Here is a 60,948-nt window from a genome sequence, read left to right on the forward strand (position 1 = left end):
TGGAAAGTTGGTGGGTAGCAGCGGGAGAAGAGCAGAAGAGATGGGGCAGAGCTGAGTCAGCAGAATGGCAGGGAATTGGTGACTCCTTGCTGCTGACGGCCAAGGAGAGAAGCTAGTTCCTGATCAGGTTTCCCTCCAGTTCAGCTGAACGGCAACTTATAAACCCAAATAACATTTTGGATTATACTGTAAGTATCATGCAAAGTCACTGAATATATAAGCAGTGGAGGAACACAATTGGAAATGCAAGTTGGGAAGATCACTCTGCTGCTCTGCGGAAAAGAGATTTGGGTAGAATGCCTGGCTGATACCTTGAGTTGCTTATTCAGTACCTTTTCCTCCCGTACCTCTTGCAGGCAGAATTATAATTTGGTCTGGTGTACATCTGTTCAAGCTGATTCAGGATAATAGGGTCACATTCCCAACTCTGAAGTTAACTTCTGGTTGGTCCCAGTCAGTATGATGGTCCCATTCTCCTTGTCAGTGATTGGTTCCACAGTAGACATGTGAACTAGTTCTGTCCAATGAGGTTTGAGGGGAGGTCTATTGTAGGAGACTTCTGGGAATAGCACCTTCATTAGTAGGAAAGTGCTAGGAGACTGTACCTTTCTGCTCCTAGATGTGGCTGTGTTTGGGGATGAAGCTGTTGACAACACCTGCAGTCATTGTTCACACATGAGAGTGGCAACCTGAGTGAAGCCAACAAACTAAGTGCGGATGAGCTAAAGCAGTGATCTCCAACCTTTTTGGCACCAGTTTTGTGGAAGGCAATTTTTCCACAGTTGGAGGCTGGGGGGGTGAGTGCTTGCTCACCCATGCTCCCTGCTGTGTGGCCAGGTTACTATCAGGCCATGGGCTGATACCAGTCTGAGGCCCAGGAGTTGGGGACCCCTGAACTAAAGGATGTAAAGAACCTGGGTCTCTGGTGACAGTGATGAGCCCCTGAGTGAACCAGCTCCCAAACATGCCCTCTTGCTGGCCTTTCTCCTAAGCCAGACAATGAATCTCTTTTAAACCAATTTGAGTTGGGGTTTTTCTGTTTTTGCTGTTTATGACATCGTAACTATTTAGGGGTCTAGAGTGGAAGTGAGAGTCCAGTTAGGAGATTGTTGGAGTGGTCAAGACAGAGATGATGATGAACAAGGGTGGTAGTGGTGAAGAGAGAGAAGTTGATGATTCAAAAGCTATTTCAGAAGTAGACTCAATAGGGTGAGGGGTGGATGAATGGAAGGATGTTAAATCATTAGGAAAGCCCCATGCCGTGTGCCACGTTGACAATGACTGTCTTGGTCTGTTTGGGATGCTATAACAGAAATACCACATGCTGGTGGCTTATAAACGATAGAAATTGGTTGCAGGCTGGGAAGTCCAAGACTGTGGTGTCAGCAGACTTGGTGTCTTCCTGATTAGCAGGTGCCCATCTTTTCATTGTGCCCTCACGTGGTAGAAGAGGGCAAGAGAGCTCTCTGGGGTCTTTTTCATAAGGGTACCAAATCCATTCATGAGGGTTCCACTTCCTGTGACCTAATCGCCTCCCAAAGGCCCCGCTTCCAAACACCATCATATTGGGGATTCAATTTTAACATATGAATGTGGGGGGCAGCACAGTCTGTGGCAATTACTTAACAGTTTAATATGCCACTTGAAAATCTCTTGTGGGTCAGAAATGATCGCAGTTGTACTTGAGGTTCTTTTGCATCTCATTCATTGGCCAACAGTACCAACTCTGTGATGGGAGTTAAACATAATATCAGCATGTAAGTTTGTTTTTTAATCTGTGTCAGAGTCCGAAAGTCTAATTCTGGGAGCAGAAACAACTATGCAGCCACTCTCCAGTGTTTTCTCAGAGCCAAGAGTAACCATTTCCAACTTAAACAAATAAAGATTTCCTTTATTCTGAGGCCAGCTTGACTGACAGGAAAGCCTAGCAGAGAAGCAGTCTCCAGAAGGGAGTGGCCAGAGGTCATTTTAGTGTAGCTGGGGCATCTTTGTGGGTGGCTTGGACAGGTCTGGATATGTTTACAAGTGTGTGCATCTTGTCATCTGACTGTATCTGGATCCTTGCAGATGGGCCCATCACACACCCAGTGAGGAAGGGACTGTGTCACACAGAATGTATTCAAGATGCCCCAAAGAGTTAATAGAACCACATTCAGCATATGGTGTTTCATAGGCAGATTTTCTGGTAGATTTCCTTCAACAAAGAGCTTTCAATGTGAAGTTTGAAATCATGTTCCTTTCATCTATGGAAAAGCATTGAATCTGGTCACATATAAGAAGCAATTTTCCTTACTTTTTTTTTTTGTGACCACTTCTTAGGTTTCCTTTTTTTTTATATAGTCACAGATTCCAGGAAAGCTATGCTAATAGACACACTGAGGTCTTGGTTAGGGGACCTTCCATCTAATAATGACAGGTGCAGTTTACTGCAGTGGGGTTTTACAGTGAGTTGAATAGTGCCCCCGTTTAAAAACAAAAAAAATTACGTCCTCAAAATGTGATCTCATTTGGAGATAGGGTGTTTGCATATGTAATGAGTTAAGGCGAGGTCTTAGTGGATTAAGGTAGGCCCTAAAGCTAATGACTGGTGTCCTTATGAAAAGAGGAGAGGACAAGCAGAGATACACAGAGAGGTGCAGGCTATGTGACCCTAGAGCAGAGATTAGAAATGTGTCCACAAGGCCAGGGATTTCTGGGAGGTACCAGAAGCTGGAGGAAACAAGGATGGATTTTCCCCAAGAGCCTTTGGAGGGAGCATGGCTCTGCCAACACCTCGATTTCAAACTTCTTGCCCCCAGAACTGTGAGAGAATAAATTATATTCAATATATTGTAATAACCTATAATGAAAAATAATTTGAAAAAGAATATGTATATGTACACGTGTATGTATGTATATACTATACATATATATAACTGGCTGTACACCTGAAACTAACACAACATTGTAAATCAACTATACTTCAATTAAAAAAAAAAAAACTATCTCCTGAAAAAAAAAAGGAAAGAACTTAGTGACAGTGATCAGAACTGTGATTTAGAAAGAACCTTTCATTGGCTTCCTAAGTAAAGAGAGGCTGTATAATAGAATGGCTAAAAGGGTGGGGCCAGACCACTGGCGTTCCAAAATAAACTCTGCCACTTACATCCGGGTGATCTGGGACAAATCACGTCACCTGTGTATACCTTGGTTTTCCCCACGTGTAAAGATGGGATAATAAGAACCCCTGCCACAGTGGGTTGTTGAAGGGTATATATGCTAATAAACTCAAAGCACGTGGAACAGCATCTGGTTCTCAATAAACTGTAGACTGCATTATCGCCGCATTAAAGCAGCATTTGTTTCACAAGCATTTTAGTCTCCATGTAAGTTTTTGGGAACAGATTCTGCTTAAAGCAAGATCCAGTATTAGTATAAGTTTGGGAAATGACAGAAAATTGGGAATTAGGTTTTTCTTTAATATATCTGTATTCAAATCACAACATATGCATGTAAATATTGAAGGAAGGGGAGCAGAATACAAAGATTGGAGGGCTCTTCTAGGGGATCTTTGTGTTTCTTCGAGGCAATGATAGATTCCCCATGGAGTAAAAGTCCACTGCAGCTAGCTAAACAAAGCCAATATAGATTATCAACCAAGTGGCTATTATCAGATTTACTCAAAGGCTAGTGTTCTTTCTGTTTTCCGTAGTTACACGTGGCATATCAGTTGAATCGTAACATTAAAAATCAACCTCATCAAATTAAGACATTCACCTAAGTCAAGTAGTCTTTGTTTCTTTTTTCCGCTGTTGTTATAAAAACTTTGTAATACACTATAATCATTTAAATGTAACTTTTTAGTAAAAAACAAAACAAAACAAAAAACCCCACAAAAATTAAAACCATGCCTAAAACTTATACAGAAGTAGAAGCTCCAGAGTTTTCACACAGAAGGGATTTAGAAGTAACCGTGTAGTTGGAACATTCTCATCCCACGTGGCCTACTAGCGACCCCTTTCACCCTCGATTCTGTCTTTGCGTGTTAGACTGTTGTATTAGCTTCTTGCTGCTGCTGGCATTCCTTGGATTCCTTGGCTTGTGGCCACATCACTGCAACCTGTGCCTCATCTTCACATCTGCCTCTACGTGTGTCTTTTCCTCTTCTATCTGTCTCAAACTTCCCTCTGCCTTCTTTTATAAAGACACTTGTCATTGGATTCAGTGCCATCCGGGATAATATCACCCTCAAATCCTTAACTTAATTACATCTGCAAAACCTTTTTTTTCCAAATAAGATAATATTCACAGGTTCCAGGGATTTTACAAGGACATACCTTTTGAGGGAAATCACCATTCAACCCACTACAACCACCTTATATGACATAGCACCCACCCATTTGCACTACTGTCATTCTGCACTCGTCACCCTGAATTATTCTTTCTCATGACATTTGTCATCATTTCACATTCTAACATCCTATTGGCTACTTTTTACTGTTTGTCTCCCCCAGGTGAATGGAAGCCTCATGAGAACAGAGGTGTGTTCATCCTCTCTCCCCAGCACTAGAATAGCACTTGGCACAATTTATTTGTTGAATGTATGGAGGAAATAGGAAACTTTCCTGAGTCCGTGTTTGCTTAGTAAGGATGGTTTTCTACTTAGGGGTGAAAATAAAGATCATTTGGGGTACCTTGGAGGGAGGAGAGTTGTTGATGAAGCCCAACCACTACTGATAGCAAAAAGCAACAGCTAGATTGCCGGAAAAAAATGATCAGAAATTTCAGGTGGGATTTTACTCCAGCCAAGTCTCTTCCCTATTCCTGTATTCTCTTTCTTAACCATCTTTCCTGGCCCTTCTTACATGCCCTCAATAGAAGCTTATGCTTCCTCCACATAGCTCTTATCATACCATATTGCAACTGCCTGTTTATTTGTGTATAATTTCCATTAAGGCAAAAACATTAAGATCTTTGCTGAGATCTGTGAGGTGTTCTGGCAAATTATAGAACCTGAGGAGATCATAGGCCCCCAAAATTCATAGCCAGTTGGTCATAAAAGGGGGTGGCCTGGAGACCCCTGAAGTGTAGCTGTCATCTGTAGCAAGGACAATCTCATGGAGGACTGATCCTTTAACTTGTGGGCTCTGTGCTAACTCTGGGTGGTTAGTGGCAGAATTGAACTGTAATACACCAGTTGGCACTGGAATGCCTATCCTGCATCTTCCAATGGCTCCTTGCTCCAGGGTGTAAAAACCTGAGGCTCACAACAAAGACTGGATTTGAAACACAGATGTTGGCACAGCCTCCATTAACAAAAGCCTCATAAAGTAGCAGCAGTGCTTCGTGTCTTTTCTTATTAAAGGAGCGTTATTTTTAAGGTGATGGTGACATTAGACACGGTGCATTTAGGCATGTGTTAGGATGTTCTGAATATATAGGTTTTGTAAGGTGAGGTTGTAAGAGTGATGCCAAGTTTCATTTAAAGATCTTGCATCTTCTAAATTCTGACTCCTATCAAAGAATGAACACCTAAGGGAATATTCCATGGGAACAAAGTGAAGAAATATCTGTAAGAAATACTGGAGGCAGCAGAGCCTTATAATTCTAAACTGAGATGCTGACATAGGGATGTATTTTAACATATTTACATGGATTGAGAAGAAGTCTGCTTTGGCTGATTGACTTGATAATGAATATGGACTTTACCAGTTAACTTTTTTTTTTAAGCTCTTTATTGGAATATAATTGCTTTACACTCTTGTACCAGCTTTTGAGGTACACCAAAGTGAATCAGCTGTATTTATACACATATCCCCATATCCCCTCCCTCCCGCGACTCCCTCCCACCCTCCGTGTCCTGGCCCTCTAAGGCACCACCCATCATCGAGCTGATCTCTCTTTGTTATACAGCAACTTCCCACTAGCTATCTATTTTACAGTTGGTAGTGTATATATGTCTATGCTACTCTCTCACTTCGTCCCAGCTTCCCCTTCGCCCCCCGCCCCCCCAACCCGTGTCCTCCGGTCCATTCTCTGCATCTGCCTTATTCTTGCCCTGTCACTAGGTTCATCAGTACCTTTTTTTTTTTTTTTTAGTTTCCTTATATATGAGTTAGCATACAGTATTTGTTTTTCTCTTTCTGGCTTACTTCACTCTGTATGACAGACTCTAGGTCTATCCACCTCATTACATATAGCTCCATTTCATTCCTTTGAGTTAATTTTTAAGTTAGACTTTTTACACGTGTTGAATGAGCCAAATCTGCAGTTCTAAAGTTTTGGCAAAAATATACTTAAAACTCACGATAAGATAAAAGCATTTTAACAAATAATATTGTATTGCTGAAGGTCTATAGAAATATTAATATTTTTATTTTCTCAATCCTGAGTTAATAGAGTGCCTTGAAATGAAAGTTACAGTACAATTATTAATAACTGATAAGTCTTTTAAAAGCCTTTTTGGTATACTTCCCAGAAATTGAGAAAGTGAATAATTCAAACAAAGGAGGACCTAAATGAATTGCCTGATGATAGATCATAAAAAATAATTTTTGATGATAGAGTACTATATGACTTTTAGCACATATCTTGGAAGAGCAAAGATTTAAATCACATTGTTATCACAAAGCATTCACCATAATCATCTCTTTATTTGAACACATTTTCTTAATGTTTATATCTATAAAAACTAAAACTACGGATAGAACTGATGCTGAATCCTGTTTTATTTAGCAATAAGTAACATTCCTCTACTAACGTGTGAACTACGGACAAAAAAATAGCACCATTCATCTCACTAGAAGATACATTTCCATAAAAATATGTCATAGGAGGTTATATCAGAGTAAGCCTTTTATAGATAAAAGTTATAAACTTTGGATAAAATATAAAGACAGTTATTTGAGGATGCTGGAAAGTAACCAAAAGCTGGCAGGCGGAATTTTAAGGGATGGCCACTCTTTGAAGAATTGAAATATAATGAGTGTGACTTATGCTCATACATCTTTTTATCTGAAGGCACTTCTCAGTCTGCACTGTGAAAAGCAGCTGGAACTCAGAAAGCCACAATCTTATGGCTTAAGGAATTAGAGAATGGATCCTGAGGCTCCCGGAGCAACAACCATCCTGGAAGTTGAGGATGAAGCTCCTGAAAAGGAGAGTAATAGATAGGGAAAGAGCTTCAAAATCTATACATACACTCTGCTCAGATCCTTGGTTCACTCCTGAACTCAGTGTGCATAGGGTAAAAGTTAACTACAGTAAGTCCCCTACATACGAACCTTCAAGTTGCAAAACTTCAAAGATGTGAACATGTGTTTGTGTCCAATTATGTAAGTTAATTCACATCTGGCATACATTGTCACGTGCATGCATCCTCTACAAGTGGTTGTGCTTTTTTTTGTGTAGTTTACTATACAGTACTGTGGAGGGTACAGTAGTACAGTGTCTTTATTTCAAGCCCAGGATGTCTGGAAGCAAGCGGAAAAGCAGCGGTGATGTAGCTGGTACTGCTAAGAGGCACCAGGATTTGGAGGCCCAGAGATAGGATGAAGAGGGACAAGAGGAAGAAGAAGTAACTAAAGAACCGGAGAGATTCACGATGCAGGAAATGGCAATGGGATTTTCTTTATCTGAGGAGGTACTACAAATTTTGGAGGCACAGGACCCGAACGTAGAATGGTACATGAAGGTTGCAGCAGCCATTTAGAATGTAATCCAGTACTACTGTGTTATCTATGACAAGGAAAAAGAGCTACTCAGATATCATTGGATTGTTTTTTCAAGAGGGTAGATAGAATTGAATCCAGCAAGGAACCAGAACCTGTGCCATCAACATCAGGCCTGAGTGAAACTGCAGCTCGCCCTCCATCTCCTGTTGCTGACAATCCTTCAGCTCTACCATCTCCCACCTCCTCTCCCTCCTCCAGTCAGTAACTCTTCCTGCCTGTTCGCTCAATGCCAGGCCCTGTATGCCAGCTGTTGTACAGTACTGGTGTACTGTACTGTAAGATTAAAAATGTTTTCTCTATTTTTTGTGTTTGTTTTTTATGTACTACTTGTGTGAAAAGTATTATAAACCTATTACAATACAGTACTATACAACCAGTTGTGTTGGTTGGGTACCTAGGCTAACTTTGTTGGACTTATGAACAAATTGGACTTATGAACGCGCTCTCAGAATGGAACTCATTCGTATGTAGAAGACTGATAAATACATCAACGTTTATCAGAGGAAGATAACAGAATCTAGAAGCTCTACAATATATCATCTACAATATCCAGTATACAATAAAAAACTAACAAATATATAAAGGAACAGGAGAGTTTTTTTTAAACTTATTTTTTATTGGAGTATAGTTGCTTCACAATATTGTGTTAGTTTCTGCTATACAGCGAAATGAATCAGCTATACATACACACACACCCCCTATTTTTTGGATTTCCTTCCCATTTAGGTCACCACAGAGCACTGAGTACAGTACCTGTTCTATACAGTAGTTTCTCACTAGTTATCTATTTTATACATAGTAGTGTATATGTGTCAGTCTCAATCTCCCAATTCATTCCACCTCCCTTTCCCCCCTTGATGTCCATACATTTGTCCTCTACGTCTGTGTCTCTATTTCTGCTTTGTAAATAAGTTTATTTGTATCGTTTTTCTAGATTCCACATGTAAGCATATTATAAGATATTTGTTTTTCTCTTTCTGACTTACTTCACTCTGTGTGACAGTCTCTAGGACCATCCATGTCTCTGCAAATGGCACAATTTTGTTCCTTTTTATGGCTGAGTAATATTCCATCGTATATATGTACCATGTCTTTATCCATTCCTCTGTTGATGGACATTTAGGTTGCTTCCATGTCCTGGCTACTGTAAATAGTGCTGCAATGAAAATTGGGGTGCATGTATCTTTTTGAATTATGGTTTTTTCAAGGTATATGCCCAGGAGTCAGATTGCTGGATCATATGGTAGTTCTATTTTTAATTTTTTTTAAGGAACATCCATACTGTTCTCCATAGTGGTTGCATCAATTTACGTTCCCACCAATAGTGTAGGAGGGTTCCCTTTTCTCCACACCCTCTCCAGCATTTATTGTTTGTAGAATTTTTGATGATGGCCATTCTGACGGCGTGAGGTGATATCTCATTGTAGTTTTGATTTGCATTTCTCTGATAAGTAGTGATCATGTGTTTGCTGGTCATCTGTACGTCTTCTTTGGAGAAATGTCTGTTTAGGTCTTCTGCCCATTTTTTTTTTTTTTTTTTTTTATTGGCTGCATTGGGTCTTCGCCACTGTGCACGGACTTTCTCTAGTTGCGATGAGCAGGGGTCACTCTTCGTTGCAGTGCGCAAGTTTCTCATTGTGGTGGCCTCGCTTGTTGCGGAGCATGGGCTCCAGGCACACGGGCATCAGCAGTTGTGGCTCATGAGCTTTAGGGCACAGGCTCAGCAGCTGCGGTGCACAGGCCCAGTTCCTCTGCGGCATGTGGGATCTTCCCCGACCGGGGCTCGAACCTGTGTCCCCTGCATTGGCAGGCAGATTCCTGACCGCTGTACCACCAGGGAAGTCCCTGCCCATTTTTTGATTGGGTTGTTTGTTTTTTTGAGATTGAGCTGCATGAGCTCTTTGTATATTTTGAAGATTAATCCCTTGTCAGTTGCTTTGCTTGCAAATATTTTCTCCCATTCTGAGGGTTGCCTTTTCATCTCGTTTATGGTTTCCTTTGATGTGCAAAAGCTTTTAAGTTTAATTATGTCCCACTTGTTTATTTTTGTTTTTATCTTCATTACTCTAGGAGGTGAGTCAAAAAAGATCTTGCTGCAATTTAAGTGTGTTCTATGTTTTCCTCTTAAGAGTTTTATAATTTCCAGCCTTACTTTAGGTCTTTAATCTGTTTTGTTTTTGCGTATGGCATTGGGGAGTGTTCTAATTTCATTCTTTTACATGTAGCTGTACAGTTTTCCCAGCACCACTTATTGAAGAGACTGTCTTTCCCCCATTGAATGTTCTTGTCTCCTTTGTCATAGATTAGTTGACCATAGTTTATCTCTGGGCTTTCTGTCCTGTTCCACTGATCTATATTTCTGTTTTTGTGCCATTACCATACTGTCTTGATTACTGTTGCTTTGTAGTATAGTCTGAAGTCAGGGAGCCTTATTCTTCCAGCTCCATTTTTCTTTCTCAAGATTGCTTTGGCTATTGGGGTCTTTTGTGTTTCCATACAAATTATAAAATTTTCTGTTCTAGTTCTGTGAAAAATGCCATTGGTAATTTGATAGGGATTGCATTGAGTATATAGATTGCTTTGGGTAGTATAGTCATTTTCACAATATTGAATCTTCCAATCCAAGATTCTATCTCTCCATCTGTTTGTGTCATCTTTGATATCTTTCATCACTATCTTATAGTTTTCTGAGTTCAGGTCTTTTGCCTCCTTAGATAGGTTTATTCCTCTGTATTTTATTCTTTTTGTTGCATTCGTAAATGGGATTGTACCCTTAATTTCTCTTTCAGCTATTTTGTTGTTAGTGTATAGGAATGCAGGAGATTTCTGTGCATTAACTCTGTAGCCTGCAACTTTACCAGATTCATTGACTAACTCTAGTAGTTTTCTGGTAGCATCTTTAGGATTTTCTATGTATAGTATCATGTCATCTACAAGCAGTAACAGTTTTGCTTCTTTTCCAATTTGGATTCCAAGGAACAGGAAAGTTTGACTCATAGTTCAGAGAAAAGGTAGTCAATGGAAACTAACTCCAAAATGACTCAGATGAAAGAGTTAGCAAAGACTTTTTTTTTTAAATTGAAGTACTGTTGATTTACAATGTTGTGTTATTCAGGTATACAATAAAGTGGTATATATTCTTTTTTAGATTATTTTCCATTATAGATTATTAAAAGATATTGAATATAACTCTCTGTGCTATACAGTAAGTCCTGTTGTCTATTTTATATATACTAGTGTGTATATGTTAATCTCAAACTCTCAATTTATCCTCCGCCCCTTTCCCCTTTGGTAACCATAAGTTTGTTTTCTATGTCTATGTCTGTGAGTCTATTCCTGTTTTGCAAATAAGTTCTTTGTATCATTTTTTAAGATTCCACATATAAGTGATATCATATGATATTTGTCTTTCTCTGATTTATTCCACTGAGTATGATAAATTCTAGGCCCATCTATGTTGCTACAAATGGCATTATTTCATTCTCTTTTTTTATGGCTAATACTCCACTGTGTATATATATATATACCACATCTTTATTCATTCAACTGTCAGTGGGCATTTAAGTTGCTTCCAGGTCTTGGCTATTGTAAATAGTGCTGCTGTGAACACTGGGGTACATATACCTTTTCAAATTATGGTTTTTTCCGGATATACGCCCAGGAGTGGGATTGCTGGATCATATAGTAACTCTATTTTTAGTTTTTTAAGAAACTTCCATACTGTTCTCCATAGTGGCTAGCAAAGAGTTTTAAACAGTTATTATACATTTATGCAAGGACATGAAAAAGTATAAGGTCAAAATAATGAATTAACAGAAAAACTCAGCAGAGATATAGAAACTCTAAAAAAAAGAAAAAGAAAAGGGAGGGAGAGAGAGAGAGAGAGAAATGGAAATTCTAGAACTGAAAAGTACACTGGGTGGGCCTAACAGCTAGTTAAAAATGGCTGAAGGGTTGGCAAACTTAAAAACAGATTAAAAGAAAGTATCCAATCTGAAAAATAGTGATAAAAACTATTGGAAAAAAATGGACAGAGCCCTAGTGACCTTTAAGACAATATTAAAGAACCTAGCATACATGTAATAGGAATCACAGAAAGAAAGGGAAGAGAGAATGGTGCAGAGTTTTTTTTGAAAAAAATAATGACTGAGATTTCCCCAAGTTTGGTAGAACACATAAATTTAGGAATTAAGAAACCCAGCAAAACCCAAGCAGGATATATAAAAAAAGAAATTCATACCACAAACATCATGGTCAAACTCTTAAAGGCCGGGAAAAATGCCATAGTAGAAACTGAGTGGGTGGGTAGAGGGACATGATTCAGAAATAATGAAAGCTAGAGGACAATGAATCACATTTTTAAGAGTTGAACTTGGAGCAAGGGTAGGGGCAACATCAATCCAGAATTCTATATCCAGAGAAAATATTCTTTGAAAATGATAGTGAAATAAAGATGATTTCAGAGAAATGAAAACTTAGAATTTATACAGTACCAGAAATGCTTTTTAAAAATTCTTCAGAGGGACAGGAAATGATGCTAGATGAAAACTTTATTTCTATGGGAAGAAATAAAGGGCACTGGAAATAGTAAATATATAGGTAAATAGAAAAGAATATACGTTTAAAAAATGTCTTTAAAAGATGTAATTGTTTAAGGCAAAAATGGTTCACTGCATCTAAACATAAGTGGGCCTAATGTATATGAAAACAATAATGTAAAGGATGGAGGATAAATAGAACTACATTTGTACAAGGTTTTTACATTTTACGTCAGTTACTACAATACGAGGTCTATGTACTTTGAAACAATTTAAGCATGCATATGCTAGAGTAAGTACTAAAAATTAACGTAAAGAAGTTTAGTGGAAGGTCAACAAGAAATTAAGATGAAATATAAAGAAATATTGATTAACCCATATATATATATGCCTAATAACAACTTCAAAATGTATAAAGGCAAAACACAAAATCCGTAAGGATACAGTTGATCAGAATAACACTATCAATAACGAACTGAATTAATATTTACAGAAACAATCGACAGTTACATAACCACTCAACTGCAGAGTACACATTCTTTTTAAAGCTCACATAGGATGTTCACCAAGGTAGATGATATGGTGGGTTACGAAATGAATCTCAATAAACTCCAAAAGGTTGAAATCCTAGTGACTCTTCTCTGTCTGCAACAGAATTAAATTAAAAATCAATAATAATATCCAGCAATTATTTGCAGTATATACAAATATTGAATCATTATGTTGTACACCTGAAAGTAATATAGTGTTATACGTCAACTATACTGTAATTTAAAAATAATATCTAGAAAAGCCCCTGAACATTTGTAAATAAAACAACACACTTCAAAGAAGTGAGTCAAATTAAGAAACAATAAGGGAAATTTAAAAGTATTCTGAACCAAATGAAAATGAAAGCACAACATATCAAAAATTGTGAAATGCAGATAGTGCAGTGCTTAGAGGGAAATGCACAGCTTTAAATGCTTATATTTAAAAAAAAATAGAAAAGTCCAGAATTAGTAATGTAATCTTCTACTCTAAGCAACTAGAAGAAGAGGAAATCAAATCCCAATTGAGTAGGAAGAAGGAAATAATAAAGAGCAAAAGTCAATAAACTAGAGAACAGGTAATCAATGGAACCACAGATGGATTTTTAAAAAGATTAAAAATTTTATAAACTTCTAGCTAGATTAGTCAGTATGAAAAAGAGAAGATGGGCCCCATAGCCGCTGCCTGCACCACACCATGGCCGAGGTGGGAGATGGCAAGGATCCAAGTCGGGAGGCGACAAAATGTTCTCTCTCAAGCAGTGAAACGCAGTGGCCTTGTGGAGCTGGGACATGGAGTGCGATGTGTGCGCCACATGTAGGGTCCAGGTGATGGGTGCCTATCTTAGATGTCAAGCTGAAAACAAACAAGAGGACTGTGTTGTGGTCTGGGGAGAATGAATCACTCATTCCTTCCACAACTGCTGCATGACCCTGTGGGTGAAATACCACAATCGCTGCCCTCTGCCAGCAGGACTGGGTGGTCCAAAGGATTGGCAAATGAGAGTGGTGGAAGGTGTTCTTTGTGCAGTTAATCCGAGCCCGGGTGGATCTTGTTACCAAGTAGCCTACAAAGACTAGAACTCTCCAGGGGACTAATTCTTCGCATAGGAGGCAAAGGATTTGTGGTCCGTTGGGATTCATCAAAGGCATGGTTTAGCCTGTTTCAGCTTTATTTTCAAAAATTCTCTATAATTAAGAAGATAATTTATTAAAGATGGTCTTTCCTCCCTCTGTGGTATGTCTCACACACTGCTTAGAAGTGTTATAATGGAGAGAACTGTAAATTGAACAACCTTTTTAATTTACGCACCAGTATCCAAGGAGCTATTGAAGCAGTGCCATTCAGAAGAGAACTTTTTGCATGCTTATGGTTGATCAGTTTAAAAAAAAAGACAATGTTATAATAACGAAGTGCAGTTTAAATCCCAACTCTTATCCTTAATCTGCTCCTAATATTTATTTTTGCAGGGAGGGGAATGATTCATGAAATCTTTTTTTTTTGATGTAATGAGAATTTTAAGTTTGGATCAGTGAACAGGGTAAATAAAATGTAACCTTTGGGTGTATGGGATTTCAATTTTCTTTTAGATTTACACTCACCTCACTGTTCAATCATTGAGTGGTAAAGGACAGAAGTATTTTCAAGTTCTAGTCATACTGTTTTGTAACTTAATTGTGTTTTAGGTGGATTGCTAATGAGGGGGAAATGTTTACCATTGTAGCATTGGGTCAAAAAATTTATTTTATCACTCGATGTTTTAATAAATGGTTTATTCTGTTTAAGAGACAGACAGAGAGAGAGAGAGAAGGAAGATGCAATCTACCAAAATCAGGAATGTTTGAAAAAATGACAAGGTCCGCTCTCGCGGACTCCTAGTGGGGGAGACAGGTTAAACAGTCATACGAAGGAATATACAGGTGTAGACTGTGCGAAGTCTAGGCCGACTGGGGTGGGACAGGGGAGCCTCTGCGGAGCGGGTTAACCCCGACCCCAGCGCTCCACGCAGAGTCACGGCGGCCCCGCGCGGCCTCCCCCGGGCGCTGGGAAGCAGGTGGCGCCCCCGCCCCGCGCGCCGGCCCCCGCCGCCCCCGCCCTTCGGCGCAGGCGCGGGCGTGGCTCGAGGTGGGGCCCCGCGGGCTGCCGGGCGGGGCAAGCGCCGGGCGGGCGCTGAGCGGGGCCGCGCGTTGGAGCGGCGATCTGGGCCCGGGCCCGCGGCGCCGGTCCCCCGCGATGCCGAGGCCAGCGCCGGGCGCCGCGCCTCGCTGAAGCGCTCTCGGCGCGGGAGGCACGGAGGCAGGCCATGGCCGAGCCCCCCGAGCCCCCGGGCGGCGGGAGCCCGGACGAGGAGGAGGACGCGGAGCGGGAGCCGCTGCTGCCGCGGGTCGCCTGGGCCCGGCCGCGGAAGGGCGCGCCGGGGGTCGCCGTGCGGCTGGAGGATGCCTCCGGGGAGGAGGGCTCCGCCGCCTCCGGCCAGGCCAGTGACCAGGAACTGCCGCTCCTGCCCCAGGAGGCGTCTTTCTCCTCTTCCCTGGCGTTGGGGCGCCTGCGGAGCTCGCCCTCCAGCCTGGACCGGAACCGCGCCGTGGGTTCAGGTGCGACCCGGCTCTTCCCTTCTCCTGCGCCCTCCCGGTGCGCCTGTCGCGCCGCCGCCGCGCAGCCCCCCATTCAAGCCCCTCCTCGGGTCCCCGCCCCCGGCTGCTTTCTGTGTCCCCCGCTGGCCTCGTAGGAAAGGCTGGTCGCCGGGCATCCCGTCCGGCGCGCGGGCCGAGGGGTCAGCCGCTGGTCACACCTTGCACACAGCCTTTCTGTCCTGCTCCCCCGTTTACTCGCACCTTTTCCGGCGGCTGTAGGCTGCTTCACTGGAGGCCCGGGGTTGCCATTAAACTCTGATCCTTGAGGCTTCCTCTAAGAGTGAGCCGAAACTTTTGGAATCAGACAGGAAAACTTAACACTGTAAAATGACGGAAGTTGTTTGCCCAAGTTTGGACTTGAGTTTTGGATTGAGAACCCTGAACTACCAAGGAAGTTCGTGAATTTGCAAGGTGGATGACAGCCGAGACAGAGAGCACATATATCCGGTTGCCACCTGGGACACGTTTCAAAACTTTTTAAATTAAATATTGTTATTGTAACATTAGCCAGAGGGGGCAGAAGCAGTTGCATTTCTGTACCTGCTCTCTGTCTTGCAAAGCTTTCTTTCTGAAGTCATTTCTATTTTTATACTTTAAAAAGAAAAAGAAAAAAACCTTTTTCACTGTTAAGCAGACTGACAGCCTCAGGTGAAAGAGCGGGTAACTGAAATGATGTTGAAAGGTATGCGACTGCCGGCATGGGTATTTGTTGACAAATCGAATTTTTTGGCATGATCGAGTCGAATTAGGCTAATTTGATAACTAAAATAGACTAGGCTTGTAAGAGTCCTGGGGAGGAGCTGAGACAGCCTAGTTTGTAAAATGGTCATAACACCTGCTTGCTGGTGGTAAGGATGGTTTAAATGACATGATGTGTGCATTCTGCCTTTAGTATCGCTCCACACGTGACTGCTTAAAGAAAAGGCACAGAAAATGTAGTTTTCATTAATGCTGCTTAAGTTTTTCTGGCATTAATGCTGCTTAAGTGTTTCTGGAGTGGTTAGATTTTACATGTCCTGTTCGTAGTACACTAATGGGGCTTCTGCAATTTAAAGAATTCTGGATAGAGTAGGGTATTCTAGTTGTAGCTGAATTTATGGGCAAATATTCTAGAGTGAATAAATTGGAGAGGCCCAAGGGAAACAGACTTTAATGAATAAAGCTTTAACAAACCGGTCTAACATACAGGTGGGCTAGCTACCATTATAATGTTAGCGTTTGGATGCGTTGACAGTGCAACATGTAACAGAACAAACGTGCATTTGCAACCAGATCACAAGTGGATCCACATTCACCCAGCTACATTGATAACATGGGTATATATTGCCTAGAAACCAGTCTGTGAAGGAACTAAGATTTGTGTGGCTAACTTGCCTTTTTCTACCCAAAGTTACCTGTGTAGCTAGATTTTAAAAGTGCCTAAAACCTTGAAAATGCGTTTACTCTATAAAGGTGAAGTTTTGTAAACAAATGGTATTAAGGCTAGAAAGAGTAAAAGTGGGGGATATAATATTGGAATACAAATGGATTGTTAAAGAGAATTCCAACCTTTTTAAATGGCAATAACTTATTTATATCACAGTTTACAGTTTGCTAAGATCTTTTCTTCTGTATTTCATTAATTCTCACTATAGCACAGAAAGGTAGTTGTTATTTACCGCCACCCTGAGTGTGCGGATTGAAAACGGATGAAAACTGTAATGACTAGTAGTTGATAGAGCTTCAGAGGTAGGCCGAAGTCAAGATCCAGGAAGTGGAAGAGCCAGACTGAATCTAGTTTTCATGTCCTACACTTTTTCCATTTTGCTGTAGATCCCCAAGTGTTATAAAATAATTGTTAACTTTCTTTTACTTATTATGGAGGTCTTATTTTTAATGGATTTAAAAATAGTTTTGAACTGTAAAAACTATTTTTAAAATTTCAAACCATTCTCCTAAGAAGTTTGTGATTAATTTAACTAGATGATTAAGTTTAGTTATTTTTTGAGTCCATTAATTTCCTATGTTCTTTACCATCCAATTTCCATGAAGCCACCTCTCTAATTCCGAGATATTTTTGCCTTTAGATTAATATTAACATCATTTATGATGCTTAACTATTTCATTTATGTAAACAGGAGTTTTATGTACTTCAGCCAGTGGAAGAATGTCATATGTCTGTTATCTTTTCTTGAACAAGACATGTGACAAGGTCTAGAACCAGCATAAACATAGTTTTGGATCAGTGTCAAAGTAGAAGGATTAGTGGCATTCCTTGTTCTAGTTGTCATTTTAATCAGTGAATTGGAGAGTAGTAAAGATAATAATAGTTAATACCCACAAAACAGTACGTGCAGGGCATAGTTCTATGTGCTTCTCATATATTACTTTATAACCAACCCTATGATGTGAGCACTAGTTTTTATTCTCATTTTAAGGAAGCACAGAGAGGTGAAGTGAAGGTCCCAGTTAATATGAACCAGAAGCACCTATCAATTTTCTAGCAATTAGAGAATGGTGTTAGAATTCACAAAGAGCTACCAAAGTAAAAGAGTGTGTTTAAGACTTAGAGAACGAACTTATGGTTACCAGGGAAGAAGGATGTGGGGCAGGGATAGTCCGGGAGTTTGGGATCGACATGTACACACTGCTGTATTTAAAATGGGTAGCCAACAAGGACCTACTGAGTAGCACAGGGAACTCCGCTTAATGTTATGTGGCAGCCTGGATGGGAGGGGAGTTTAGGGGAGAATGGATACATGCAGATGTATGGCTGAGTCCCTTTGCTGTGCACCTGAAACTGTCACAACATTGTTAATTGGCTATACCCCAATATAAAATAAAAAGTTTAAAAAAAAGTGTGCTTATAAGCCATTTAATGATTCATGGTGGCTTATAAATGTATGAACAAAATAAAATCATTTAAAAGTAAGGAAGAGATATGAGAATGGGAAATAAGAGTAATGAAATAAATAAGATGGAGGCCGGAATAAGAGTACACAGAATTAACATCACACAGTTGATGCAGGCAGCCCACAAATTTGATATTTAAGATGACTGAGCAGCCAACTTGAGAGAAACACAATCACTGTCCATAAAGTGAAAACAGACTAGTTATTTGAACCAAAACAAAACTGGCAAAGGATAAACTCATGTATTCTCTTGGAGAAGAGATTATATGCTGAGTAATATATTGGTAATAAAAGTGATGAATTTCACGGATGTGTTTCTTACAACTTCCCTGAAGTTCATTTCAGTAGAAGTAATTCTAGTGGGTGGTAGTGTCAGTATTGCTGGGTCTAGATTCAAGAACCTGATTGTCTGGCTTAATTTAGAGGACGGTATTAGAAGAATAGATATCCCACGGGTCTTGACAATCCTCCAAGGCTGAGCTTTTGAAAGATATTGAGCAGCAGTGTTTGGAGATTTTTCTTCAACTAATAATTAGAATACACTTATTCTTTGTTTTCCATTTATTACAGAGCTGCATCATTCAGCAAATGTTTCAGTGTCTGCTGGGTGCCAGGGGAAATCGAGGCCTGGGGAAACAGTGGTGGCCAGATATTAAATGGATGTCCAGTCACCAGCCTTGTCCCCATGTAACCTTATAACCTAATGGAGGAAAGAGTCAGTTAAAACAAACAGTTCTAACAGAGGATATATGTGCTTGGTTGGGGAAGGCTGAGGGTTCCGCTGAGCCATACCCTGAATTTAGGGGCCAGGGAAGATTTAGCAGAGGAAGTAGCATCCAGTTTGAGACTTGAGGGTGAGTAGGGTCAGATCACCAAACTTGTGAACCAGCTGCTTTTCTTTTTAGAAAATATTCTGGCCAGTGGGTAAGATGTATTCCCAACCCTTAGGTGAGAAAGAGTTCATTTTGATTTACTTATTAAAAATGAGAACTTGGTAAGTTACCATGAATACTTATATAAAACTAAATTTAAGAGGTTATACAATGGGTTCTCTTAATCCATTTTCAATCTCTGCTTATCAGAGGATCAGCTATAACCCTTAAGTGTGGTTAAGGGTTTGTTAATAAATAATTCTCAAATTTATTGAGAGTTTACCAAGTGCCAGGTATAGTTTTAAACACTTGACATATATCACAAAACAAAGATCTCTGCCCTCCTGGAACTTAGATCATTTTGTTACAGCATTGCAGGGTGATCAGATGAAGTCAAAGGATGGATAAGAATTGGTCATAGGAAGGAAAGTTGGCATATACATCAGAACAGCATGGGCAAAATTTCAGAGAGTGGGCTGGATGCCTTGTGAAAAGTGAGGAGTTTGAATAGGACTGAAACTTCACTGGAAGGCCACCTCTACTCCTTAGAGGAATCCCAAAAAGAGTATACAGAGGTAGAAGTAACATTCTCCTCGGAAAATTTGAATATTTTTTGATACGGGGACAAATAAAAGTCTCATAGTTTATTTCTTAAAAGGGGTGAAAGTAATTTTAACTGAACAAAATTTAAAGAAAATATAGCTAATTAAGCCCCTCAGCTATTAAAAATCAAACCAAACAATGACAACAAACCTTCAAACCAAATCTCCATAGCACATATATCTTGAAGTGGTGTAACTTTTGGGTGTGTTGTCCAAGTTAAATTCATTGCTAAATATACATTTAGGTAAATAAAATGAAGAAAGTTGGATGTACTTGTGAGTTATGAATCAGAAAAATCTACTGAAAAATACTTTAATTTTTAGAACAGTTGAATAGTTAAAATAGTTTTTTTTTTCCTGGCAGTAATTAGGTAGGACAGTTGTCTTTTTAAGTGCCTTTCTGGATTGTGATGGTAAACCTGAACCATCTTCAGAGAATGCCAATTTAAAAAAAAAAAGAAAGCCAATTTTCATAGGGAGATAATCTCATTTATCCAAAAGAGTTGTTCAAGAAAGGGACAAGTTAAAGAGAAAGGGATTGAGAACATCCTGGCTGATTTTATAGGAATGGTTCTGATCTGATATTGGTTGAAGCTGGATTATTAAGTATTCAGAGTATAATCCTGGGCTCCGTGAGAGTAACAAAGGCAGGTTCTGTGATGAACTCATAAAGCTTAACCCATAGGCAGTTTGATAACATCTAATAGCAGTGTCAAAGTCTGCACGTAGTTTCCAAAAGAATTGCTCAAGTACAGGATGGGAGAGACCAAAAGTGGTCCATGAGTTTAGCCATTTCAACATGAATTAGTATGACAGGACTCCTAAACAACGACTGTAATACTAGAGTGCTTCTTATTGGTACAGTGTCAAGACTGAGAGATGTCTCTATTCTCTGTCTCTATTGCTCGATTCTGGAGACCATGTTTTAAAGTGGCACATTGAAAACTGAGGCATGAAACAGGAGGGCAGCTCGGATGCTGAAAAGCCTGAAAACACTTCCATATGGAAGGAGGCAGAGGATAGAGGAGTCTTAGGGGAGCATGAAATGATCTTCAGCTATTTGAAGGGCTATCCCTGGGGAGAGAGGAATAAGTAGACTTTTGTTTTGCTCCAGATGGCAGGTCCAGGACATTGGGTGAAACTACAAGAGACCTATTTCTGAAAAAGAATGAAGTTCATATTTGTTTTCAAACACAAATAGTATGAAAAAAGGAGTGCTGTCTCTTTAAAAGCGTTTAAACACTGGTCCGGAGACCACCTGCTGGTGATGTATTATGGAAAGTACATCAGTACAGTGAGCAAAGTTGAAATAAATAGCTTTTCAAGTTCTTTCTTGTTAAGAGCCCTGACCTAGAAGTATCATTTGACTAATGATAAATTATTATTGGCACATTCTGCCACATAAATAATACTTCATTTATTCATTTAGATGTTTATTAAGAACCCTCTTCCAGGTATTAGGGATAGACAGTGAACAAGAAAGACAAAGTTTCTCCATTCTTAAGAATTTTCATGGAATAGATCTGGAAATAGCATATCAATTGTATAGACATAACTAAAGTACTTGGATTATTTATTCTTTTAAGTAGGTTAAATATGCCCAAGGGCCCTTTTTGTAGTGTTTTTCTCAGCATAAACTTTTAAAAATTAGTAAATAATAGTTTTATTTATGTCTGAATTAAGGCAAGTTTTTAATTAAGAAAAGTTTATAGTTTGAATTTTCATAAGATTGACGTGTAATAGCATTTAAATGCCTTTCAAAGTAAAATGTAAATAATTTTTGGCTTGTCTACCACTTGAAATGATTAATTATTAATTCTGCAAGTGTTTCTTGAATGCCTTTTATGTTCCAGCAACTGTAAAAGTTCTGGGTATATAGCAGTGAAAGAATCCTTGTCTTCTTGGAGCTCACAAAATAAATAAGTTATGTAATATGTTAGGTGATAAGTGCTAACCAGAAAAATCAAGTGGAGGTTAGGGGAGATTGGATAGGGTCTTGGGGACCACTATAAGGGCTTAGACTTTTTCTTTGAATGAGATGGAGAACCACTGGACTGCCCTGTGAGTGAAAGCACCGAGTCCTAACCAATGTACCGCCAGGGAATTCCCTGATTTATATTTTATAAGGGTTACCATAGCTTCTCTGTTCAGTGTAGAGGAGACCAGTTAGGAGACTCTTGCAACAATCTAGGCTAGAGTTGATAGTGACTTGAATCACTTGGAAGGAATGGAGATGGTAGAGGTGGTTAGATTCTGGATATTCATGTAAGGTGGAGCTACACAACTTGCTGATGGATTGGAGGTGGGGGTGAGAGTGTGAGATCATGGATGATTCCAAGGTTTTTCACAAGAGCACCTAGAAGATTTGGAGTTGCCAGTAACTAACACAGGGAATACTGGGAGTGAAGCAGTTGAAAGGAAAGGAGGAATTGAGTTTGAGGCAGTAAAGTTTGAGCTGTCTACTAAACATCCAAATGGAGAAGCTGAGTATAGTAATCTGGGGCTTGGGGCATTGTGTTTGTCTGGTCAAGTTCAGCTGTCCAGGCAGAGGCATAGTCAGAAGACAGTTGGGTTTATCCAGGATTGGGATTTTTCCAGGTGACTATGATGAAGGCTGGGAGGAAGAGAGTGATTTTATGATGATTAACTATAATTTATGCTGGCCAAGGAGGGAAGTAAGGATGCAAAGGGGATGAAGACCCTTAAAGAGTGTATGGTAGGTCAGTGCTTTGAAGGTCCTAGTGGGATGGAAGAATTTTTGGACTCAGAAGTGGGAAGTGTGGAGAGATTGCAGGTATTGGTGATGACAGATCTGAGGTAATACTGCAGCCGGAGGCTGAGGTAGGATGCAGAACAAAAACACTGGGAGGGAGGAGTTCAAGTTAAGACAAGGCATTAGTGTGATTACTTCCGCATAGGAGATCTTGTTTTCCACGTGTCATTACTTGAAGCTTGAAGTGGGGTTAGAGGGGAAAAAAAAGCATCAAACCAGCCCATATAATAATTACATTTTTATGTACCTAAATGTCTTAGTGCTAATAATCTAATCCAGTATCACAGGTCCATGTTGTGAGCATTCCTATAGCTGGTCTTTCTTCTTCACATTCTATACTAACATCAGTTTTCTTAATGCAATAACTGTTGGTTCTTCAGAGTTGAATACATTCTTGGATGATCCAGAATTTGCTGATGTTATATTGAAAGCAGAGCAAGCAATAGAATTTGGAGTTTATCCAGAAAGAATCTCTCAAGGTTCAAGTGGAAGTTACTTTGTGAAGGATCCTAAGAGGGTGAGAATTTCACAGACCTACTATACATAACAGACATTTTGGAAAACACTAATTTAAATGTGAAGTCATTGTGAGTTTCTGAAGATATTTTCCTAATAAATCTGATTGCACCCTCTTTTCAAAAATAAAGGTCAGTTTATTTTTAGCTAAAGCATGCTACTATTTAAAAATAGAACTATTCATTTAAGCCATCATTTTCTGTTTTATTATTTTAATATTTGGTTTCAGGTATTTATTGAATACCCACATTCAGCTGTAGATTTGTTGGGTTTATATTCACAAGTCCTCACCATACAGTAACCAAGCAGAATTTTATTTTACCCTCGGACTATTTTTTTCCAGCATTATACCGGAGAAGGAGCCTGGGAAGTCTGAAGTTTGAAGGCACTGGAATGTGACAAAGTGAAATGAACCAAAGTATATAATTCTAAGGCAAAAAAGAGAAGTTGATATGGGACTTTGTTCCACTTTCTAGAATTTTTCAGAAATCTGTATTATCATTTCTAAAAGCTTTCTGAATGATGCATAGCCAGCAGTTCTCTTTTTCAGGAGGAGAAAAGATTATAATTCACCCAAATACTTTTTGCAAAGGCTGAAGTTATATTCTAAAACATAGGCTTTTTTGAGATTTAAATAGATATGTGTAGGTAATGTCACTCTCTCAATTTTTATTCCAAGCTTGATTTCTTAATTTGTTTTTGTTGACTTCTTTATTAGTGACTCAGACTTTATTGCATTATAAAACAATTATATACTAAGATTTTTTTCTTGTCTAAGGATAATTCAGTTTCTAAATGTAATATGGATATATTTTATCAGACCAGTAATAAACATTACAGACTTCTAGGCATCCATGAGCAATTTTTTTAAGAGAATTTATGTAAAAATTGGTTCATTAAAAAAAAATAACAAAAAAGATTGGGGTAGGAGAATCTGGCAGCATAGATGTCAATATCCTATCATTTTCTTTGTATCTTAGAGATGACTTTTTGTCGTTGGATTTATTCATTTGACAGATGGTTGAATGTCTACCGTGTACCAGGTACACAGTACTTAGGATATAGCCCTAACAGAAAGTCCCTGCCCTTTTAGAATACACATCTACTGGGAAAGTAGACAATAAATAAACAGAATTTGAATAGGTAATAGATATTGAATAATAACACTGTTTGACCTGGGTCAGTGGTTTTCAAACATTTTAAAATCGGTGGAACCCCTTCTTAGCTAGGAAGTCCAGTACATAAAACGGGTGAAATCAGTGGATGGGGTCTTAGAGCCCTGCCCTCCCCTCCTCTCTCACCTGCTCTAGAATTTCTCAGAGCACGGTTTGAAAACCATTAGCCCAAAGGATTATTGGTTTTAGATTGTTGAATGAGAATGAGTGTAAAACTGTGACTGGAATGAAACCTCTTAAGAGTTAAGAGTTAGGCCCAAATCTGGGGTGGGAAGAAGTAGAAAAAGATCAGAATGCCTTTTATGGACTATTATCTCTCTGTATTAAAAGTCTAATAAAATTTCTACTTCTTTCCCTCTTGTAGAACATTATTGGTGTGTTTAAACCCAAATCAGAAGAGCCTTACGGTCAGCTGAATCCAAAATGGACCAAATATGTTCACAAGGTCTGCTGTCCTTGCTGCTTTGGCAGAGGCTGCCTGCTTCCTAATCAGGGGTATCTTTCCGAAGCTGGAGCCTCCCTTGTGGATGAAAAGCTTCATCTGGGCATTGTACCAAAAACAAGGGTAAAGGAGCAATTGTTTTTAATCATGTACTTCTAAATTACAGCCCACTTCTCTGTGAACACTTTAGTAATATTTGTAATAACAGAGCCTAAAGTCAGGACCCTTTTTTTTTGTAATTCAGAGTCACAAGAGTCTAGTGCAGATCCACAAAGTCTCCAAGGGTATCTCTCTTGCTCAGGTGAACTGAGATGGTGCTGATGAAAAGCGGAGAATTAGCATTTAGAAAGCAGGAAAAAAAATCAGGGATCCGGAAATTCTTTTGAAGGTAGAGATAGCTAACGTGCTCAGAAGACTGCTATCTTTTCTTTCTGGCCTTTGTGCATTTTTACTTGACATTGTCCTCAAAATCTTCATTCCAAATTCTACATTTCAAGACTATTACTTCTTTCTTCCACTGGCAATTTTAGGCTGCTTCTCTCAGTAAGAAATACTCATGTATCATTTAACCAACTTTGCAAAATCCCTTAGCCTCTCTAGTTTAGATTCTCAGAGGCATTTAGTATAATATTAAACTCCACTAATTTACAGTATTAGAGTGAGTTCCATGGTGTATGGGAATAGAAATACTATAATGCAAATTCTAATAGCCATTTTTCTAAACTGTGTTTCTAGGTGGTTTGGCTTGTCAGTGAGACATTTAACTACAGTGCAATTGACCGTGCAAAATCTAGAGGCAAAAAGTATGCTTTAGAGAAAGTGCCAAAAGTAGGTAGAAAATTTCATCGGATCGGACTTCCTCCTAAGGTAGGTTACCGTGGTGAACTTTATTTGGGGGGCAATTCATCACATATTAACTGAGCTCTCTGTTCTAGGCACTGTGCTGTGGGCTGTGGATGTATATTAGTAAAAACAGTTTTTTCATCTTCAAGAGCTTATAGTAACTAGCACTTTCAATGCAATATGATAAAGCTTGTAGGATGGTTAAGTGCAGGGAGCTCAGAGAGGGTAGAGGAGGGATGTCTAACCCAGTTTGGAGGGCTAGGGAATTTCCAAGAGGCGATTGCACCTAAAGCTTTATAAAGTAATGGCTGAAAGCACAGGCTGAAAATTAGACCTAGGTTGTACTCCAAGCCTCTCCACCAGTTACCTCTGAGACCTTGAGCAAGTCACTTACTCCCTAAGCCCCAGTTTCTATAAAACAGGGATAAGAAAAACTACATCTTAGTGTTGTGAGAATAAAATGAAAAAATTTATATCAAGTACTTGCTATAGGACCTGGCCCGTAGTAAATGATGGTAACTAAATTTACTCACTGCATATTAGATTTTGTTTTTTCTTATCACTTGTAAATAAACCTAAGGGATGATTAGCAACTAGCTAAGCAAGAGTAGGGAAGGTTAATAGGAAAAGCAGTCTAGAAAAAGCACTAGACTTTATTATTTTAAAAAGTGTATGTATATTTAACCTCAAATTTTGTTGTTTTGTTGTGGCTATGCACTTATCTATATAAAAGAATTTGAGTACAAATACATGGTTATCCTAGCTTGTCTTTAATATTGTACTCCAAGTAAGCAGGAAGTTTTGAAAAAATTTACGAGGCCTGTTACTCCTTGCATATGCTGAAATAAGTGTGACTAAAGGATATTATTTCCGTATTTATAACTACTAGGACTTCATTATGAGTGCTTTAGAAAAAACATTTAGGAAACTATTAAAAGTTCATGCCAACAACAAGAACATAAAGTGTTAGGCTAAGAGATAGATCTCTTTTTTTTTTTTTTTTTGCTGTGCCACCAGGCTTGTGGGATCTTAGTTCCTGGACCAGGGATCCAACCTGGGCCCTTGGCAGTGAAAGCATAGAGTCCTAACCACTGGACTGCCAGGGAATTCTCGAGGTAGATTTTCTTTGTAGTGATTTGTTTGTAAATATTTATGAGGCCAGCTAAGTTACCCATTATCTATATGTCCTGTGCTGTTTAAATTTGTATTTTCATCTTTAAAAAATTGTTTAATGTCAATGACTAGTAATTTTAGTGATAGAAAACCTTATAAAATAGACATATCTTCAAGGAAAGGACTTCTTTAAAAACCACTATAGAGGTTATGATTAATTGATTAGTTCTTTAAAATTTTTAACAAGTTTTAAGCTACATAGTCAAAGAATTCATTCTTTTTTGAAAATAATTTTCTGTATTCTGTTGTAAAAAGAATCCTGAAGTATTTTTTCAATAAGATAAAATTATGCTATTATTAAATAACCAGGATAGGTATAAAATTTGGCCTTCAGAATTAAATTTATGTTAATGAGTATTTTTAGAAAATAGCATTCTTGTTGAGAATATCACCTGAAGGGCACAAGTGTATTTTGTTTTTAAGTATCTTAAAATAGCTGCTATGCACCTTGAAAGTCTAGGATTGAGCATTTTTTATTTGCTATGTATTTTCTGTGTGATTATTTTAAATTAGTGTATAAAAATAGTTTTCTTGGTAAATGTGGCTAATCTAAAATTAGTGTTAACTTTGGTTTTCTTTATTGTGTTTATATAAAGTATCTTATGACAATACTGCTGAGAAATTTAAAAAGTAGTCCCTTCGTTCTTCTTTTTTCTTTTCTAACTATAATTCTTTAAATTATAGATTGGTTCTTTTCAGTTATTTGTTGAAGGTTACAAGGAGGCTGAATATTGGCTTAGGAAATTTGAAGCTGACCCTTTGCCTGAGAATATTAGAAAACAATTTCAGTCACAGTTTGAAAGATTAGTTATTTTGGATTACATCATCAGAAATACAGGTATGGACGTTCTCTCATTTGTTCACTCAAACCTTGTTACTTTGAAACTGTATTCAACTCTTGTTTATCCAAATCAAAGATGTAAAATTTTGATGCAGTAGCCTTGAGGCCACTTTTTCTTTACGTGCCTTAGGAAACAGATGTAGTACTGACTCTCCCAGGCAGAATTAGTCTCGTACTGGAGATTCTGACCCAGAGCAGACTCCTGCCAAGTGATACTGACCGGTTCCTGTCCCTCGGGGGAGTTTCTTGGCAACAGAACAAAGCCTGCTGGAAATTGGGAATGTTATCTGTATAATATGAATAATTAAAACTTGATTCTGTAAGTTTAGATGCTTATTTTGACATTAGGTGACTGTTAGTGTAGTCTATAAATACATTAAAACTGTTGATTTTTTCTGTGCTGAATGGGAGCGGTGACGTTGCAGATAATCCGAAACAGTGGTCCCCACATGTGGTTCTCTGGACTGTCAGGGTCAGTATCATGTGGGCACCTGTTACAAGTGCATCTTCTAGGCACCTACCGCAGACCTACTGCTTGTGGGGCCAGCAGTTTGTGTTTTAATAAATCTTCCAGGTAATTTTGATGCAGTCTGAAGCCTGCGAATCAGTGGTTCAAAATCTTTGCTTATTTATATTAGTTTCTGAAAAAGCATTATGTACTTTTTTAGATTTACCTTTTTAAATCATATGATCTCAAGTTAATGTTAAAATTAGTGTAGAGTCCTATGGAATATTACTCAGCCATGAAAAAAGAACGAAATATTGCCATTTGAAGCAATGTGGATGGACCTAGAGAATATTATATTTAGTGAAGTAAATCAGACAGAGAAAGACAAAAATTATATGATATCACTTATATGTGAAATCTAAAAAAAATAATACAAATGAATCTACATACAAAACAAACAGACTCACAGACATAGAAAACAAACTTATGGTTACCCAAGGGGAGAGGGATTAACAGGTACCAACTACTATACATAAAATAGGTAAGCAATAAGGATTTACTGTATCGCATAGGGAATTATATTCAATATCTTATAATAACCTATAATGGAAAATAATCTGAAAAAATATGTATATATAACTGAATCACTGCTGTACACCTGAAACTAACACAATAGTGCACATCAATTATAATTCGATTTTTTAAAAAATTCGTCTAGAGTCTAGAATACTCCTACAGAGAAGAAATTTGCCCTGAAATGGAGGTAGACGCTTTTTCTTCCCAAGGTGAAGAGAAATTATCCTTTTTAATAACCTTAATTTAAGAGTTCTTGACAGTAATTGTACCTACCTCACAAAATGGTTATAAGAATCCAATGAACTAATACATGTTAAGCACTTACAACAACATCTGGCACAGAGTAAATCTCAGTAAATGTTAGCTAACATTTATGAGTATTTTTAGTCTGTATGTGTTAAATTGGAGTCTTTAATATGTCAATATGCTACAGATAACAAATGAAGGTCTCAAAAGTAAAGAGATGACTAGATTTTTCACCTTGATATTAAGCTATGTTATCCATAAAAAATGAAGTGACAGATTTTTTTGTTTGTTTTGAAAGACAGGGGAAATGATAATTGGTTAATCAGATGTGAAAACCAAAAACAAGAAGATGAAATTACGGTAAGGAAATTTGTGTATATATATACAAATATATATATACAAATTTGTGTATATATATATACACACACACATTGTCAATTTCTGTAAAAAATTCCTTGAAGTTATTCTTTATCGCTTCCTCTCTTTCATCTAGATCCTTGGTTTTTATCTCCTTTTTCTGTGTTTATCATCTTTTTTCTTTCCTTCCTGTTTGCATTTTTAATTCTATTTTCAAAATCTCTGTGCAGTTTTGTTTTTTATGTTGTATTAGTATAGAAGAATGATATCAGCTCAGTACTTTTTTTAGGGCTTTGGAAATTTGTTGTAAAACCACCATATTTATTTTGCTTTTATGTAATAAAGGCTTCTAGTATTTTTTTGCCAAAATGTTTATATTTTACTAACTCACTTCTTTCTGAGTCTTATGACTCAGTATTAGGTAATACAGAATCACCCAATAAAATGGCACGTGTGTGCTTTACCTGTGAATCATAGCCAATGAACTTAAAAAAAATATACTTCTAATGCTTATAAGAAGCTGATTTTCATGTACATAATAGACTGTGAAGACCCTCAACACTATCAGAATGATAGATTTTAGATTCCTATCAACTTTGACTACCCAGGTTCACGTCTTAGATATTTATATGAGAGATATTTTCCAAATAATTTTACTAGTTTAAAACAGTTTATACATTTAAGGTAGTTTTAACTGATTAGAAAGGAATTTCTCCAGTGTTTACAGTCTGTGTATTCTCATCACTTAAAGTTGCTGCATCACTTTAAAAGTTTGTAGTTTTTCAGTGTTCATCAAAGAAATTTAAAATTACATATTCAGAGTACTCAGCAATAAAAAAGAACAAACCTGATACACGCAATAATGTAGATGAATCTCAAAATCCTGCTGAGTGAAAGAAGCTACACAAAAGGGAAGATACGGTCTGATTCCTTTCGTGTATAAATCTAGAAAGTGCACACTAATCCCTAGGGACAGAAAGCAGACCATGGTTGCCTAGGGTAGGCTAGAGGGAGGGAGGGAGGGGACTGCTAAGGGACACAAGGAAACCTCCGGGTAGTTTTACATCTGTCAGTGCTTGTCAAATTGTATTGAAATAGGTGAAGTTTATTGTGTGTACATTATACCTCAATAAAGTTGTAAATAGAAAAAAATGATAGAAATAAAAATAAATGGCAGTTATAGCAGAAATGGGTTTAAAAATACACATATGAAAATATACATATTTATAATAGTTCCTAAATATATTTTATTGATATGTCTTAAGCAGTTGGATTTTACTGAAAACCTTATTCTTTTGCTGTTAAGTGTTTTGTGCATTTTCATTGAGATAAGGTATTTGATACAAACTAACAGGAACAAACCTGGCATATATCACTTGGACCTTCACTCTATTACTTTTAATTTAAAATTTATCTTTTTCACCTTTCATTATTTTATCTAGGCCACTTAATAACGGCAACCATCTATTTTTAGATAATAGGAAGTGCTCTTTAACATGAAAAATCTCTTATTCCTGAGGTCTTCATTTCCATGATAGAAGAATGGAGAAGTTAAGAATGGCCTACATTCTGTAATCAAGAGTATCTTGAGGTTCCTTCCACTGGACCTGGTTATATTTAGCTATGGTCGTTGGGGAGTTTTATTTAGAAACATTCTGTATTTGAACTAATTATTTCTATGAGACCATAGGAAAGACTTGACTTTAATAAGGTAACTTTAAGTTATCTTAAAAATATCAATATTTTGCAAATATCATACATTTAAGCAATGCATGTAACAATAAATTATCCAGAAGCACACTTTTTAAAGTCTTCATAATTCCAAGCCCTCTTCCCCAAAGAGGAAAACAATGAAAATATTAATGCATAAATTTGTAATATCAGTTTTTTTACAATGGTGATTATGAAGTTTTTACTGATTCTTAAAACAGTCTCATCCCTTAAAGGGTAAATTGGTACTTTCTGGCAACTTTATTTTTATAATCTCTTCAGATAAAATGTCTTTAAACCTCAATAATTATTGTAAATTTATCTTTTGGAAATATGCATATGAATTTTTTATCAACAGACTATTTTTCTCCCCTTTAGGAAACAGAATGGACTGATGATAAAGAAACGCTTATTAAAATAGCTGCAATTGATAATGGTCTAGCATTTCCTTTTAAACATCCCGATGAGTGGAGAGCATGTGAGTATTTAGAACTTTCCATAGATTCTATAGTTACCCCTTTTCCAGAATAAGAAGAGAATGAAATTTATGGATATCAGAATAGCAGAGGAAGAACTGGACGGAGTACAGTCACTCATTAGGCCTCAGTTCTAAGCACTCGGAATGCAAAGATGTGTATTGCACCGTGTGGGTTTTGCCACATATTGTTTGCTTATTTTTGGATGACTATGTCTGATTTTGATTTCTTGGCTTGTATTAGCCTTGTCAAATAAGTTTGATAGCTTTCCAATTTTTAAATATGTGTAACATGGGAATTATCTGTTTTAATATTTTGGTAGAATTTTATTTTAATATTTGGGTAGTATTCACTTCTAAAACAATTTAGGCCTACCTCCTGCTTTTCTAGTGAGCAGTGCCTTAACTGCCTTACCAGTCTCTTCTATAGTTAATGGTTAGGTTTTCTACATCTTCTTAAGTCAGCTTTATTTTATTTTTTTAATATTTGTTTATTTATTTATTTGGTTGCACCAAGTCTTAGTTGCAGCAGACAGGCTCCTTAGTTGTGGCATAAGAACTCTTAGTTGCGGCATACATGTGGGATCTAGTTCCCTGACCAGGGATTGAACCTGTGCCCCCTGCATTGGGAGAACAGAGTCTTATCCACTGTGCCTCCAGGGAAGTGCCTTGAGCCAGTTTTAGACATTGCTATTTTGCTTAAAATTATCCATGTTATCTTGAGTTGTGATTTATGGGTATGTTTTTTGTAGAATTCTCTTATGATTAAAAAAAATCCCCTCTGCATATTAAATATTTAGGGGTGAAATGAAATGGAATTTGCTTTAAAATACTTAGGGGGAGGAAAAACAGGGATAGGTGAAACAAACTTTATTAAAAATTTGGGAATAATTGAATTAGGTTATTCAGAATATGGGAATTCACTGTACTAGTTTTTTTTTAATTTTTGTGTATATTTGAAATATGTGTAATTTAAAAACTAATATCTCTCTATGACTATGTCTCTTAAATTCTTACTGGTTTTTTCTGTTTGGTTGGTTGATTGGGGTTTTTTGTTTGGCTGCGTCAGGTCTTCATTGCTGTGCGTGGACTATCTCTAGTTGTGGTGAGCTGGGAGTGGGGGCTACTCTTTGTTGCGGTGCACAGGCTTCTCATTGCAGTAGCTTCTCTTGTTGCAGAGCACAGGCTCTAGGCACACAGGCTTCAGTAGTTGTGGCACATGGGTTTAGGTGCTCCAAGGCATGTGGGATCTTCCTGGACCAGGGGGCGAACCTGTGTCCCCTGCATTGGCAGGCGGATTCTTAACCACTGCACCACCGGGGAAGACCCCCTACTGTTTTTTAGTGGATTTTTTTTTCCACTAGACTTGCTCAAGATTTGTCTACTATAAAGCATTGGCCAATATGTATATATTACATAATTATATGTAAATATAATAAATGTAAATATGTAAATATTATATACAAAATAAATATAATATACATAATTATATAAATATAATATATTTTATATATAATTTTTTTTGTTTTTATCAGATCATTGGCCTTCCGTTGGTCAGGTTTCCAGTTTGTGTTTCTTTTTCTTTTTCATGATTTATGTTTTCCATTATTATTTTTCTGTTGTGTTCATGCTATTTTGTTTTCCTATATGTTTTTTTCTAGATATCATTTGGCTAAACTACAGATTGGCTAGGTGCTGCACTGTTGTTCTGCTCTTACATATTCATACTTTCAGATTTCCTTCTTGAACAGGAATGATTTAGAAGTATTTTGTCTGGTTTTAAATTTCTAGGTCAGTTGATTTAAAAAAAAACTTGTTATTTTCAAGTTTTATTGCTTTGGGATCTGTGAATATAATTCTGTGAATTCTGCTCTTTGAGATTTTGTAGTAATTCTTTTGTAACTTGATATATGGCCAGCTTGAAGAGCTGTACTTGAGAAGAATGTGGTTGGGCACAGAGTTCTGTGTCTGTCTACTAATGAAAGCTTGTTAGTTGTTAGTCAAATCATATTCTTGACGTGTTTTTTTGACCACTTGATTTGTTAATTTTTAGAGACAAACTTCACTGTGATTGTGATTTTGTCAATTTCTTTTTGCACTTCTATACAGTTTTTGCTTTGTATTTCACACACAAAGGCCCAGCATTTTATCTTGCTGCTGACATGTTCTTTTTATTAGCGTAAAATACATCCCACTTTATCCCTCACAGTGTTTTTGGCATTTCTTATTTCATCTGTTATAGCATTGCTATACCTCACTTCTTTTTATTAGTACTTACCCGTATTATTCTATACTTTTATTTTTAACTTTCATCTTTTTGTTTTAAGTATATGACATAGTAACAGCTGTTAACTGAATATTTTTTTTTACCCAGTCTGAGATCCTTTTAATAGGTACACTTAACTCTGTAGTTTAAGTCTCAATAAAGTATTGATGTGTTTGAGCTTTTCCTGCCATCTTTTTTTTTTTCTATTTACCATGAATTTCAATTTTTTCTTTTTTTCCTTTCCTATCTTCGGTTGTTGAACTGACTTGAGATGTCTTTGTTCTACTTTTTTTCCCCCTCTAATGGTTTGGAATCTATATGCGAATTGCATTTTAAAAGTGTCAAATTTAAGCTGTCTACAGTATACCTGGAAAATTTTACCAAACACACAGTTGGGGACTAAGGATCTAGAACTTGAAAGAGGAATTGGTATTGAAAATGTCGTTTTTAAACTGTCACCTTGGTAAGTGGAAGCTGTGGTGGTGTTGCTATCACCTGGGAAGATCATGGTGAGCAAATGCCTTCACTAGGACAATGTGAGGTACATAGGTACTCAATAAATGTTTCATGATTGTTTAGTAGATGAAGGTGAGAAAGGACTAAGTACAGAATCTGGGAATGGTGACATTGAAAACAAGAGAAAAAGCTAGCAAACAAGAGAAATGACTTAAAAGACAGAAGGTAAAGTTTGAGAGAATGGTATCTCCAAAACCCCACAGGAGAGAATTTCACAGAGGGAGAATTTAGAGAGCAGTGCTGCTTGCTGCAGAGACACATGAAGTAGCATGAGGACTGCAAATGGGCTTTTGAAGAAACCCTTATAAGATGACTTAGGGGAGAGTTTGAATGGTGATAGTAAAAGTTGAGGGATAGGGATTGCTAATAGAGCCAGGCATAGAACCAGGGCTTTGCTTTTCTTTAATTGGTCATGGAAAGGTCAAAAGTAAGTTGGACATAGCTTCAGGGAGATGTAGGCCAGAGGAAAGGCTTTCTTTGGAATGGACTGTACTTCCCACAGTCTTCAAAGAGATAGATAAAAGAGAATTCAGAAGGAATGACTCTAAAGGCAGTTTTTTCCTCAGGGCTTTCTAAGTGGTCAGAGCTGGAGATTCTCACTGGATGCACCCACTGTAGTTCTGTGGGTGATCATATTCTCATAAGCCTTACATTTTCTTGCAAGAATCTGAATATGTACCCTATCTACACAATCTCACCACTTTATAAATCTTTCTAGTCCTGGCACTGCATATATTTAATGGTCTTCTTGAGGAGAGTTAGCCCAGAATCATAGAGCTTTTAGCCCTCAAAGCCACTTACCTGTTTACCTACTAATGATTTAAAATTTTAGAACATCACACACACACACACACACACACAAATACACAAATGGGTGGTCAATTCCTGATAATTTGTGTTGTGACTGGAAAGGGAGGGAGACCTTGGCCATGGTATCTGGGGCTGTGAACAAATTATAGATATCACTCAGTTTCCAAATACAGGAAACAGAGATTCAGATATATTTTTTGATATAGGGCTGTTTGAGACAGACTCATTATCAAAACTCTTACTGTTTCCTGTTTGAAACTCAGAAACCTAACCAGTTCAGGTAATACCTTACTGTGCTTTACCAAGCAAATTAACCATTCAGACTTAGAAATCTGAGTAATTTAGATGGAAAAAAATAATTGTTCTTTCTGATAACTTCTTTCTCCTGTCTTTTTTTTAACCTAGGAATTATAGGGGGAAAAAAACAGGGTAAATGTGGGTCTAAATAAACCATTTCCCCTCACTGATAAGAATACTTTTTTTTTAATTAGATCCATTTCACTGGGCTTGGCTTCCTCAAGCAAAAGTTCCTTTTTCTGAAGAAATAAGAAACTTGGTTCTGCCATATATTTCTGACATGAACTTTGTACAAGATTTATGTGAAGATCTTTATGAACTTTTTAAGGTAAATGAATTTCTAGTTTTAATTATTGCAGAAAATGAAATAAACCTTAAAAGAGATTTTCTTAATAGAGCTAGTTTGCAGTTTACTGCTTCTGGTATCACTGCTTGCAGTAGAACCTAACATAAAAGAAAGGAATTAGCAGTTTTACTTTATAGGAGCATAAATTTGTGAAGTTACACTATGCGTATTCTTTGAAGTGAGATTACATTATAATTTGAGAAGTTGTTTCCTTCAAAAGTTGAATTTTTACAAAATTACTTTATGAATTATAATAAATGTTTGGTGATCTGCTGTGCTTCAATTCTCTTTTTTTAAAAAGCCAAAACCCATTGGCTGGAAAGTAATTTTAAATCCTTTCTGGAACAAGTTGGAGTTTAAGTAGACTATTGTTGTTCTAGAAGTATACAAAAATACATCAAGTGAAGATAATCTTTTCATGTTATTTTTTTCCATTAGGAATGCTTTCTAATGACCTTATGTGCCAAGTTGAAGAGTTCATTTGTTTTCAAGTATTTTTTTTTAAGATCTTGATTTTTGTAATTATAATAAGGTTTTCTTTCCTTTTTGTGATAGACTGACAGAGGATTTGACAAAGCCACTTTTGAAAGGCAGATGTCTGTGATGAGGGGTCAGGTAGGTCACCTTTTTTTAGATCTTATTCATTAAGTAAAAACTCTGACACAGTTAACTTTTTTTCTCCATTGTGACCCAAAGATGCAGCTCTCAATACTGTCCTTTATTCTGAACCAAAATAGCTCCGATGATTAGAAATGAAGCTGATTTCAATACTCTTTTTTCTCTATTGTCTTCTGTATTCGATTTTTTTTTTTTAAACCTTGTTGTGTATTGTTTAGTTAGCCAGTTTCCTTCTACTACTAATTCTTGTCCTCGTTTTGGTAACTATTTTCCTGAGTGTTAGTATCTTTTTCCTCCTCAAATCCACTTGCTTGAAAGCTTCAATACCAAGTTCCATTTCCTGTTGATTATTTTCCTTGTAGAAGATGTTTGGCCTTTGCTACAACAATCAGTAAATAACCATGTCACCAAGGTTGAGCACTGATTGGGACATAAAAGTACGGGTTGTAACTCAGTCCTCCCACTCCTTTTCACCTCCTTTAATTAGCAATACAGGGTATTAATTACATCTGCTGATGTGGACCTGCAGGCTGGGCTGACCTACAGGTGACGTCTGGTTCTTCTACTCTACTGATAGTATTTAGATTCCAAAAAGAAGACTTGAAATGAAAATAAACTACAGTGTAAACATTCTTTTAGTGACTTACTAATTAACTTTTTCTTCCTAAAATATGCATTTCATTGAAGGTAGCTATTTGCTGCATACCTGTGACAAAGAAGACAAGTCTAGTTTTTGTCCTATTTATTATATAACATCAACAAATATATATCATTAAATAAGATAAGTATGTATTCATCAAGTATTTATGGACAGAGCCAGTGCCAGAAACTATCTTAGTGACTGAGATAAAGCAATGAGTAAAATCGCATTCCTGCTCTCATGGAGCTCTTGCTCGGATGAGGCCAGGGGTCAGGGAAAAGGGATGGGTTATTAGCACGTACATCTCTCTGTGTTTTGTTGCACTTATACAGTGCTTTGCTGGAGTCATAAGTTTTAAATAGTAAGTGAAATGGCTGGAGAAGCAGGGTAGACGCAGATTTTGGAGGGCCTTAAGTGCAGGGTATAGACTCCACATGGAAGGGATCAGAGCAGTTAGAGATTTAGCATAAAAAAAGGTTGTAATAATCCAAGTGCCCATCAGCAGATGATGGACTTCAGAATACTGTGGAACATTACTCAGCCACAAAAAAAAAAAAAAGAAATATTGCCATTTGGAGCAACATGGATAGACCTAAAGAATATTATACTTTGTGAAATAAGTCAGCAAAAGACAAAAATTATACGATATCACTTATATGTGGAATCTAAAAGATAATACAAATGAATCTATATACAAAACAGAAACAGACTCACAGACATAGAAAACAAATTGATGATTACCAAAGGGGAGAGCGAGAGGTGAGGGACAAATTAGGGGTATGGGATTAACAAACTACTGTACATAAAATCGATGATCAATAGGATTTACTGTATAGCACAAGGAATTATACCTAATATCTCGCAATACTTTTTAATGGAGTGTAATCTGCAGGAAAAAGAAAAACCAACTCTGATATACACCTGAAACTAATGCAAAGTATGGTAATATCAACTTTACATCAGTTTTTTAAAAAGGGTTGTGATGATGACTAAGTTGTCTCTTTACTAGTGTGGGGAGATCTCCAGAATACATTATAAAATGTAGTGCACCTACTCGATGAATTTAGTAAAGTAGCAGGATACAAAATTAATGCACAGAAATCTGTTGCATTCCTATACACTAACAACGAAAGAGCAGAAAGAGAAATTAAGGAAACTCTCCCATTTACCACTGCAACAAAAAGAATAAAATACCTAGGAATAAACCTGCCTAAGGAGGCAAAAGACCTGTATGCAGAAAACTGTAAGACACTGATGAAAGAAATCAAACATGATACAAACAGATGGAGGGACATACCATGTTCTTGGATTGGAAGAATCAACATTGTGAAAATGACTGTACTACCCAAAGCAATTTACAGATTCAATGCAATCCCTATCAAATTACCAATGGCATCTTTCCAGAACTAGAACAAGAACTCTTACAATTTGTATGGAAACACAAAAGACCCCGAATAGTCAAAGCAATCTTGAGAAGGAAAGACGGAGTTGGTGGAATTAGGCTTCCTGACTTCAACCTATACTACAGAGCCACAGTGATCAAGACAGTATGGTACTGGCACAAAAATAGAAAGGAAGATCAATGGAACAGAATAGAGAACCCAGAGGTAAAACCACGCACATATGGGCACCTTATCTCTGACAAAGGGGGCAGGAATATACAATGGAAAAAAGACAGCCTCTTCAATAAGTGGTGCTGGGGAAAATGGACAGCTACATGGAAAAGAATGAAATTAGAACACTTCCTAACACCATACACAAAAATAAACTCCAAATGGATTAAAGACCTATATGTAAGGCCAGACACTATAAAACTCCTAGAGGAAAACATAGGCAGAACACTCTATGACATCCATCAAAGCAAGATCCTTTTTGACCCACCTCCTAGAATAATGGAAATAAAATCAAGAAGAAACAAATGGGACCTCATGAAACTTAAAAGCTTTTGCACAGTGAAAGAAACCATAAACAAGACAAGAAGACAACCCTCTGAATGGGAGAAAATACTTGCCAACGAAGCAACGGACAAAGAATTAATCTCCAGAATATACAAGCAGCTCATGCAGCTTAATACCAAAAAAGCAAATAACCCAATCCACAAATGGGCAGAAGAGCTAAATAAACATTTCTCCAAAAAAGACATGCAGGTGACTAACAAACACGTGAAAAGATGTTCAACATCACTAATCATCAGAGAAGTGCAAGTCAAAGCCACAATGAGGTATCACCTCACACCGGGTCAGAATAGCCATCATCAAAAAATCTAAAAAGAATAAATGTTGGAGAGGGTGTGGAGAAAAGGCAACCCTCCTGCACTGTTGGTGGGAATGTAAGCTGGTACAGCCACTATGGAAAACAGTCTGGAGGTTCCTTAAAAAACTAAAAATGGAACTACCATATGACCCAGTAATCCCACTGCTAGGCATCTACCCAGAGAAAACCATAATCCAAAAAGAAACATGTACCACAATGTTCATTGCAGCACTATTTACAATAACCAGGACATGGAAGCAACCTCAGTGCCCATCAACAGATGAATGGATAAAGAAGATGTGGCACATATATACAATGGAATATTACTCAGCCATAAAAAGGAACGAAATTGAACTATATGTAATGAGGGGGATAGACCTAGAGTCTGTCATACAGAGCGAAGTAAGCCAGAAAGAGAAAAACAAATACCATATGCTAACTTATATATATGGAATCTAAAAAAATGGTGCTGATGAACCCAGTGACAGGACAAGAGTGGAGATGCAGATGTAGAGAATGGACTTCAGGACACGGAGCTGGGGTGGGGGGTTGGGTGGCGAAGGGGAAGCTGGGATGAAGTGAGAGAGTAGCATAGACATAGATACACTACCAAATGTAAAATAGCTAGTGGGAAGTTGCTGTATAACAAGGGGAGATCAACTCGATGATGAGTGATGTTTTAGAGGGCCAGGACAGGGAGGGTGGGAGGGAGGGGATATGGGGATATATGTATAAATACAGCTGATTCACTTTGGTGTACCTCAAAAACTGGTACAAGAGTATAAAGCAATTATATTCCAATAAAGAGCTTTAAAAAATGTAGTACATAATGGTATGTATAAGCCATTATATTGTATATAATAAAAAAGGAATCCGAATTTTTTTTAAGGGGGAATTATGATGGGACTTACATTTCTGGAGAGGAGACCTTACCCTGGGGCTTGTTCTCTGAACTCCCTGAGATTATATGCTAATTTCTCTTTATATGTGCATCTTGGGCGTGGAGTGGGCAGTAGAACTTATATCTCAGCAAAAGGTGTCTGTAACCCAGCAAAGAACCACTGCAGACTGGACAGTGGGGTGCAGATTGACTCAGCAGATGAGTCTAGAGCCAGGGAGCCTGAGGGGAGGTGTTTTCAGTAATTCAGGTATGAATGATGGGCTTAGATGATTGATGGTTGTAATTATGTTGCTGGGTGTTACCACCCTAAACTATATTTGAACTGAATTTTAAGGCATACGTAATTATGCCCTAATTTCTCATTTTTGCTTGAAACAAATCTATTTGACTTAACAATATGCTCCATCTTCTGGAATTTTCTTATCCCTAAAGATGTCTTTATTTTAGAAATGTTTGTGTGTTTTTTAAAAAATAAAAGCTGCAAATAATCTTGTAAGCCTTAATTGTAGGTTAAAGTTAGTACATGAGAAATTTAAATTAAAATTTAAAAATGCTTGTCTGAAAAGACATAGGTTCATTCCAGTTCTGAGGTCTATTACAAAGATATACCAGCAGCTATCTACTGTTTTAGGTTTATTTATTCATATCCTCTCTCATTTACAAAGGAGTAGAGTGTTATACAAATGGGTGTAATAGAATATAAGAGTGACAGGATCAGGATCTGGGAAGAAAAAATAAAATAAAACCTTATATATTTTAATTTGATTTTGTTTTGGTTTTTTATTTTATTTTGGTTTTGGCCTTTCTGCTAGCCAAAAAGAATAAGGTACTCTGGCCATGTACATGATTGTGTAGCTCTCTGGTTTTAGCCCTTTTTTTAAAAAGCTGGTCTGAAAAAAATCAGGTATTATTTTACATTCTAAAGTAAATCAGGGCTTCCCTAGTGGCGCAGTGGTTAAGAATCCGCCTGCCAGTGCAGGGGACACGAGTTCAGTCCCTGGTCCAGGAAGATCGCACATGCTACAGAGCAGCTAAGCCCATGTGCCACAACTGCTGAGCCTCCGCTCTAGAGCCCGAGGGCCACAACTAATGAGCCCATGTGCCACAACTACTGAAGTCCATGCACCTAAAGCCTGTACTCTGCAACAGGAGAAGCCACCCCAATGAGAATCCTGTGCACCGCAACAAAGAGTAGCCCCTGCTCACCACAACTAGAGAAAGCCCATGTGCAGCAACGAAGACCCAACACAGCCAATAAAAATAATAATAATAATACAGTAAATCAGTGCTTTGAAACTGAGGCTTAACAAACAAAAACGAATAACCTGTATTTCCAACAACAGAATTCATTATTCAGCCAGTTACTTGAGTCAAAATACTTGTGTTATTGTAACCGAAAGTGGGATACGGCTGCTCACTGCTCAAAAGCCAATAAAGAGGCAAGGTTAGTGGAAAGGAGAGTTTGCTTTATTTTGGATGCTGGGACCGGGTTAGGGTTGGGCGCGGGGTGGGGGGGGGATGGACGCCAGACGCCTGTCCAAAGGCCAATTCCTCCCCTCCTGCAACCAATGGGCAAGAGCTTTTATACAGGTTGAGGGAGGGGCTACATGTAGAAGCAGCACAGCCAGCTCTGACAGTCATCTTGAAATGGGTCGTCGGTGGTCTGACCAGCATCATCTTGATTGTTTTAGGTATAGTTAATCTTCACTTCAGGGTCGCTTTGTTCCCATTTTCTTGAGGCCAGTTCTTGGAATTGTGGCAGCTTATGTCATGGCTGCAGCCTGGTCATCATGTAGTTAACGTCTTCCACCTGGTGGGGGTTTCAGTATCTATAAGACAGCTCACAGGACATGGCTCAGAATATTGTCTGTAGCCCTTGAGGAGGAACTAAAGGTCCTTGACTTTGCTTAATGACTAAATTGTTACTATTTGGTCTCCTTTGGCTGTTTTCCTTTGTTTCTGCATTTTCTCATTTCTCTGATTAAACTTATTCTCTGGCTAAGGTTTTTCCGCAGACAAAAGGCAGGCAGAGGACATAGGGTCCTGCTGTGTTTCATTATTTCCAATGTTTATAATTATCCCTTGAATCCCTTTCCCTTCTAATTTTGCCAATGAACATCATGATTTGTGCTTTGTACAACCAAGTCTTTTGCCCTAGTTTATAGTAAGTTTTCAGTTTTGCACACGTAATCAGTGACATGTTCTAATTCTTCATATAAAGATGTGGACTGGAATTAGGAACTAGTGTGAAGGCATTTCTTTTAAAATTTGACTGGTAATGTTTATTAAGTTAAAGTTCTTGAATTTTACATTAAATATCAGTAGGGTCAATATCAAGCTCAACAAGAGCATTCATTTTATATTCTACCTGTGCCTATTTGGAACATTGGACCTCAGAAATATTTATTTATTTGAAATATATTTTATACATGATCTGAAGAAAATGGCAGAAATGATTAATAAAACAGTTTTATTAATACAGACTGAACTTCTATTCAGTGATTTATAAACCAGAAGCTCATTTACAGATTCAGTAAAAACTGATGTTAAAGAAAATGAAACGGACACTTTCGTACCTCCTTACTAGATGTTTTTATGTTTGTTATTTTTCCTCATAACAGCCCTACATAGTTGTGTGCATTTTGTAACTTGGCTCAAAGGGGTTAACATGTTGCAGCTGTTTAATAAGGAAGTCTGTCTGGCAAATCTGCAACATTTAAGCATTGCCTCTGCCTGGGGTCCTTATCATCTCTTCTCTGGATTTAGTGATCTTCTAAGTGGTGTCCCTACCTCTTTTCCCATCCTTCTTCCACATTAGAATGGAGCAATCTCTCTCAAGGCAGATAGGATCATCTCTTTTGTGATTTAAAACTCCCTTGATTCATCAGTAGGTACAGACCTAAGTCCTGACTTTGAGTACCTTCTCCAAGACCTTGGCCCAACATACCTGCCTTTATCTCCTGCCATTTTCAGCTTCCGCTAAGCCTCACCACTCAGAGCTGTTCTTCAGTCCCAGTTCGCATTTCCCAGTGGGGCCCTGTGCATGCTGTTGTGTCTCCTCGGGTGCCTCTTCCTCTTCTTCTGGGGAGCAGTTTCTCCTTCAAGCTCCAGCTCCATCTTCCTCAGCTCCTCCTGCCGCTCAAGGAGCTCTGATTTCCCCAGCACTCCCTGGGAGTATTGGGGTCACATTTCACTCAGAAATTGGATGTTAAGACAGCACACTGGGGGAGTTTCCTGGTGGTCTAGTGGTTAGGATTCCAGGCTTCACTACTGAGGCCCAGGTTCCATACTTAGTCGGGAAACTGACATCCCACAAGTCCTGTGGCGTGGGTAGGAAAAAAAAAAATGGCCAGCAACATTGGGCATAGTACAATTGAAAAATAGCTTAAAACCAACCAGGAAGTAGAGTATGTGTAGTTTTATTTAGCTAGTACAGTAATTCTCATGCCCACTAAAATCTGAGGACCAGTGAACTAGTCCAAAGAAAAGCAAAATCTACATGCAGAAGTCTGTAAGTTCATACGATCTGCCCTTGACCTATCGCATCCCTACCACAGTATCAAATGTGGCATAGATGGAGAATTCGAAAGTGTTCTTCCTTGCTTGCAATCTTTAGTCTATTTCTACAAATAATCTTCTCTGATTTAAATATATAGTATAGATGTGCTTATTCTTTGGGAAATGAAAAAATGGGTGGTATGTAGAGGAGGGGATCAGATTTTAAAGTCAGGGCGTAGATCCACTGTTGTTGAAGTGTCTGTCACACTACCTTCCAGTTTTTTGTTCGTGTGGCTGTTTCTAGAATGTATGTACTTTAAGGACACAGATGGTTTTTTTCCTCCTATTCAGTCTTCTCCCCAACACAGTACATGCTCAGTATATATTTCTTTAGTAAATAAATGCAAGATTATCAAGTGTCTTCTCAACTCCCAAAGAAATACTAATATCTTGGATAGTTTTAAGATTGAATAATTTTTGCTATTGTACATTTGAAATTTTTGAATCTTCTAGAATTACTTTCATTTCTTTGTACCATTCGGTTTCTAGATTCTCTGCATCAATCATATATTATTTTTAGAGTCAGGAAAATATGAGATGTTACTTAAATTAGTGTGGTTAGATTAACATGTATAGAATAGGATTTTTAAAATCAAAAGAGGAAACTAATCAGAATATTTCATTCCTTAGCCATGCTGGTACCCACATTTTATTTTCATGGAGAGGACAATGCTTATAAATGTAAATTTTATAAATTCTTTTTGTCTTTTTATCCAAACATAACCAGCCTAGGAGATTTTAAGGGAAGAACTTAAAAGGAATCCTAAACCATAAATACAATGAGTAACTACTACTACTGGTAAAGGTTTATTTCCCTGATGTATTAAATACTTCAGATCTTCCAGGATCTAAACCGTCTGGGTTTATACTGTTCAAGTATTATGTTTATTTATTAGTATGGCTTTATGTTGAAACCTTTATGCTTATCTCACTATTAAACAGTCTTTACAACAACTAGTAAAATGCACACCATCTGTATATTAGCTATTTTCAAATGCTTGAGGGAGACATCCTTATTTCTAAAGTACACAACAAAGGGAAATTTTTTACCTGATATGTAGGGAAAAAAGAAAATGAATTATTAAATTTTTATTTGAGTAGAGTAGAACAGGCTGTAAGCTATGCATTGTTTCATAACCTTATTTATATGTTCAAGTAGCAATTCCAAGAGTATGTTTAAATATGGAAAGTAATATAGTTTACTTCTCCTAGTTTTTCTTTTCCTACTTAAGAGTAGACTCTTAAATAAAACTTTATTTTACATGCTACCTTCCCAATTCTCTAACTTACTTGCCCTGTGTCGTGCTTCCCCATAGCACTTTTTCCTTCTAATACTTGGTATAGTTTACTTGTTTGTGAAGTTTATTGACTCCTCCCCTGCTGATACGTGAGCTCTGTGAAGGCAGAGACTTTGTTTTCTTACTGTTGTGTCCCCAGCACTTAGAACAGAGCCTAGCACGTAGTAAGCATGCAGTGAATTTATTTGTTGAATGAATGCATAAGGCAAGTATCTAGTAAAAACCAGTCTGTTTAGACCAGTATTTGTTGAGGTCCAGTGTCAAATGGGGTCCATATGTGGAACCATTCACTTCATTCAGTCTCTGACTCCATTGCTCCTGGATGTAGATGCATTCTAGAATATTTCAAAGTTACCAATAGGCAAAAATTATTAAATTCTAGTTTTGTGCATTTGTCTGTGTGTATGTATGTGTATGTATAAGCATACATACATCCACACATATATATTGATGGCAGTTACTCCTCACCACAGTCTCCATTGGGCATAAATGGATGAAATAAAAATTGTAGTTATGGCTAGATGGTTAAACTAACGTCAGTGAACTCAAGGTTTATATCTTTTTTTGAACTGATGAAAACCTCTCTTCTTCCCACAGATCTTAAACCTTGCTCAGGCATTGAGAGACAGGAAGAGTCCTGTCCAGCTAGTGCAGATGCCTTGTGTGGTTGTGGAGCGCAGTCAGGATGGAGGTCAGGGTCGGATCGTCCAGCTCGGCAACTCATTCACCCAGACTGTCCACTGCAGGAAGCCATTTTTCTCCTCCTGGTAGCAGACGTGAGAGAAACAAACTGTTTGGCATTATTGTGTTGTTACAGCATGTAAATCTGCTGGTAAGAGCTCCAGTTGCCAAAACCTCAAATAATATAAGTTTCTAAAACGTTATCTTTTGAATGTAATCGAAGTTTACAGTTTTTGTCCAAATATTAAATTTCTATTTCAGGGAAGAAGTGATATATCTCCTATATTGTATTTTTGTAGAAAAATTGTATTTTATGTTATTGATGTTAGTATAAGGGGTAATTTCATAGTTTACACATTCTGGAATGACTATAATTACTCTAGAATTCCAAACAGAAAAATAAGGTGTTTATTGACTTTGAATACAATAACTTTTTATATACTTTTTAAATATTGAGAAGAATGGTCCTGTTAACTATTCTTACATTATAAAAGGCCTTTGAGGATGCAACTGCTCTTACGAGCTTTAATAGAGTAGTTAATAGAAAATAGGTAAGAATAAAGCAATGTTGCCTTAATTTAAAAAGCTGCTATTTTAGAACTTGAATAAATGCTCCTAAAGTAACCATTATTAGGGACCAGAAAATTCTCTTTTAAATTACCGATGACCATTTTGTTTTTTGTACTTCAGAATATTTGGGGTCAATTATTTTGTTATAGTGAGGGAAAAAAAGCTAATGATATCTCCCCCCTTTAAAAAAAAATGGAAACACTCAACTGAGACTTGAGGGGAATAACAGGAAATTAAGATAGATCCCCAGTTTTTTGAAATTCCACAGTAGCATTAAAAATTCCCTTCTGTTTCTTGCATGGGATCAGTACTTAATCAGCGCCTCAGAGTACTGATCTGATTCAATTAGTATTAATACTTCAATTCACCTTTCAGGTGAAGTTTAACCTTCTCAACCATAACTCAAACTCTATATTGGGTTGCATTTTGAGGTCCTAGGACATAACCTCTTAAAAAGAATAGTGTTGTAGGGTACTTGAAATGACTGATGCTATTATAATTATAGTCAGCTTTAGAATACCAGTCCCAATTAAAGGGAAACATGACAGAGATAACTGTAAAATCATTTTTATTTTATTTTGAATATCAGTCTGTCTGACGTCCTGGGAATTTGTAGCACTTTTAACTCACCAGCTGATTTAAAGTGAGATGAACCCAATGTGAAGATTTGATCCCAAAGAAGCAGAAGCTTCACTCTCTTCTTAGGCTCCAAACAAATAACATCACCACTCAGATGAAACTGGGCAGTTCGTGATCTTGGCCTTTTGTTTTTTAAGCTTTCTGTCCTCTAATTTTTTAAATTAAATTATTTTTATGTGAAAAGTATTTTGTGAAGTTTGAATTAGGATGGAAGTCAGATCTGCCGTTCTCACTTCCTTCACATCTTTCTCTTGGTCTTCGTGGATGTGATTGAGAGCACTGCTGTCCTAGTGGGAGTCCATTGGAAACCTGTGTTCTGCTACCTCCCCTGACCCTCCATGATCTTAATGTTGCGATAATGGAAAATTGACTAGAAATTCAAAATTCAAGCTACTATCTTTAGATTAATACCAGTAATTGAAATGTGCCTTTTGAAGATGTGTTCTTAATGAAAGAAGTTGTTATGATGTGGGTACTGCTTTCATAAAACAGTTTTTTCAGTATTTTGAGAATTGCTATATTAATTTTTATAATGGAAACTTAGTAAGTTGCTATGGTTTTATATCCTAAAATTAAAATAGTGTGGAAGTAGTTTTAAATGGTCTGACCAGGATAGAAAAATAAAGTTGAAATATTTAAGATACGATTACAAGTCAGAGTACATTGGTTATGTTTTGAAAATTTTCATGAACTTCATTTTTATTTAAATATTGTGTTAATTTTTTCAGTGAATATATTTATAGTGTCAAACATGGTAGACTAAAGGTAATAAAAATCCTTGTCTTAAGACTAGATTTCTCCTGAAGTATATGTATTGAATATTTAGAATGTTTGTGAATACATTTATGTTTATAGGTGATGCCAACCCACCATTTTCTTACTTCATGTGTTAGTAGTATAGTTTAGTACTTTATCACTCCAAAGGACATATATAACTAGAATCTTCATAATTAGAGACATTTTCATTTTTATTGAAATATAAGCTGCCTTATTCTCCCTCAAATTTGTGAGCAGTTGAAGGCTATGGAAACATGCTTTTTCACAGTCTTGAAAACAATTTGATTCACACATTTTTTTTTAATTTTAAAGTTTTGTGCCAATGGAATTAAAACCTTATTAGAAACAATGGTGACCAGTTCTTTGATGAGATTACATCTTAAATCCTTTTACAGATATGAAGAGACAGGCAGCATCTTATGTTTTATAGTCTGCCTTCTTTCCCAAAGTTGCTTGGGCAGCTGTGCAGAGTTGTGGCAGAGATTCTCAGTGTTGCTTTGTTTCCGAGCCTCTCCTGTGGTTAGTTTGGAGCCATGTGGCCGAGTTCTGGCTGGTGAGATGTGGGTGTGAGGGCTATATGTGACTTCCAGACCTGGCAGTGAAACTCACTGTACCGCAGCCAGTGGTCACTGTGAACACTCTCTTGTCTTCCTGTCTGGCTGTAAACAAAGAATTTGCAACGTGGATGCAGCCAGGGCACATGAGTCGCTGCTGGGAAAGCTACCAGGAGAGCGTGCTTTACTGCATTGCACTGTGACATGAGCAAGACATGAAATTTTGCATTTATTTTTAAAACTTACTTTAGTCTGTCCTATCCTGAGCATTACAGTATAAATAGAAAAAGATAAATCATTTTAAAATAAAAAAATCAAAAACCAATTATAGAAGGCTGAATGGCAACAGCAGTTGTTTATTCTCAAATCCCAATAGAGCAACTAGGATAGCAAAAGAAAAAAATCACAGTAACACCATCTTCACTAAGATTTGGTGATAGAATATCCCTATGGATCTCAGAAATGAGCAGTTTGGGCTAAATCCATCAATAGCACCAGGAATCACATGGGAACAACAGCCTTGGAGGAGTGAACAGAGGGAAGGTGAGGGGAACTCATGATGGTCCAAAGAACCAAAGAACCCAGAATCTGCCAACATGTCCTCAGCCCCAAAAGGAGGAGCCCCAGTCATCATGACAGTCTCCACTGGTGCATCCAAAACCACAATGAAAATTGATAGAGGGATGTCCAGCATTCAATTGGCAGCTGTAAAGGGAACCTGTGGGAAGGTATGAGGGAGGGTGCCAGGGCAGTCTGGTCTTCAGGGTTCTCAGAAGTGGCTGGTGAGAGCACATAGGCCTGCAGTGAGAGAAACTACTGGATATAGAATAGACATCGACAAGGGAAGGACCCTGGGGATAATGGAGAGAAGGTTCTGATACAGATAGAAGAGGGGACCAGATGAGACAGTTCAGAAAGTACTCAGGTATGTAAAAAATCTGGAAATTCCCTGGCGGTCCAGTGGTTAGGACTCAGCACTTTCACTGCTGGGCCTGGGTTCCATCCCTGGTTGGGGAACTAAGTTACTGTGTGGCATAGTTAAATAAATAAATAAATAAATAAATAAATAAATAAATAAATAAGCAAGCTATTATTAAAATAATAAAAATTAAAGTTATCTTAAAAAAAGTTATCAAATACTTTGTAGTAACTACAGAAGAGAGAACCCTAGCACCACAAAACTGGAGAACTCCAGGCCTACGTCACCACCTACACAAGAGTCTTCTGAAAATATAGGAGGAAAGTATGACAAAGTCCATCTCACTTAAACATGACCACAGCATATAATTTGCTTTAAGAAAACAGGATAACAACCTGTATAGCATACCTGCAGAAAATGAAGATATCATAGAAACATTTACAAAGCAGAGGAAAACAGTAATATTTGTTAAAATGCTGAAGAAATTCAAGAAGTGATAGAATCCAAGAAAGAACAATATAACAATATAACGTCAAAATCAGAAAAGCACAAAAATTAGATGGGCAAGCAACAGGAGGAAATAAAATGAGAGCTGACAGAGCTCAGAGGAAATATTAGAGTTAACAGTATGTTTCAGAAATGAACTAGAAGGAATCCAATAGCAAATGGCATATCCACAGAAAGCCTATAGCAAACATCATACTCAGTGCTAGAAAATCTACAGCTTTTCTGTGTTCGTTTTCTGCTGCTGCTGTAATAAATTACCACAAATGTTAGTGGTTTAAAACAACACAAATTCATTATCTGACAGTTCTGCAGGTTAGAAGCCTGATACAGGTGTCACTGGGCTAAAGTGAAGGTGTCAGCAAGGCTGTGTTCCTTGCTGGAGGCTCTAGGAGGGAATCTGTTTCTTCGTGCTTTCTAGTATCGAGGAGCCTCACACATTCCTTGGCGTGTAGCCCTCTCCCTCCATCTCCAAAGCCAGCAGCAGTGAGTTGAATACTTTTTTCATCACATCGTTCTGACATCGACCCTTCTGCCTCCCTCTTGCATTTCTAATGACACTTGTTATTACACTGGGCCTACCCAGGTGATCTAGAATAATCTCCCTATGTTAAGGCCTGCTTATGTGTAACCTTAATTCCATCTTCAACTTTAATTCTCCTTTGCCGTGTAATATATTTACAAGTTCTGGAGATTAGGACACGGACACCTTTGGGGGCTGTGTTCTGCCTTCTGCACTTGCTCTCTGAGATCAATAATGTGACAAAGATGCCTGCTTTCACAATTCATATTCAGTATTGTACTGGAGAGCATAACCAGTGCAGTAAAGGCAGGGAAGAGGTAAAAGGAATGAGGAACAGAAAGAAAGAAAGAAAATTGTCATTATTGGTAGATGGCATAATTATGCATGTAGAAAATTAGAAAGACTCTACCAGTAACTATTAGAATTGATAAACGAATTTTGCAAGGTTTATATACCCAGCAACATTAGTTAGAAAAAGAAAAATTTTAAAAGATACCATTTATACCAGCAGCAAAACATATCAGATTTCTAGGGATAAGTCTAACCAAAGATGTGTAAGCTCTCTACACCAACTATAAAAAGAGTATTGAAAAAAAGATTTAAATAAATGAAGGGCAATACCATGGTTATGTATAAGTAATAAGATGTTGACGCTCCCAAGTTTGTCTACAGTTTCAACACAATGAAAATCCCATCAGAATTTTTTTTTAATTGACAAACATTCCAAAATGTATATGGAAATGTCAAACTATCAGACAAGAGCAAAAGTTGGAAGACTTGTATGCTACCTGGTTTCAGAACTTATAAAGCTACAGCAATCAAGATAATTGGGGTAAAGACAGACATATAGATCAATGAAACAGAATAGAGAATCCAGAAATAATCCCTACCTACATGGTAAACTGATTTTCAACAACGGTGCCAAGGCATTTCAATGGAAAGGGTAGTCTTCTCGACAAATGGTACTATAATACACACACAGTGAACTTTCACCCCACACAGAGATTGAAGTATGAGAGCTAAAACTTATAGAAGAAAACAGGAAAAAGTCTTTAGTGATCTTGTTTTTACAAAGATTTCTTAGAGCACAAATTGCAGAAACCGTCACAGAAAAAATTGATAAATTGGTCTTGACCTAAACTAAAAATTTTTGCTCCTCAAAAGACACTTCAGAAAATGAAATTTCTAGTCACAAACTGGGAGAAAATATTTGATAGGTATATCTGATAAAGAATTTCAGAATATATAAAGAGATTATACAACTCAAGAATAAGAAGTAAAATAACCCATTTAAGAAATTACACAGACATGTCACAAAATAAGATGAATGGCCAATAAGCACATGAAAAGGTGCTCAGCAGTATCACCAGGGAAGTGGAAATAAAACCCACAACGCTTAGAGTTAAACTTACACCTATCACACACCAGCCATTCCTCTTCTTTTACCCACCCAAAAGAAATGAAAGCAAACGGCTACATAGAAATGTTCATAGCAGACTTTTTTGTAATACCGTAATCTGGAAACAACCCAAGTTCACCAACAGGTGAATGGATAAGCAAAAACGACATCCATACCAAAAAAAAGGAAAAGACTATGTACTAATAAACCCAGCAGCGTGGATGAATTTCAAAATGATTATGCTAACTGAAAGAAGCCAGACACAAAAAGAACGGACCATATGGTTCCAGTTATATAAAATTTTCTAAAGTGAAAACTAATCCATTGTTAACGAAAACAGTCCAGTGATTGCTTGGGGACTGAGGTGGATTGTTGGGGGTGGGGGTGGTTTGCATGGGGGCCTGAGGAAGTTTCAAGGGATGATGGTAATACTTTGTATCTTGAGTGTGGTCCTGATTTCACAGGTGAGTACATTTGTCAAAGATCATCAAATTGCACAGCTTGTTGTTTGTAAGGTGTTCTTCATGAAACAATAAACAATGAATTGCCACTTCAAACCTATCAGATTTGGGAAAAAGTAAAAGCCTGACGGTACAATCATTTTGGAGAGCAGTCTCTAGTAACATTGAAGATGCAAGTATTCTGGTAGTATATGCATTCAAGGAAACAGGTACAAGATTGGTCAATGCTGTAGTGTTTATAATACTGAAAAACTGAGAACAATCTGAACATTAGCAGGAAAATGGATAAGTATGTAAATACAAAGGAGCACTGTGGTACTTTCTTATGGTTGCCTTTTGACATATGCATACATGTAAGTATATTAAAAAGCGGACAGGAATGGCCTTCTCCAACTTTAGAATAGTTGTTACCTCTGGGCTAGGAGGATATAGAAGCAGATCTAAAGGGTACCACGTATATTTTAAGTATAAAATTTTATTTCTTTTAAAAAAATCTGAAGCAAATATGATGAGATGTTCACATTTGTTGAAATCTGGGTGGCAGGTGAGTTTTTTAATATTATTCTCTGTTATTTTCCGTAAGCTTCAATTATTTCATTTTCTAAAATAAGCTTTGAGCGGGAGCACATATATGTGAATGCTTTGTTTGCCACCTTTCTTAATTTGCTATGGCTGTCATGAAAACATGTCACAGAGTGGCTTAAACACTGGAAATATATTTTCTCACGGTTCTGAAGGCTGGGAGTCCAAGATCAAGGTGCCGGCAGGGTTGTTTTCCGGTGAGGACTTTCTCCTGGCTTACAAATCACTGCCTTGTGGTGTCCTCACATGGCCTTTTCTTAGTACACTCACGTCCCTTGTGTCTCTTCCTCTTTTTCTGAGGGCGCAGCTTCCATCGAATTAGGGCCCACCTCATTTAAAATCGTAATTACCGCTTTAAAGGCTGTATCTCCAAATATAGTCATACGGGGGCTAGAGCATCAGCATAGAAATTTGGCAGGGTGGCGAGGGAAGCGATTCAGTCACGACCCAAACTAAAAAACTGTTAGCACTTCCCTGTGCATTAGGCTCTCTCAACGTGGCCAGGCTCAACCTTGGCCTTGGCCATTGCTGCAGTCCCAGCCACCTCCTTAGTCCTATCCTCAGTGGAAGACTGAAATACTAGGAACACCCATCTGAAATACTTTCTGAAGTGAAGTCTGAGAGACTTTCTTCTTAATAACGTGTAGGACTTTTCAACCTGGATTTGTCATAGTTATTTTGACAACTGAGCTAAAGGTCTTGCTTCCTGCTGGGCGCCTGGTTCTGTTCTACATAGTTGTGAACTAGAACAGCTCGTTCTCGATCACGGCAGATACATGAATTTGCTTTAGCCCTTTCTCATCTGCTAAAATCCCAACTCCTGTATGGACAAGGGTTTATATGGTAGATATAAGTCACTGCTTGAATTCAACAAACATTTGTGGTTACTCACCGTGTGCCAGATTCTCCAAAGGGCAGTAGGAAGACAGAAATCAGTAAAATACAGTTTCAACTTTTGGAGTCACTCTTCAGATACTGCTCAAAGGCAGAAGAAAAACCGGAAAGTGGTGATAGGTCTAAAATGAAGTATTTTCTAGGGAATAATGTCTTAATCTCTGATCATGTGAGTGCATTTCTACCTTTGCCTCTTAGATTGTAAATTCTTTGCATGCAAGGGAGGGAAATGAAATGCTTGGTAAACAACATGCTTCACTGGCTTTGACTTGCGCTCTCAACATTTTTCTTATTTATAATAGAAGCATATTTTCAGTGTCTAGATTTCTATTGTGGGGGGAGGGTGACTTTCATTCAAGCTCTCAATGTATTTCGGTTCTTTGGAGGTAAGGGAGTAGAGACTATCTACCCTCACCACTTCCTTCCCTCTTTGCAAGCATGTACTTTTCCACCCATCAGGAAGTGGAGTCTACCTCTCCCCCATTTCTAGCTGGGCTGGCCTAGCAACTTGCTTGAACCATCAGAATGTAACAAAAGTGCAACTCTGCCAGTTCTGGGCTTAGCCTTTAGACCTGGCAGCCTCCAGTTACTCTGGGAAATCAGCTGCCATGTAAGAAGTCCAGTGGGACTTCCCTGGCGATCCAGTGGTTAAGACTCCACACTTCCACTGCAAGGTGCACGCGTTCAAACCCTGGTCGGGGTTTGAACTAAGATCCCACATGCCACATGGCATGGCCAAAGAGTGAAGTCCAACTACCCAGAGTCCGCCATGCTGTGAGGAAGTCCAAGCTAGTCATGTAGAAAGACTACAATGAAAGAGAGGAGAATAAGGCCATTCTACTTACCACAACATCATCTCTCCTAGATTAACAAAAAATTCCTATTATCTGTTGTATAGACCACATTCAAATATTTTCAATTATTCACCAAATATATATTTTATAGCTAGGTTTCTTTGAATCAAGATCCAATCAAGTTTTATGCGCTGCGTTTGTTTGTTCTGTCTTTTAATCTGGAACCGTTCCTTTACTTTCCTCATGACATTAACTTCTGGGATAGTCCCCATGCTGGATTTATCTCATTATTTCCTCTTCGTGTTCAGCTTGATCCTTTATCCCCTGTACTTCCTGTAAATCAGAAGTGAGATCTAAAAGCTCGAATAGGTTCAGATTAAACATTTTGGGCAAGAATATTTCACAAATGATTCTGCATACTTCATATTGCATTTACATCAGGAGTTAGAGAAGAGAGGTTTAATTTTTATCAGCGAATTCATCACAGTAGGAAAGGAAATCCCAAAAAAGCCAGAGAGCTGTGACAGCAGGAATTCTTTTTAACAAATCAAAATATATTCTTGTCTATGGAATGTGGTCAGATTTCCTCCTACCCCCATTTCTTGGAAAACTTAATTCTTGCCCCATCTTTTTTTTAATCAACGAGTTTTTCTTATTTAGCGCTCTTTTGGGATGATGATGATGATGGAGTTGGTTTCCACCAAGAAAGTGTACTAATCTGCCATAATATCAAAAGAATATTGTCATGAATGGTAGTAATTAAGCATAAAATCTCAGGAACAAAATATATACCTTGGTACAAAGTCATGTACAACTTCTGCGAGCTTTTCTTTATTGCTGTGAGCTATTTTGCTTTCACTGAGTGCTTTTTTTTTAAATAAATTTATTTATTTATTTATTTATTTAATTGGCTATGTTGGGTCTTTTTTGCTGTGCACGGGCTTTCTTTTAGTTGTGGTAAGTGGGGGCTACACTTCGTTGTGGTGCGCAGGCTCCTCATTGCCGTGGCTTCTCTTGTTGCAGAGCATGGGCTCTTGGCACATGGTCTTCAGTAGTTGCAGCGCATGGGCTCAGTTGTGGCTCACAGGCTCTAAAGTGCAGGCTCAGTAGTTGTGGCACATGGGCTTAGTTGCTCTGTGGCATGTGGGATCTTCCTGGAGCAGGGGTTGAACCCGTGTCCCCTGCATTGGCAGGTGGATTCTTAACCACTGCGCCACCTAGGAAGCCCTCACTGAGTGCTTCTCGTACGAAGATCCCTAAATGTTAAGTGGGCTCATGGATTGAACTGTGAAAGTATATAACTAAAATACATTTATCTAAGTGAACTGCATTATTAATCAGCATCATTTTATTCAGTAGGTTTTAACCTGCTTCAGAATCCATGTAAAGAGCTCTTTGAGAAAATAAATGCTTAAGCTCTGAAGTTTTTATTCTAACACTAAATAACATAATAGATTTAACTTGTGTCTTTTTGAAATACTGCAGAGTTACTTATGTTCTAATATTGCTTCTCTTCAAAAACTAGAAGATAGGCCACAATTCTCTTTTGGCTGAGAGTTTGAGATTGGAATAGACCTGTATTTAAGTCCTGGCTCTGCTCATTAGCTCCGTGCCCCTGGGCAGATCTCGCAGTCTCCTAGACCAGCTTTCTCTCCACATGTAAAATACATGAGCTAATGCTAACTTCAAAGTTTTGTAACAAGATGAAATATAACGTATATGTATTTTATGTAAAGTGTGGTACAAATTCTGTTACGGATTCAGTTTCTATCCGAGCAGCTGTCTGTGTGTATTAACGGCACTTTTGGATTTTTGGTTTTAGATGATGAAATAAAGCCCACATCTGTGTTTATGGCTTTGGATTATTGCATAAATTTTTAGATTGGATATCATCTTTCCTGGAGCATGGTGACAGATTTGGAATCAAAGATTATTTTAAAGTATTCTGTTGTGTGACATCCAGAGTTGATCTGGGGTTGAGAGGAAAAGGCACCTGAGGTCACTGCTGAGAGATTTGTCCAAACCTGACTCCCTGAGAAACTAAGCGACATTTCAAAAGGTATTTGTTCAGAATCCTGACAGGCGGTTCCAGCGGGTAAAGTGCTAGCCTGGCAGCCGGTGTCTGGTACCTCTGCAGGTCGCCTTCTGGGTTTTTTAAGACCTGAAAATTGAAAGTGTGTGATATCAAAAAGAAGCAGCCAATCTACTCTGTGTGCAGAGAGATGTGTTTATTTTTCTTTGACTCCAGAACCCCGGCTGTTCCTCAGCTCTGGTTACACAATTCCCACCTGACTGTGAAGGCTTCTGAAACTATTGATGCTTTCAGAAACAGTAGAAAATCAGGTTTCCCTTCCCAAGAGTCAGAAACTTGTGTACACATTGAGGGCTGATCCCCTGGCTGCCGGAACTGGTTTAACCAGGTTCAGTGATGCTTGTGCCCAAACGCCAGTCAGGGTAAATGTCACTGCCTTTAATCTCAGTGTGGCTTTGGGAACAAACCAGAAAGCTATTCTACCCTTCAAGTGCTTGTCTTAAGTTGCGGCACTTGCAGGGAATTAGGAACTGCACTTCAGCCAAGGCACCGTTTCAACCAAGGTTGCCGCTGCCCTGGCATAGTTTCTAAGCAATGTAACATTCAGCTGCACTTACTCTCCGTGCGTAGGGGAGGAATTGGATGTGCTTAATTCCCTGAATCTCTCGCTTAAATGCTGCTCATTTACTGGGGCAACTTTCCCCTTAATATTGAGTTGGCCAAAAATTCATTTGGGTTTTTTGGAGGATGTAACAGAAAAGCCCGAACGAAGTGTTTTGGCCAACCCAGTATGTTTTGAGGGCAAATATTGCTATCTTTATTTTAAAGTTCCGAAAGTCTGTGGCTCAGAGAGGCCACGTTGTCATCGCTGATGTGGAAATTTGCTATAACCTATAGAAGAATGCCCTAGAAAAAGCCTTGACTCTGAATGAAGAGATGGAAAGGTAGTAGAACATGCCACTTTGGTTTTAAGGATGATTTGGAGCTGAAGGCAACTGAGAATCAGCAGGTGTAAGGAAAGCTCTCTGCTCTCCCTTTACTTGCCTAAACGCAGGACATAATCTGTAAAGATGCCCCACCTCCGCCACCTCCCCTCTATCAAGAAGAACAGAAATAAATCACTAGAGACAATTCTAGACCCTCGTTTACCGTTTGTTTCCCTGTCTCCTCACCTTCCCACAATTTGCCACTCGTAGGAACTCAGAGTCCTTCTCATATCTCTAAAAATATACTGTTCTTTTGTCAAGATACTGTGTGAGCCTAGGTTCTAACCACCTCTTTGAGATACTCACCTCTAAATGCTCCCGTGTGTACACTTAACACATGTTTATAAATGTCTGCTTGTTTTTTTGTTGTTGTTTAAATGTTTTTTTAATTAATTAATTTATTGGCTGTGCCGGGTCTTCATTACTACACGTGGGCTTTCTCTAGTTGCATTGAGCAGGAGCTACTTGGCGCTTGGGCTTCAGTATTTGCAGCATGTGGGCTCAGTAGTTGTGGCTCGCAGGTTCAGTAGTTGTGCACGGGCTTAGTTGCTCCGCGACATGTGGGATCTTCCCAGACCAGGGCTCGAACCCATGTCGCCTGCAATGGCAGGTGGATTCTTAACCTCTGCGCCACGAGGGACGTTCCATAAATATCTGCTTGTTTTTTCTTTTATTCATCTGGTTTTTTGTTAGTTTAAATTGTAGGGCCTCAGCCAGAGAACCCAAGATGTGTAGAGGAAAGATTTTTTTTTTTCCTTCCCTACAAGATGAACTAGATTCTAGTGGAGGTTCTATTCATGCTTTGGGGAGGTGATTTGAGTTTCCCCTCTATGTATGTGTATGTAAATGTATATGAATAGGAATGTGTGTGTGTGTTTACTTATTTAGTTAACTGTGCGTCCACATATAAAGTTCTTACTTTGCCATGTACTGTGTTGAGTGTTTTTCATGCTGTGTAAACATTCTCTTTTTTCTCCTCCAGATCTGCTCTCCATTTTCCCCTTCTGCTCTATGCTCTGGGAGGCGAAACCTTTATGGACGCTGTCAGCAGGCACCTCCACATCTCATCTCTGTTTTTTGGTTTTTTGCCAATAGGAGACGCTGACAGAGGAACGCTCTGAGGGCCAAAGGCGGAGAGTGAGGCTGGCTGTTTACCCCCCAGCTTCTTCCCTGTGGGCCTGGCACGGTCGGCTGAGGCCCTCTGCTGAAGGCCATCGCTCTGTAGGGCTGCTCCTTCCATATAATTATTGTCTTTGGGTTTCCAGTAACTTCTTTGGCCCTGCAGACCTGAGGTGGAAATAACTTCCTGCTATTAGTAGCCCCAAGGGAATGCACTTGCTGTGGGTCGTTTAACCGAACTCTGCCCACAGCCTGGTAAACAGTCCCCTTAGGAAACTTCCTTCAGTTACCCCACAAGAACGTGCCATTGTTTCCTGCCGGGATCCTGAGTGTCACACGTGTGCGCTCATTTCACTCTACAACACAGAAGCCATGTGTATGACTACACGTAGCACACCTGGGAAAGCCTCGGAGATGTTAAACCGCTTGCCCGCAGTGACATGATGAATCTGTGAGTGGTGCAGCAGGATTCAGGGTGGGGGTCGGCGTGGCTCAGCTACCCACCTCACCAGGCGGGGCTGGGCTGGGTTACCTCCACGTTCCCACCTTTTCCTTTCGTCCTCTTCTCATAAAAAGTACTTTGTCAACCCTCTTGACCCTCTGAAAATGAAATTCATGGATAATGTAATCTAGCTACACACCTAATTTCAAATAAAATACACAAAATATTTTAAAATAAAAGGAAGGTTACTTGCAATAAGATATGTGTTTCACATGTAAATGCTCACCATGACCACACTGTTAACGTTATAATGAAGCTGTCCGGGGGGGGGGGGGGGGGGGCTTCCCTGGTGGCACAGTGGTTAAGAATCCGCCTGCCAATGCAGGGGAAGCGGGTTCGAGCCCTGGGCCAGGAAGATCCCACTTGCCGCGGAGCAACTAAGCCCATGCACCACAACTACTGAGCCTGCACTCTAGAGCCCACAAGCCACAACTACTGAGCCCGTGTGCCACAACTACTGAAGCCCACGCTTCTAGAGCCTGTGCTTCGCAACAAGAGAAGCCACCACAATGAAAAGTACGAGCACCACAACAAAGAGTAGCCCCCACTTTGCAACTAGAGAAAGCCCGTGTGCAGCAACAAAGACCCAACGCAGCTAAAAAATAAATAAATATATTTTTTTTTTAAAAGAAAGAAGCTGTCAGCTGTACATACTTTCTTATGATGAATACATTTGGATTTAAGGTAAGAAAAACTGAATTTTTCTTTATATATGACATTTTGAAATCAGAGCTAAATTAGGATATTTGTGTAAAATCACTGAAGTGGATTCAATTTTGCTAAAAAAATATTTACTCTCTGTGCTTCACCTCCATGGGAAGAGTGTACTTTTACTTTTCCATCCCTTGATTCCAGGGTTGCCGGTGTGGCCTGCTTTGGCCAAGTGGGATAGGCAGGCAAGACTGAAATAAAGCATGAACTGCGCTGTGCAGTGGACTTGCCCTCTTGTGCCTCTGCCCTTGTCATGAGAAGGACTGCTCCCAGGTGTCTGCTGCCCCTCCAGCCCGGGCCCCGTGATGAGACACAGGGAGCAGACCTGAACCCAGCCCAAGCTGGGAGCAGGCCCAGCTGACCACGTGTGAAGCAAAACCATCCCGCTGAGCCCAGCCTAGATCAGCCAACCCCCAGGTAACCCACAGATGCATAGGAGAGAATGACTGTGTCAAGCCACTATGTTTTAGAATGGCTTATTAAGCAGAAATTGCTGAAAAATACAATTCTCATGAAGGTAACAGCTTTAAAGGCAGATACACATGGGGTGTATTGGGAATTCAGATAACATGAGCCGTGTTGCTATTGATCCCGCGAGTATTCCACAATGGACAAAGCAAAGTATAATGTCTGGACAAAGCGAAGTATAATTTCCCCTTGATATACACAGTAGTTGCATTCCTGGCATATTCAGATATATTAGAACTGTAAGAAACTACGTTGTGTTTGTGTAAATTAAAGTCAGAGTCTAGATTCAAATAACTATAAACAGGTTATTCACCTACGTAAGTGTCTTTCCGGAATAAGTTGTGCAGGGTTTAGAGTAGGTAACGCTTCATTGCACGGGACTGTCCTAATCATTACAGACCACTTAGCACAGCCCCACCCTCCAAAGTCCAGTAGTGTCCCCCAGTCACTGTCACAACCAAAAAACACCTCCTGGCATTTCCAAAATGTGGCCCTAGGAGGTGGCATGGCCCTTGTTGGAATCACTAGACGAGATGGCTCAATGGTTCCTTCCAACTCAAACATCCTCAGATATTTTGTCTGATTTCAGTTGTCATTTAATCAGTAAATATGTATTAAATGTCTGTGTGCTAGCACTGTGTGTGTAAGGATAATACACGACCATTGCTCTCAAAGGGCTTACAGGGTAGCGGGTAGCACAAGCCAGCAATCAGGCAATTATAATGTAGAGTGATCATCAATAGCCCTGATGTCCATTCAGGAGGCTGCAGGAGGACATGAGAGGAGCATCTAACCTACTCTTGGGGCTCAGGGAAGGCTCTCCTAGAGGAGGTGATGTCTAAGCAATGATGAGAGCAGACTAGGTGTTAACCAAGCAAACCGGAGTAAGGGGCGAACAGAGGAGGAGCAGGCAGCAGATGCTCCTTCCCTGAAGCAGGGACCAGCGTGGCCTGTCTGCGGCAGAGGTTGCTGAAGG

At 38.4% G+C, this 60,948-nt stretch overlaps 1 protein-coding gene across 4 annotated transcripts; it reads left to right on the top strand.

Annotated features, from left to right (window-relative positions):
* The first annotated feature begins 14,932 nt into the window (after nucleotides 1-14,932).
* On the top strand, nucleotides 14,933-59,061 carry PI4K2B (phosphatidylinositol 4-kinase type 2 beta). 4 transcript variants are annotated; one of them, XR_009052508.1, is made up of 11 exons: nucleotides 14,933-15,375; nucleotides 22,933-23,069; nucleotides 24,608-24,808; nucleotides 25,421-25,552; nucleotides 27,386-27,539; nucleotides 29,111-29,172; nucleotides 31,258-31,357; nucleotides 35,438-35,571; nucleotides 36,145-36,204; nucleotides 45,455-45,689; nucleotides 58,268-58,405. XR_009052508.1 is itself a non-coding variant. In XM_057725761.1 (10 exons), the coding sequence occupies exons 1-10, from the start codon at nucleotides 15,084-15,086 to the stop codon at nucleotides 58,472-58,474; spliced, it is 1,464 nt and encodes a 487-aa protein (XP_057581744.1). In that variant the 5' UTR covers nucleotides 14,933-15,083; the 3' UTR covers nucleotides 58,475-59,061. The 4 variants fall into 4 exon arrangements, 3 of the variants coding, with proteins under 3 accessions (XP_057581744.1, XP_057581745.1, XP_057581746.1); XM_057725761.1 differs by lacking the exon at nucleotides 45,455-45,689 and having other exon boundaries at nucleotides 27,401-27,539; nucleotides 58,268-59,061; XM_057725762.1 differs by lacking the exon at nucleotides 58,268-58,405 and having other exon boundaries at nucleotides 45,455-47,612.
* The last annotated feature ends 1,887 nt before the right edge of the window (nucleotides 59,062-60,948 follow it).

The sequence above is a fragment of the Hippopotamus amphibius genome, chromosome 3 (assembly GCF_030028045.1).
Source record: "Hippopotamus amphibius kiboko isolate mHipAmp2 chromosome 3, mHipAmp2.hap2, whole genome shotgun sequence".
Taxonomy (NCBI): domain Eukaryota; kingdom Metazoa; phylum Chordata; class Mammalia; order Artiodactyla; family Hippopotamidae; genus Hippopotamus; species Hippopotamus amphibius.

Bases quoted from the DNA above. Each gene is read 5' to 3' on its own strand.
- PI4K2B (XM_057725763.1), top strand. From the start codon at position 15,084: ATGGCCGAGCCCCCCGAGCCCCCGGGCGGCGGGAGCCCGGACGAGGAG. The intron at 15,376-22,932 runs GTGCGACCCGGC...TTGGTTCTTCAG, and splicing joins GAACCGCGCCGTGGGTTCAG to AGTTGAATACATTCTTGGAT. The intron at 27,540-29,110 runs GTATGGACGTTC...TTGTTTTGAAAG, and splicing joins TTACATCATCAGAAATACAG to ACAGGGGAAATGATAATTGG.